At 45.3% G+C, this 72089-nt stretch overlaps 5 non-coding genes across 5 annotated transcripts; 2 read left to right on the plus strand and 3 right to left on the minus strand.

The window, feature by feature from the left end:
• Positions 1–10856: 10856 nt before the first annotated feature.
• On the plus strand, positions 10857–10940 carry trnal-uaa (transfer RNA leucine (anticodon UAA)). The gene has a single exon. It is a non-coding gene; the product is annotated as a tRNA-Leu (tRNA).
• Positions 10941–41579: 30639 nt separating this feature from the next.
• On the plus strand, positions 41580–41664 carry trnas-uga (transfer RNA serine (anticodon UGA)). The gene has a single exon. It is a non-coding gene; the product is annotated as a tRNA-Ser (tRNA).
• Positions 41665–45346: 3682 nt separating this feature from the next.
• On the minus strand, positions 45347–45420 carry trnat-agu (transfer RNA threonine (anticodon AGU)). The gene has a single exon. It is a non-coding gene; the product is annotated as a tRNA-Thr (tRNA).
• A 3377-nt stretch (positions 45421–48797) lies between these two features.
• Positions 48798–48871, minus strand: trnat-cgu (transfer RNA threonine (anticodon CGU)). The gene has a single exon. It is a non-coding gene; the product is annotated as a tRNA-Thr (tRNA).
• Positions 48872–51244: 2373 nt separating this feature from the next.
• Positions 51245–51318, minus strand: trnat-agu (transfer RNA threonine (anticodon AGU)). The gene has a single exon. It is a non-coding gene; the product is annotated as a tRNA-Thr (tRNA).
• Positions 51319–72089: the final 20771 nt, after the last annotated feature.

The following is a 72089-nucleotide window of genomic DNA, read 5'->3' on the forward strand; positions in this document are numbered from 1 at the left end:
GTGGTCAGAGAGAGGGGGAAAGAGGGTCAGCAGCAGATAGATGGGGCCAGAGAGAGGGGGAAGAGAGTCAGCAGCAGGTAAATGGGGTCAAAGGGAGGGTGGAGGAGGGTCAGCTGTAGGTGAATGTGGTCAAAGAGAGGGGGAAGAGGGTCAGCAGCAGGTAAATGGGGTCAGAGACAGGGGGAAGCGGGCCAGCAGCAGGTCAATGAGGTCAGAGAGAGGGGGAAGAGGGTCAGCAGCAGGTAAAGGGGGTCAAAGAGTGGGGGAAGAATGCCAGCAGCAGGTAAATGGGTAAGAGGGGGGAAGAGGGTCAGCAGCAGGTAAGTGGGGTCAGAGAGAGGGGGAAGAGGGTCAGCAGCAGGCAAATGGCGCCAGAGAGAGGGGGAAGAGGGTCAGCAGCAGGTAAATGGTGTCGGAAAGAGGGGGAACAGAGTCAGCAGTAGGTAAATGTGGTCAGAGAGAGGGGGAAAGAGGGTCAGCAGCAGGAAAATGTGGTCAGAGAGAGTGGGAAAGAGGGTCAGCAGCAGATAGATTGGGCCAGAGAGAGGGGGAAGAGAGTCAGCAGCAGGAAAATGGGTTCAAAGGGAGGGTGGAGGAGGGTCAGCTGTAGGTAAATGCGGTCAAAGAGAGGGGGAAGAGGGTCAGCAGCAGGTGAATGGGGTCAGAGACAGGGGGAAGAGGGTCAGCAGCAGGTAAATGGGGACCGAGAGAGGGGAAGAGGGTCAGCAGCAGGTCAATGGGGTCAGAGAGAGGGGGAAGAGGGTCAGCAGCTGATAAATGGGGTCAGAGAGAGGGGAAGAGTGTCAGCAGCAGGTACATGGGGTCAGAGAGAGGGGGAAGAGGGTCAGCAGCTGATAAATGGGGTCAGAGAGAGGGGCAAGAGGGTCAGCAGCAGATAAATGCGGTCAGCTAGAGGGGGAAGAGGGTCAGCAGCAAGTAAATGGATTAAAGAGAGGGGGGAAGATGGTCAGCAGCAGGTAAATGGGGTCAGAGAGAGGGGGAAGCGTGCCAGCAGCAGGAAAATGGGTTCAGAGAGAGGGGGAAGAGAGTTAACAGCAGGTGAATGGGGTCAGAGGGAGGGGGAAGAGGGTCAGCAGCAGGTAAATGGGGTCAGAGATAGGGGGAAGAGGGTCAGCAGCAGGTAAATGGGTCAGAGAGGGGGAAGAGGTTCAGCAGCAGGTAAGTGGTGTCAGTGTGAGTGGGAAGAATGTCAGCAGCAGGCAAATGGGGTCAGAGAGAGGGGGAAGAGGGTCACCAGCCGCTAAATGGGATCAGAGAGAGGGGGAAGAGGGTTAGCAGCAGGTAAATGGGGTCAGAGAGAGGGGGGAAGAAGGTCAGCAGCACGTAAATGGAGTCAGAGAGAGGGGGAAGAGGGTCAGCAGCAGGTAGATATGGCAAGAGAGAGGGGGAAGAGGTTCAGCAGCAGGTAAATGGGTCTCAGAGAGGGGGTTGGGGGTCAGCAGCAGGTAGATGGGGTCAGAGAGAGGGGGAAGTGGGTCAGCAGCAGGTAAGTGGGGTCAGAGAGAGGCAGAAGAGTGTCAGCTGCAGTTAAATGGGGTCCGAGAGAGGGGGAAGAGGGTCAGCAGCTGATAAATGGGATCAAAGAGAGGGGGAAGAGGGTCAGCAGCAGGCAAATGGGTCAGAGAGGGGGAAGAGGGTCAGCAGCAGGTAAATGGGTCAGAGGGGGGAAGAGGGTCAGCAGCAGGTAAATGGGGTCACATAGAGGGGGAAGAGGGTCAGCAGCTGATAAATGGATCAAAGAGAGGGGGGAAGAGGGTCAGCAGCAGGTAAAGGTGGTCAGAGTGAGGGGGAAGAGGGTCAGCAGCAGGTAAATGGGGTCAGAGAGAGGGGGAAGAGGGTCAGCAGCAGGTACATGTGTCAGAGAGAGGGGGGAAGAGGGTTAGCAGCAGTTAAATGGGTCAGAGAGAGGGGGAAGGAGGTCAGCAGCAGGTAAATGGGGTCAGAGAGAGGGGGAAGAGGATCAGCTGCAGGTAAATGGGGTCAGAGAGTGGGGAACCTCCAGAGGGCTGTGGATGCTCAGTCGATCACCATCTTCAAGACTGAGATCGATAGATATCTGGGCACTAAGTGAATCAAGAGATATGGAGATCGGGAGGGAAACTGAAGTTGTGGTAGAAGCTCAGACATGATCTTATTGAATGGCGGAGCAGGCTCGATGTGCTTTATGAACTACTTCTGCTCCTTTTTCTTACGTTCTTATGAAACGTGGCAGCCAATTTGTGCACTGCAAGCTCCCACAAACGGCAATGTGAAAATGACCAGGTAATCTGTTGTTATCAGTGGATTGAGGGATAAATATTGACCTGGTCACCGGGTAACTTCCCTGCTCTTTTTTGAAATAGTGCCGTATGTGATATTTGCGCCCACCTGAGAGGGCAGACGGGGCTTGGGTTTAACGTCTCAGCTAAAACACGGCAACTCCGGCAGTGCAGCACTCCCTCAGTGCGGCACTGGAGAGCTCAAGACCTGAACCAATATCTTTCTGATTCAGGGTGTCATCAACTGAGCCACGGCTGACACCCGGCCTCCCTGAAGGCCCGCTTCATTGTATCGAAACGGAGCTGGAGCTTCCCGGATTGTTGGAACCGACAGGTTGCAGGTGTCCTGTTGAGCGAAAGAATCTCTCTGAGAAGAAGGGGAAGCCAATTGGGGAAATTAAAGGAAGTGGTGAATCAGTGACCTGCCAGACACCCAATCAGCGAATGATGGATTGAACCAAATATAGGAACGAAGGAACTCGACGGGTACCTGTTGGGTAATTCTTCAACATCGTAAAACCATCCCAAATAATTCTCCCGGTGTCCTGGCCGGTATTTCCACCTTACGTTAATTTCACGGAAACTTTGACTATAAATCAGAAAATAGTCAGAAGAGGGCAGCGTGAGTCTACATTGCAGCTGAATGTATTGTCATGTATTGTGTTTAAAGTTACCTCACACTATTTATAAAATGGGGCGCACAGTTAAGATGAAGCAGGGCCGTCGGACTGTGGATTCCACCGCGGCTGCTGCTCAACAACAATTGCCTTCAGTGTGTACAGTGAGCAGAAAGGATTTGCTGCTGTTTCTTCACATTTCCCACTGCACTCATTGTCATTCTGCTTTAACAGAACGAGCTTGGACCTCCGGATATATTTAAACAATAAACCTCGGGGCTGATAGAATAATAATACAATAATATGAACATCATGTGTTTTCAATGGAGAGGTGTTTTCCACCTGCCGTGGGCAGAGAGTTTGGTGAAGACAGCGTTGGGGGAATCTGCTAAACTGAGTGGTGATGGGAAGTTGGTGAGAGTGGGACTTCGGTGCAGAGGGGGAAAGAGCTGCTCAGTAATTTACATCAAGGAACAACAGTAAATACACAAAAATAGTCTAACTAATTAGATCTGGAGATAAAATTTAAATTAACTAGGTTCAGGATAGCAACATTAAAGGAATCTGAATTGAATTAAATAAAAATCGGATGTACATCATTAATTAAATAATAAGTAGGAGTAAGGGGTGCTAAACTAATATATATAGAGAATAATAGAATAGAATCACAGAAGTTTACAGCACTGAAGGGGCCATTCGGCCCGCCGTGCCAGTGCCGGCTCTTTAAAAGAGCTGTAAAATTTGAACCCAGACCCCATCGTTTTACTCTTAACCCTGGAAATCAGTTCCCTTCAAATACATGTCCAATTGTAATCAAGATCAAGGGGCAGCTGAGACCTGTTGCCTGCAATTCTTGTGGCATTTAGCAGCTCCAGAAAGTTTCCTGTGTCCTGGACAACCACGTGTGCAGGAAGAGCCCCAGCTGCTCGAGCTCAGGGTTTCTGAGACTGAGGAGCGGTGGGCGTAACTGCTGGGCATTCGGGAGGCTGGCAATTCCCCGCAGAAAAGTTGCAGGAGGTGGTAACCCGGCAGCTACAGAGCGTTCAGGTGGGAAGTAAGTGGGTGGCCAGCCGACAGGTTAGGAAGAGGCAGGCCCTGCAGGAATCCCCCGCGAATCTGGCACTCTCAACCCGGTTTTCCGTGCTGATACCGGTGACGGTGATGACACCCTGGGGGATTGCATTCCAGAGCAAAGAGCTTGGTGAAGGGAGAGTTGGGTGAATCTGCTAAACGGCTTCGTGGGGCAAATGGCTGCACAGGGGGGCGCAGCAAAACGAACACATTCAGTCGTCCTTGGGGATTCGATATTCAGGGGGATAGATATACGTTACAGCATCCGTCATCGTGAGTCTCGCAGGGTGTGTTGCCTCCCTGATGCCAGGGTGATAGACATCACTAGTAGGGTGCATAACATTTTGAGAGGGGCAGATGAACAACCAGCAGCCATGATCCAAGTTGGAACCAATGACGAAGATAGGAAACGGGCTGTGGTCCGACAGACAGATTTTCCAGAGCAAGGGAGGAAGTCAAGCTGCAGGATGAAAAAGGTAGTAATCTCTGGACTACTCCCAGTGTCACGTCCTGGAGTGTATATGAGAAGTAAGATATGACGTGTTTACGTGTGGCTGGAGAACTGATGCTGATGTGATGTGTAAGACTTTCTGATTGTCTGACAGTTTATAGAGTTCAGACTCGTGGAACAGACAACACAAAACCCAATGAATCTGTGAACCTTCTTTTACTTAAAAATCCACAAGAGGTTCCAAGTAATTACCAGAATACAAACTGTAATCAATTCATGAACTTATCACAAGCAAGTATCTAAAATCATTTACTTTAAGCTCATAATAATTATAAGCAAAACCACATACTTACAACACCTGGTTGGGTATTGGAGCCGGGGGTCCGTGGGTGAATGGTTGGGCATTGGATTCGGGGGTCCGTGGGTGAATGGTTGGGTATTGGAATCGGGGGTCCGTGGGTGAACGGTTGGGTATTGGAATCGGGGGTCCGTGGGTGAATGGTTGGGCATTGGAATCGGGGGTCCGTGGGTGAATGGTTGGGTATTGGAATCGGGGGTCCGTGGTTGAATTTTGGGGTATTGGAGCCGGGGGCAATGGATGAATAGTTGGGTATTGGAGCGGAGGGGCAGTGGGTGAATGGTTGGGTATTGGAGTCGGGGGTCCGTGGGTGAATGGTTGGGTATTGGAATCGGGGGTCCGTGGGTGAATGGTTGAATATTGGAGCTGGGGGCAATGGATAAATGGTTGGGTATAGGAGTGGAGGGGCAGTGGGTGAATGCTTGGGTATTGGAGTCGGGGGTTCGTGGGTGAATGGTTGTATATTTGAGCCGGGGGTCCGTGGGTGAATGGTTGGGTATTGGAGCCGGGGGTCTGTGGCTGCACGGTTGGGTATTGGAGTCGGGGGCAGTGGGTGAATGGTTGGGTATTGGAGTCTGGGGTCCTTGGGTGAATGGTTGGGTATTGGAGTGGTGGTGCAGTGGGTGAATGGTTGGGTATTGGAGTCGGGGGTCCGTGGGTGAATGGTTGGATATTTGAGCCGGGGGGCAGTGGGTGAATGGTGGGGTATTGGAGCCGGGGGGGAGTGCTGTGGGTGAATAGTTGGGTACTGGAGTCGGGGGTCCATGGGTGAATATTTGGGTATTGGAGTCGGGTGTACGTGGGTGAATGGTTGGGTATTGGAGCCGGGGGTCAGTGGGTAAATGGTTGGGTATTGGAACCGGGGACAGTGGGTGAATGGTTGGGTATTGGAGTCGGGGGTCCTAGGGTGAATGGTTGGGTATTGGAACCGGGGGTCCGTGGGTGAATGGTTGGGTATTGGAGCCGGGGGCAGTGGGTGAATGGTTGGGTATTGGAGTCGTGGGTCCGTGGGTGAATGGTTGGGTATTGGAGCCGGGGGTCCGTGGGTGAATGGTGGGGTATTGGAGCTGGGGGCGGGGGGCAGTCGATGAATGGTTGGGTAATGGATCCGGAGGTCATGATTGTCTATTGGAGCCGAGGGGGCAGTGGGTGAATGGCTGGGTAATGGAGCTGAGGGGGCATTGGGCGAAGGTTTGGGTACTGGAGCCGGGGGCAGTGGGTGAATGCTTGATTACTGGAGCCGTAGAGCAGTGGGTGAATGGTTGGGTAGTGTTACCAGGGGGCAGTGTTTGAATGCTTGGATACTGGAGCTGGGGTGGGGGCATGGATGGTGAAGTGGGGGGATGGTTGAGTATTGAAGCCGAGGGACAATGGTTGAGCATTGGAGCCGGGGGCAATGGTTGTGTATTGCAGCCGGGGGCAATGGTTGGGTATTGGAGCTGGTGGCAATGGTTCGGTATTGGAGCCGTGGTCAATGGTTGGGTATTTGAGCCGTGGGCAATGGTTGGATATTGGAGCTGTGGGGGGAGCAGTGTTTGGGTATTGGATCCAGCGGGCAGTGATTGAGTATTGTAGCTGTGGTGGGAGCAGTGGTTGGGTATTGGATCCAGCGGGCAGTGGTTGAGTATTGTTTCTATGGTGGGAGCAGTGTGTATGTATTGGAGCCGGGGGCAATGGTTGGGTTTTGGAGCTGGGGGGCAATGGTTGAGTACTGTAGCCGGGGGGCAATGGTTGGGTACTGTAGCTGTGGAGGGAGCAGTGGTTGGGTTTTGGATCCGTGGGGCAATGGTTGGTTACTTTAGCTGTGGTGAGAGCAGTGATTTTGTATTGGAGCCGTGGGGCAATGTTTGGGTATTGTAGCTGTGATGGGAGCAGTGGTATTGTTTTGGAGCTGGGGGGTAATGGTTGGGTATTGTAGTGGTGGGGGGAGCAATGGTTGGGTATTGGAGCCGAGGGCAATGGTTGGGCATTGTAGCTGTGGGGGGAGCAATGGTTGGGTTTTGGAGCCGGGTGGCAATGGTTGGGCATTGTAGCTGTGGGGGGAGCAGTGGTTGGGTATTGGAGCCGGGGGCAATGGTTGGGTATTGGAGATGGGGGGCAATGGCTGGGTTTTGTAGCTGTGGTGGGAGCAGTGGTTGGGTATTGAGCTGGGGGGCACTGCCAGGTGCAATACGATGACCATTAATTCCTTGGCTGAAAGTGAGGAAAAGATGCAACTGCAGCTTAAAATAACGTTGCTAAAGGAGACCCAGGTGTTCGAGGACCAGGGAGGGGAGATTAGACAGGTTTTGTTCTCAGTAATGGAACAATGAACATAGAATGCAGGACAGAATTAGTGCACCATCCAACTGGATGCTCAGGCTTCAAGTGACGCCTCAAAGGGAGATGCTTGTAGCATATATGGTGTATTCCTTCTTTCCCCTATACAACAGGAATTGGGTGATATCAAGAACAAACTAATCCCCAATAAACAGCTGGCAGAATGGAAGGTGTCGACGTCATGCTTTCCATCGTGAACTCAGGAGGTTGGACAGTGTCTGGGACACGTCTCACCCATGCCATGTTAAACTTAAGGGTCTGGGAGGGATCATTCCTGCCCTGACAATACAAGCGACCCATGGATCCATAAAAGTATGGCCAGTAGAATCAGTTCGGAAACTGGAGGAGAAATTGCATCATGAATATCATCCCTTCCCACCGTACCTGGAGCAAATAAATGAATGAAGGACAGCGGCAGACATGGCAGGATGTTCTTTAATCAAAGGATGTGTCGATATCACCTGGGAGAAGTTAATGAAATACTATGGGGGTTTTGTTTGGAATAAAGAAACACCAAATTGCACCATGTCTGGAACAAGCTGGCACCAGAGATAAGCTAATGCTAGTTGTGTCACACAGGGGCGATATTGTGTCACTACGCCCCTCAACTGCCCAGTCGCCCACTCCTCTTTCTGCTTTGAACCGACCCAGGTCACCAAGATAGATCATGAGATCCTGATACCAGTGACCAAGCATGATGTTACTAACACCACAGTGCACGGTGATATGCTCTCAGACACTGACAAAATATTGATTGGATTTGGATATCCGCTGGACGCCCCACCACCATCCCACACACGACACTAAAACTAAAAGAGATTATAGAACGAAGTGATATCTCAGTAAAACACCTGCATCAACTACACCAGGAAAATGAAAACCTGCTAACAGAGAGAGAGGAGGTGGGAAGGAAATCACGTTGGGAGCAGGTCAATAACATCTCGATACACCCGTTGGTCAGAATTATTTCACAACTGTTAGTTATTTTCCAATGCCGTCCACTGGACCCGGTCATCATCCTTTACATATTGCTTAGACAAAGCCTTACACAATTGAAGAGGAAAAACAAGAAGCCGGGTCAACAGAGAGCTCTCCCAAGCCTGGAGTGCGGGGGAACTCAGGAATAATTATCAACCAATCAAATAAGACCAAAGGAACCGTTGGAGCCGTGCGGACATGTTCGCAGTGCTGACATCAATGTAACAGTAATCGACTGCAAACTCCAAGCAGATCAACGGTAAAGACAGAAAGAAAGTTAATTGGCTCAGAGTGATTGCTGAAATTCTGGGTCTAAAGGTGGGAAATGTTTGAATGATTTAAGATGATTTATGTTAGAATGCTTTAAGGTGATTCACTGGTCCAACTATTCCAGCACCCTTTCACTTAGGTTTGCATTATTATATCAACATGGGAGATCGAAGCAGATTCAATGGTGACTTTCAAAAGTGAATTGGAAAAATACTTGATGGGGAAAAATTTGCAGGGCTCTCTGGAAGTGCAGGGTAGTGACTCTAATTGAACAGATCTTTCACAAATCGGGCACAGATCTGATGGGCCGAATAGCCTCCTTCAGCTCTGTGTCACTCTAGGATGCTCAATCCTCTGCCTCGGTGCGGTTTATTTAGTCCTGTGGGATACAAATAGTAATGTTCTTGAGCAGGTGACTTCAGATAAAGACATTTAGCAAACGATTGGGAAAATCAATGGACTGTGGAACATTTAATGGATCTTGAAACTCACGGGTTGGCAGACCTGCTTAATTATTACAATCCGACATCATGATGGGCTGCTCGGAACAACAGGAGGTCAACAACTTTTATGAAGACACGGACAGGGGTTGAACCCGCACTTTTCGCTTCACAGGACTGGCGCATTACCGCTTGATAACACAGCTTCATATCCAAAGCACTGATGTTACTTTTTCTACAGTGAAATACTGCGGATGCTGGAAATCTGAAAAGCAAACTGAAATTGCTGTACACACTCAGCAGGTCAGGCAGCATTAGTGGACAGAGAAACAGAGTTAATGTTTCAGGTCGATAACATTTCATCCGAACTGGGAAAAGTTTGAGATGTGAGCAGGGAAAGGGGGCGGGGAGGAAAGAACAAAATGAAAGGCCTCTGAGAGGGTGGAAGGCAGGAGTGATTACATGACAAAAGGGAAAGGGGATGGGAATGAGCCACGTAAAGAAAAAATATGCGCCTAGATGAAGTGTAAAAGGGAAAAGCAGAATCATTACCAAAAGCGACTGTCCAAAAAAAATGGGAGCAGTGTTTAGAATGTGAAATTACTGAGCTCAGTGTTGAGTCCGGAAGGCTGTAAAGTGCCTATTCGAAAGATGAGGTGCTGTTACTCGAGCTTCCATTGAGGTTCATTAGAACAGTGTCGGAAGCCGAGGAGAGAGAGGTCAGAGTGAGAGTTGGGCGGGGAATTAAAATGACCAGCGAAGAGAAGCTCAGGTTCATGCTTGCAGACTGAATTGAGGAGTTCCGCAAAGTGATCACCTAATCTATGTGTGGTCTCCCCAACGGAGTGGAGTCTGCGGCGAATATAGTTTACTAAATTGCAAAAAGTGCAGGTAAATCGTGGTTTCACCTGGAAGGTGTGTTTGGGTCCCTGGACAATGAGAAGGGAAGAGGTAAAATGGCCGGTTTTGCATCTCCTGCGCTTGCACAGGCAGGTGCTGTGGGAAGGGAAAGGGGTGGTGGGTGAGAGATGAGTGGACCAGAGTGTCGCAGAGGGAATGGTCTCTTCCGAATGCTGAAGGGGGATCATGGGAAAGATGTGTTTGGTGGTGGGATCACGCTGGAGGTGGTGGAAATGGCGGAGGATGATCCGTTGAATGTGGAGGCTGGTGGGGTGAAAGGTACGCACAAGGGGACCCCTATCGTGCTTCTGGGAGGGAGGGGAATGGGTGAGAGCCGAAGTGAGGGAAATAGAACGGGCACGGTCGAGGGTCCTGTCCACCGTGGTGGAGGCGATTCCTCGGTTGAGGGAAAAGTAAAACATATCGGAAGGTGGCATCATCAGAAGAGAAACAGAATAAGAAATAAGAATCAAGGTGGGAGGAAGTGTCGTCAAGTTAGCTGTGGAAGCAGCTGGGCTTATTTGGTTGATGTGAGTGGTTTCAAAGGAGAAGTAGTTCAATGTATGTTCAATACAAGTTCAGCCAGGTGGAGGAGGGTTCTAGTGACAGGGATTGTGTTGGTCTCCATTCAGGGAAGAAGCCATCCTGCTGGAGGTGTAGAGGGAATAGATGCCCATAGTGAAAAGCAGGAAACTGGAGAGTAACTGATGTTATATTTTTCCACAGCAGCACTCAATTCAATGGCATTATCAATGGATTTGTATTTTGATGTGAAAGGAATTTGTTGAATTGTGTACAACTGTGCATTGCTGTTTATATCACCAGCATGGCCGAATGGTTGAAGGAATCGAGTTATAAATCCTGGGTGTTTGACGTGCATTTTAACATTTTTACTTAAAAGGTGTTTGGTGTTGAGGGGAGGGTTACATGTTCTGTGGGCTAAAAGCCGAGGGATTTCTTGCCTAGTTACGAACGTTCAGCTCAATGCGTTCTTTGCCCAGCTGCTGTGCTTTAGCAGTTCAGCTTTTCACCGTCCGCAGTTTTAGAAAAACTCTTTATCCTCTCACACTTTCAGTTTATTTTAATATGTAGTTTGCTCTAACCTGAAAACTAAATTTCGAGTCTGCAAGGAATTTGTCGAATTTTCAAGCACTGCATAGAGAAACTCGTATCACCAGGATGGCCGAGTGGTTAAGGCGTTGGACTTAAGATCCGAATGGGCGTTTGTCCGCGTGGGTTCGAGCCCCACTCCTGGTAGATGCTCAGGCAATGGAATTGAACATAAAAAGTAATAATATTTTTGGTTTGAAAACGCTTATGATCTCTGCAAGGGATTGTGCCATATTTATAATTCACCCTTCAAGACAGCGTTTCTTCATTTACAATTGGTGTTCTGAACATGGGAACAGGAGGCCATTCAGCACCTTGAGCCTGTTCACCATTCACTGAATTCCTGTCTGAGCTGTGCCTTAACTCCTTCCATCAGCGTTGGCTCCAAATCATTTTAACGCATGTCTAGCAAAAACCTACCCATCTCAGATTTAAATTATTAGTTGAGCTGGCATATACTGCTATTTTGTGAGAGAGAGTTCGACACTGCTACCAATCTTCGCGTGAAGAAATGTTTGCTAACTTCTCTCCTGAATGGCCTTGAAGTAACCAAATTACTATTATACTTTAGTTTTGTAGGTCAGGGTATGTATAATGTAGCACCAATGTACAAGGTGGAGATAATGAGTTCATCCATACCCTGAGTTAAATGATATATGGGCCTGTATACTGCATTTACCCAGCTAAGCTTTAAAAACATGGTTAAATGACTTCGAATGCTGAGCAATTAAATTGCAGAGCAACTCGTGGGAAGATTAGGGAGGATGTCTGTTCGGCCAGGTGAGACAACACATACGAGATAACACACCTAAGAATTCGTTTGTTATAAACTCACAACAGGGTTCCATTACATCAAAGTATGGTGGGACTAATCAGAATGTGCTTGCTTTGCAGAAGTAACCCGAGAGAAGGTCAGAATCTGTGCTTTGCAGAAATTGAACGAGGACTGTTATCTTAAGAAAACATGTAACGAGCAAACCACCTGACCAGAGACAAACGGACGGTTGTAAAGCAATAGATTAAAATGAGGCCACAGTCACCGATAATAGGCCTGTGCATTTATAGGTGGCAGGAAGGATTAAATGTCACGGTTTATAATTGCCATTTAGCAATAAATGTGTATATGCTGATAAGCTTTGCACCCGCCCCTAGGGCAGGGGTTTGATTTTTGTACAATTGTGAACGTTGCTGAGATATCGGTGGAATCGGATTTAGACAGCGATCTGAAAGGTTCTCCACAGGCCTGTGAGTAAAGACCGTTTTGAACCATAACTCTGAGTCTGTCATCTTTTCCGGGGATGGTGTTAGCGTCGAACTTGCATATCACTTGGTCCACAAAACACCTACAACAGGCCTGCCTCTGATTTTATGATTATGTCCTCTTGTCCGAGACTCCTGAAACAACGGCAAAAAAGGTTTCTCTCTATCTACCTTATCAACTTGTTTCTAAATCTTAAAAACGTCAATCAAATCCCCACAACCTTCTATATTGCAGGAAGTACAAGCCCAGGTTATGTAATCTCTGCTCATATTTTAACCCTTGGAGCGCTGGTAACGATCTGGTGAATGTGCACTTCACTTCATCCAAGGTCAATCTATCCTTTTTAACAGGCGATGCCCAGAACTGTACACAGAAATCCAGATGCGGTCTAACCAGATCTCTGTATAGCTGTAGAATAACTTCCTCTCCTTTATATTCTAGCCCCTCGTTATAAAGCTTAACATGCTATGAGATTTTTATAATTATTTCTGTACCTGACTGCTACATTTTAGTGGTCTGTGTACATGAACCCGAAATCCCTTTGGAACTCCACTGTTCCAAACTGTACACCATGTAATTAATTCTCTGATCTACTTTTTTGGTCTAAAATGAAAGACGACATACTTACCTGCTTTGAAATCCACCAGCCACTGTTTCGCCCATTCACTTAATCTATCAATATATCTTTGTTATTATATGCTGCTGCCTACACGACTTACCATACCACCAACCTTTGCATCATCGGCAAACGTGGATATATGGCTCTCTATTGTGTTTTCTAAGTCATTAATGACTATAGAAGGAACCATTTATTTAATATCAACATTTATAAACGGGCCATGATGCGACACCCTGGCAGGGTCTGTGGGGAGAGGAAGGTAGGGTTAAGGTTTCAGCTAGATGACCATCTTCACCTATAAATAAACATCACGCAAGTGTCAGTAGTTTTTAAATAGTAAAAAAGAGAACTTGCACTCCTATAGCAACTTTCACGACTTTGGGACGTCCAAATTGCTCACCAATGCTCAGTTTGAGTCCCCACAGGACCACTAGAGTCCAGACCTCATTACAGCCTTGATCCTAACATGGACAAAGGAGCTGACTTCTAGGGTGAGATGCTCTTAGCATCAAAACAGCTTTAGACCAAGTTTTTTTTTATCAAGGAGCCCGAGTAAAATTGAAGACAATGGAATCTGTGGGGGGACAGGCGGGGGATGGGGGGAACCGCCACTGCTGGAGACATACCTAGCATAAAGAAAGATGCTTGTGGTTGTTGGAGGCCAATCATATCAGCACCGGGCCACCACTGCAGGAGTTAATCTTCACCTGCTTCATCAATGACCTTCCCTCTATCAGAAGATCAGAAGTGTGGAAATTCAGCCATGATTGCACAGTGTTCAGTTCCATTCTCATCTCATCAGATAATGAAGCAATCCTGGACTGCATGCAGGAGCAGTTGGACAACATTCAGGCTTGGGCTGATATGTGGAAAGTAAAAATCGCCCTACACAAGTGCAGATTATGGCACATCAAGTGCATATCCACGTACATTTCAAATATGGTGAGTGTTTCTGCCTCTACCACCATTTCATGTCGTGAGTTCCAGACCACCATCACCCTTTGGGTGAACAAAGTTCTCCGGAACTCCCCTCTAATCCTTCTACCAACAACTTTAAATCTATGCATCCTTGTTATTGACCTCTCTGCTGACTGAAATAGGTGCTTCCTATCCACTCTAGCTCGGCCCCACATAATTTTATGTACCTCAATTAAGTCTCCCCTCCGCCGCCTCTGTTCCAAAGAAAATAACTCCAGCCTATCCAATCTTTCCACAAAGCCAAAATTCTCCATTCCTGGCAACACCCAGAGGACAGCAGAGGACACAGATTGAATGTAATTGGAAAAAGAATGAGATGGGAGGTGAGGAGATTTTTTTTTACATTGCGAGTTATTATAATCTGTAATGCTCTGCCTGAAATGGTGGTGGAAGCAGATTCAATAGTAACTTTCAAAAGGGAATTGGATAAATACTTGAATTGGAAAATGTTGCAGGTGTATGTGGAAAGAGCTGGGAATAATTGGACTGCTCTTTCAAGAGCACGACGGGGCAAATGGCCTCCTTCTGTGATGTATGATTCTCTGATTCTCTGAAAGGATTCATGTAAATGAGGCTGTTGTTTGCTGGCTCCACTATCTCATTTTATTACTGTATACAAATGCCAGTTCTGTTTCAATCTCATTCAAATGAATCGGGGTTCGGTACTAATGAAGCTCAAGTCAAAATCTGAAGTATGGCATGTTGACCAAGTGATAAGGCGTCGGTTACATGAACCAACAGTGATGGGTTCGACCCCCCTCTACGCCTGGGAAGATTTGATCACATTTAATTTGACATTTTTAAGGTTTCTCCTTTTTGTCTCTTTTAAAACCATTCATAATTTTGAACATTTCAAACAACTCTCCTCTTGACATTCTCTGCTCTAAGGAGAAGAATTCCAGCTTCTCCAGTCTCTGCATAAATGAGGTCCCCCATCCTTGGTACCATTCCAGTGAATCTATTCTGCACTCTCTAGAAAGTCTTGACATCTTTCCTAAAGTGCCCGGAATTGAACGCAATACTCCAGCTGAGGCCTCAGCGGTGCTTTATAAATATTTCACGTAATTTCCTTGCTTTTATGCTATATTCATCTATTAATAAAAGAAAGGATCCCAAATCGCTTTTCACAGCTTTCTCAACTTGTCCTGCCACCTTAAAAGACTTGTTTGCGCACAGCCCATGTGTTCCTGTTTCTGCACCCTCTTTCAAATTGTAACATTTAGAGCTGGTTAATAAATTGCAGGGGAGGGCATTCTGAGCGGTTTGGGACCAGTGATCTACAGAGGGAGCCGATTAAAGGAAATAATCGGCCCCATTAAAGTTGGAACATTTAGTTTATTTTGCCGCTCCTCATTCCTCCGGCCAAAATATTTCACCTTGCATTTCTCTGCGTTAACTTTCATCTGCCATGTGTCTGCCCATTTCACCAGTCTCTTTCTGTTCATATTCCCCCTTTGTAGCTCTTACTATCTGTTGCGTGCCCCTTTGCTGTTTTTTGTAACTTTCCCATTCAACAGGATCTGTGCAATGTTTTGCATTTGTGTTTGCTTTTTCTTTTCTTTCAATGCGGTCTGTTAACTCTTTAGCCGTCCATGTCTGTATTTTGGCCAGTAGAGTTCTTGCCCCTCAAATGTATAAACTGATTCTGTTTCATAGCAAATTATTTTAGAACACCTCCCACTGATCTTCTGTCCTTTTACCTATGAAAAGGTTTGCCCAGTTTCCTGCGGACAGGCTTTGTCTTGTTGAAGTCGGCCTTAGCGAAATCTAGAACCTTTGTAGCTGTTTCGCATGTCTCCCTTCCAAACATTGCGTTGAACTCAATCATGTTATGATCACTATTAAATACATTTTCACGTACGCTATGTCTGATGAATAAATCTAGCTTGTTACACATTACTAAATCTAATATGGCATGCCCCCTCGTTGGTTCTAGGACATATTGTTGTAGAAAACTATCCAGGACACACTCAATAGTTAACTACCTTTCTGATAGGTGCTAGTCTGCTTATCACAATCTATATGAAAGTTAATATCCCCCATTAGTACCACTCTGCCTTTACGACGCCCCTGTCTATCCGCTGCATTTATACTTCAGACCTGCGACCAGGGAGCCTACACACAAACCCCACTTTCTTAGTCCCTCAGTCTTTAATTCTTGCCTATTTCTTAATTCTACCCATAAATTCTCCACTGTCTGTTTACCTCTCGTTATATCCTCCTTTAACATTGAATTGATTTCATCCTGAATCACTAAGGTTACTCCTCCCCCTGCACCATTTCCCTATCTATCATGTAGGCCTCCAGCAGTACTTCCGCCCCTTTGTATTCCCGCCATCTTGAGATTAAGGCTAATATTCCATGAACCTTGCATTTTTTTGTACGTGTCCGGTAGTTTGAAGTAATTACTGTACGTGGACTTTTAAATCTCTCTGCTCCTCCTCAGTTCCTAACTTCTCACCATTTTGAAATTACTCTAATCCACCTTTCTTAGTTCGAAGGTGGATGATCCGCACATTGAACCCCATTAGCCACATTTTTGCCCATTCACTTAACCTATCAATGTTCCTTTGCAAATTTCTGCTCCCACCTACACTACTTACTGTGCCGCCTAACTTAGTGTCGTCAGCAAACTTGGATATACGATGGAAGTCATCGAACTGTGAAAGAAGGCTGGGAACGGGAATAGAACTGCGGGCTGACATGACAGGGCGTTGGTATTCGGAATGTACAAAATACAGTCTCCAATGCTCCGCTTATCTGCATCAGACTGAAAGTAATTTGTAATACATGCTCGATCCTTATTGGTCGCTGTAACCTGATGCTGTAGCTCGGTGAATTAGTGGTTCAGTCTGGAAAGGGTTGTGTCTCTGTTACACAATCAGTTAACATGGTCGGCCGTGAGCACAAAAAATAATGGTTCCACGAACGATCGGGTAATCTTTCCCTTATTGTCTCGCAGCTTCAGGTTTCACCGTGTGTTTTGACTGAAAGGAAATGTGCTGCAAACATTGCCAGCTGGGCAGGGCTGACATTCCCACCATTTACCCTGCGATCGGATAGCAGGCACATCAAAAATATATAAAAGCCTGAGATTGGCTTCACGGAAATCAGAATTCGTATTAGCAGCCAAGGCCACGAAAGGCCGGATGGGAGGCTGCACTGGTTGCAGGAGAGCTGGTTCGCTGTGACATGGATATTTCCAGTGAGCCAGACCAGACTCTCTTCATGTCTCCACAATGAAAGTCACACCGTTCATTTTGGAAAAGCAAAATGATACTTACATTCTGACTGGTTTCAATTGATATTTGAGAGATCAGTATAATATCCTGCAGGGTGGCCTCGGTTAATAACAACTGTTCGAAGCTATATTTCAGACACGGCAACAAATCCATCGTTTTGTTGCTGTTTTCCAGAACCCTGAAAGAGCGAGGCCGCGAAAGACAACTCTCTTCAATCACCAGCTGCTGGCAGAAAGCAACGAATGTGGCTTCAGACAGTCCATTACAGCCCATCTCTGGGGAACAAGATCCCACTGAAGCAGAGTTGTGCAGAGCTTTGCATCTCTTGCCTATAGGTGACGTCGTGGAGGTCGATAATATAGAATGAATGAATATTTCAACACAGAAGTGGGCATTCGGCCCATCGTGCCTGTGCTGGCTCTTTGAAAGTGCAAACCAATTAATCCCACTCCCCTGCAATTTCAGTATTCTTTTTAAAGTATTTATTCAATTACCTTTTGAAAGTTACTATTGAATCTGCTTCCACTACCCTTTCTGGCAGTGCATTACTGATCATAAAAATCACTGTGTATTAATGTTCCCTCATCTCTACACATAACAGAAGTCTTTCATCCCTTGTGCCATTCTAGTAAATGTCTACTGCAGACTCTCTGAGGCCTTGACATCCTTCCTCACTGTGGTGCCCAGAATTTGCCACAATACTCCAGCTTGTGCCTCAATGGTGTTTTATGAAATTTGAGCATAGATTCCTAGCTTTTGTACTTTATTTCCCTATTTATAAAATCAAGGATCCCGAATGCCGAATACTGTCCTGCTCAATATATACAACGTTGCCAACCCATCAGCAAACTTTGAAATTTGCTCCCGATACCCAGGTCCAGGTCATTTATATAACAAGAAAAGCGATGGTGATAATACCCACCGCTGTGGGACCCCACTGCAGCGAATGCAGCGCATTGCTGTCCATCCTTGGGAAGTACAATACAATATGGCCCAGCGAAGCCTCCTCATACACCGAGCACAGCGACAGTAATATCCATGGAGATTGAATCCAGGTCACTCGGCCTTCCAGCAACAGTTGGTGAGGACCGAATGAAATGAAACATTTTACTTGCCTCAGTGAGGAAATCACTGGATAATGTTGCAGGAATAAAAACAGAAAATGCTGGAAATACTCAGCAGGTCAGGCAGCATCTGTGAACGGAGAAACCGAGTTAACATTTCAACAGAAATGGAAAAAAAGTAGGAAATGGAACAGATTTTTAAGCAAGTGTAGGAGCTGGGAATGGGGGGAGGGAATGAAAGAACATAAGGGAATGTCTGTGTTAGGATAGGAGGCAGGAAAGGGTAAGAGGCATTAAGAGACATTAACCGATATTCAAGGCAAAATGCGATGGTAATGGGGCAGATTAAGAAACAAAAGATGGCTCTAGATGAAGTGCAAATGGCGCTGGCAGAAGGAAAGACAGCTGCCATGTTGGAGCAAAGAAAACAAAACACAAATAAACAAAAAAAAAGCGTGGAAAAAATATATATGATCAGGCCGAGGTTATGGTCTGAAATTGTTGAACTCTATGTTGAGTCCAGAAGGCTGTAAAGTGACTAATGGAAAGATGACGTGCTGTGCCTCGAACTTACGTTGAGCTTCAGTGGAACAATGTAAGAGGCCTAGGACAGTGAGGTCTAATTGGGATTGTAGCAGAGAATTAAAGCAACAGGCGACCAGAAGCTCCGGGTCACCCTTACAGACTGAAAGCAGGTGTTCCACAAAGCGGTCACCCAATCTGTGTTTCATCTCCCCAATGTACAGAAGACTGTTTCGTGAGCATCGAATGCACTATACTAAATTGCAAGAAGTACAAGTAAATCGCTGTTTCACCTGGAAGGGGTGTTTCGGGCCCTGGACAGTGGGAAGGTGGTGCTTTAAGGGCAGGTGTTCCATCTCCTGTGCTTGAACGGGAAGGTCCCAGGCGAAGGGGAAGGGGTGCTGGGGGCGATAGAGGAGTGGGTTAGGGTGTCTCGGAGGGAGCGGTCCCTTCGGAATCTTGAAAGGAGAGCTGATGGGAACATGTGTTTGGTGGTGGGATCAAGCTAGAGGTGGCAGAAATGGTGGAGGATGATCCGTTGAATGTGGAGGCAGGTGGGTTGAAAGGCGAAGAGAAGTGGAACCCTATGGTGGTTGTGGGAGGGAGGGGCAGAGGTGAGAGCAGAAGTGCGGGAGATAGAACGAACACGGTCAAGGGCCATGTCAACCACAGTAGAGGGAAATCCTCGGTTGAGGAAAAAGGAAGACATGTCGGAAGCACTGTTATGGAAGGTGGAATCGGCAGAGCAGATGCGGTGCAGATGGAGAAACTGGGAGAATGGAATCAAAATCAAATCAAATCAAATCAAATCAACTTGTATTGTCATTGTTAGTGCACAAGTGCAGTACAACGAAATGTAGGCATACGGCTCCCGAGAGTGTACAATTTGGATTAGGATACTTAAACATTTCAACATACATTTGTACATATATATTAGCATAAATATGACCATAATAAAGAGCCTCGGCAGATGTGCAGGCTTTCGTGTTTATTTGTGGAGTTCAGTAGGATGACAGCCCTGGGAAAGAAGCTGTTCCTAAATCTGGTCGTACGGGTGCGAATGCATCTGTAGCGTCTTCCAGATGGTAGGAGGGCGAACAGACTGTGGCTGGAGTCCTTACAGGAAGCGGGGTGGGAGGAAGTGTAGTCCAGGTAGCTGTGGGAGTCAGTGGGCTTGTAGTGAATGTTTGTCAATAACCTATCCCCAGAGATGGAGACGGAGAAGTCGAGGAAGGGAAGGGAAGAGTCGGAGATGGACCATGTGAAGGTGAGGGAAGGGTGGAAATTGGAAGCAAAGTGAATAACATTTTCTAGTTCAGGGCGAGAGCAGGAAACAGCACCAATACAGTCATCAATGTACTGGAAAAAGAGGTGAGGGAGGGTACCTGAGTAGGATTGGAACAGGAAGTTAGAATGGCCGAGCTGTTTCAGACGTTTAACATAGAAACGTAGAAACATAGAAGATAGGAGCAGGAGTAGGCCATTCGGCCCTTCGAGCCTGCTCCGCCATTCAATGAGATCATGGCTGATCATCCAAATTCCGTTCCCTGTCCCTGCCTTCTCCCCATAGCCTTAAGAAATATATCCAACTCTCTCTTGAATATATTTAATGAACTGGCCTCCACCGCCCTCTGTGGCAGAGAATTCCATAGGTTCACCACTCTCTGGGTGAAGAAATTCCTCCTCATTTCAGTCCTAAATGGCTTACCCCTTATCCTTAGACTACGACCACTGTTTCTGGACTCCCCAGCCACCATAAACATCCTTCCTGCATCTCGTCTGTCCAGGCCTGACAGAATTGTATAGGGTTCCATGAGATCCCCTCTCAATCTTCTAAGCTCCAGTGAGTATAAGCCCAATCGACACAATCTCTCCTCATACGTCATTCCTGCCATCCCAGGTATCAGCCTGGTGAATCTTCGCTGCACTCCTTCCATGGTAAGAACGTCCTTCCTCAGGTAAGGCGACCAAAACTGCACACAATACTCAAGGTGCGGTCTCACCAAGGCCCTGTACAACTGTAGCAAGACATCTTTGTTCCTGTACTCGAACCCTCTTGCTACGAAGGCCAACACATCATTTGCCTTCTTAACTGCCTGCGGACAACCGTTGCAGTCCGTGTGGTGAAGGCACTCCCACAGTGTTGTTAGGGAGGATGTTCCAGGATTTTGACCCAGCGACAATGAAGGATTGGTGCTACATTTCCAACTGAGGATGGTGTGTGTCTTGGAGGGGAACTTGAAAGTGATGGTGTTCCCATGCTGTTGCTGTCCTTGTCCTTCTAGGTGGGAGAGTTCACGGGTTTGAGGGGTGCTGCCGAAAAAGCCTTGGTGAGTTGCTGCAGTGAATCATGCAGATGGTACACACTGCAGCCACGGTACACCGGTGGTGGAGCGAGTGAATGTATAAGGTGGTAAATGGGGTGCCAATCAACCGGGCTGCTTTGTACTGTTGTCGAGCTTCTTCATTGTTGTTGGAGCTGCACTCATCCAGGCAAGTGGAGAGTATACCCTCACACACATGACTTGTGCCTTGTAGATGGTAGAAAGGCTTTAGGGAGTGAGGATGTGCGACACTCGCCACAGAATACCCAGACTCTGACCTGCTCTTGTAGCCACAATGTTCAGCGGTTCCCAGACACGGCTCAGGCCGGGGACAGCAGCGGCTGGATTAGAGAGCGGGGATCCTGCGCTGTTGTTGAGGTGGTCTGGCTGCTGCTGCCTCCGCCTCTCGCACTCCGAGAGGCCGAGCGGCGGTCCACACCGATCTCCCTTCTCTGGACCCGTTGTCTCTTGCAAACTGTGGACCTAGTGGCGGAACGACCGCGTATCTGCATTTGCAGTAAAATGCTGTTTGTTTGAATCACTGCGGGATCACTGAGCTTTCACAGTGTTTGGTCCTCAGTTTATATCAGAGAAGCGTTTGAATTATTTAATGTCCAGTTTTGGGGCAATCATTATTTTCAGAATTAAATGCACTTTTTCTGTTACTTTTGATTAAACTCTCAGTTTTTCTGTTCGAGAGTATTTTTTAAATTTTATATCGGAACAATGTTTAAAGGATGTGATGCGCTCACTTATTGTATAATAACACTCTTTCCCACTTGATGGAGTTTACTGATGCGGTAACAGAGAGGGTTGATGAGGGCAATGCGGTTGACGTGGTGTACATGAACTTCCAAAAGGCGTTTGACTATGTGTCACATAATAGGCTTGCCAACAAAGTTAAAGCCCATGGAATAATGGGACAGTGGCAGCTTGAATACGAAATTGGCTAAGTGCAGGAAACAGAGAGTTGAGGTGAACTGTTGTTTATCGGACTTGAGGAAGGTATACAGTGGTGTTCCCCTGGGGTCGGTTCTAGGACCACTGCTTTTCTTGATATATATTAATGACTTGGGCGTGGGTGTTCAGGTCACAATTTCAAAGGTTGCAGCTGATGCAAAACATGGAAGTATAGTGAACAGTGAGGAGGGTAGTGATAGAGTTCAAGAGGTCATAGACAGGCTGAGGGAATAGGCGGACACGTGGCAGGTGAAATTTAACATTGAAAATTGCGATTGATACATTTTGGTAGAAATAATGAGGAGAGGAAATGTAAACTAAAGGGTACAATCCTAAAGGGAGTGCATGAACAGAGAGACCAGTGGGTGTATGTGCACAAATCGTTGAAGGTGGCAGGGCAGGTGGAGAAAGCAGTTGAAAAAAACTTACAGGATCCCGGGCTTCCTAAATAGAGGTATAGTGTACAAAAGCGTGGAAATTATGAGGCTTGATGGATAAAACACTGGTTCTGCGCCAACTGGAGTATTGTGTCCAATTGTGGGCACCACAATTTAGGAAGGATGTGAAGGCCTTAGTAATGGTACAGAAAAAGATTTACAAGAATGATTCCAGGGATGGAGGGACATCAGTTACGTGGATAGTCTGGCGAAGCTAAGGTTGCTCTCTTTGGAGCAGAGAAGATTGAGTGGAGATTTGATAAAGGTGTTCAACATCATGAAGATCTGGGCAGAGTAGATAGAGAGAAACTGTTCCCATTGCCAGAAATGTCGAGAACCAGAGGGCACATAAGATTGGCAAAAGAACCAAGGGCGACATAAGAACAAACTTTTTTTAGGCAGCGAGTAGTTAGGATGTGGAATGCACTGCCTGAAAAGGTGGTGGAGGCAGATTCCATCACAGCTTTCAAAAGGGATTGGATAAGTAACTGAAGGAAAAAAATGCAGGGCTACCAGGAAAGGGCGGGAGCGTGGGAGTAGCTGAAGTGCTCTTGCTGAGAGCCGGCACGGGCTCGATGTGCCGAATGGCCTTCTTCCACGCTGTAACCATTCCAGTCTATGATTCTGTGAAAGGCGCTATACATATTCAAGTTGTTGTTGTATTACGGTTTGTTATAATATTCGTAACATGCAAAATCCAAACTTTACAAAATTAAATCCACACAAAATGCCACGGGGAAATTATTTTGAATAACATCCATTGCACCTTGCAACACATCTTTACATTTATGTGTCTTTCCTCCGTTCGCTGATAAACGTTTATCTTGCGGCCTGTTCTCGTTAATGGTCACAAGCAGGAACAGATAGACACAGCGTGTCTGACCGCCCCGAGATGTGCCAAAGGCATCACAGAGTCATAACGGCACAGCAGGAGGCCAATCGGCTCATAGATTTGGTGCCGGCTCTCTGTAGAGCAATCCAGTCCATCCCATTCTCCCACTCTATCCCCGTAGCCTGCAAGTTAATTTCCCTCAAGTGCCTATCCAGTCTCCCCTTGAAAACATTGAGCATCTCTGCTTCCACCACTTGTGCCGGCAGTGAATTCCAGGTCATCACCACTCGCTGCACAAAAAAGTTTTCCGCTTCTACTGATATTTTGTCAGCTTCCACCTGCTTAGTAAACACCAATACAAAGTACTCATTGAGTATTCTAGCCTTGCCCTGCGCCTCTAAGCATACATCACCTTCTATTTCCCTAACAGGCCCCACCCCTCCTCTTACTACCGGCATACTGTGTACATGCCGGTAGAAGATTTTTGAGTTCCCTTTTATGTTAACCGCCATTCTACTCTCATGTTCTCTTTGCCAATCTTATTTCCATCTTCAGTTCCCCTCTCAACTTATTGTATTTGTTCTGGCTCTCCGTTGCAGAATTCACCTGTCATACATCATAAACCCTCTTTTCTGTTTCATCATCTTCTCTATCTCCCTCTTCATCCAAGGGGCCCTTGCTTCGGTTCCCTTACCCTTCCCTCTTGTTGGAATGTATCTAGCTTGTACTTGGAAAATTTCCTCCTTAAAGATCACCCATTGTTCCATTACAGATTTTCCTGTCTGTCTTTGGTTCCATTTTATCCTGGCTGGATCCTTTCGCATCCCATTGAAGTTAACCCAATTCCACTTTAGAAAATCCACTCTAGATTGTTCCTTGCTCCTCTCCATTGCTAATCTAGATCTTATGATCCGATGATCATTCATATCCAAGTGTTCTCCCACAGACACTTAGTCGACCTGCTCCATTTCATTCCCCAGCACCAGATCCAGAAATACTTCCCTCCTAATTGAGCCAAGAATATATTGGTCAAGGAAATTCTCCTGAACACGTTTCAAAAATTCCTCCCCCTCCTTTCCCTTTACCCTAGCATTATCCCAATCGGTATTTGGGTAATTAAAGCCCCCCAATATCACCACTTTATAGCTCTATAGCATCAGTTTAGGACAAATGCATCAAATCAAATGTTCACCCGTCACAGAGACAAATAAAAACAGAGGAAAGGGTAGAAGGAGATAGGGAAACAAATCTAAATACAGAAAATATAAATATTTCCTATCCTTGATTTCTCTCTATTACAAACCAATACTCCAGTGGCGGATAAATAACTTCAGTGTACATTGCTCAGTTCGAGAATCGGAACAAAGAAAAAGACACAAAATAACTAAAAGTGGCCGAAACCAGGGACCTCAGGGTCTTCAGTCGAACGCTCTCCCAATTGAGCTATTCTGGCCCCTCGTTAATAAAGCTTTGTGTCAATCTTTCAGAAGAAAATCTAACCCCGGGTGGACGCCGCTCATTCCTCACTCCGGGGGAATGGGACCCGGCCAGATCTCGGAGCTCAGGTAATGTTAATGATCTGCTGAAGCATTTATAAACACAGAAAGCTGACACACCAGGGGAGACCTCACCGTGTTGGACACGGAGTGGAATACACTGAAGATTCTTTTGTTACATTTACAGAGCACACTAACCCCGAGCTGCAGGGGAAATTATATGAAGTTCAATGTTCAGCAGCGAGATGCTGGAGAGATAAGAGTCCCGAATCGGGGAGAAATTTTCTGATACCGCTGCTGAATTTCATTTATGTCAAACACTCCCTGAAATCACTGCAGGAATTCAGAGCTGGGGACCGCCTGTGAAATCAGCCTAATAAATAAAATAATACACTCGCCCAACGTGGGGCTCGGACCCACGACCCTGAGATTAAGACTCTCATGCACTACCGACTGAGCAAGCCGGGCCCACACACTATTTCACATTCTCTGCCTGTTATTGCAGAGCGGCAGCTGTTGGCTCCGCCCCAGGGGCCCGTCTTGATCTACAAACCATGAACCAGCTTCCTCTCAATTCCCAGGTTTATCAGTAAACTGACCCACACAAGCCCGAGAGAGCGATGGATTCCTCTCACTGATCGACAATAAAACTCAGATTTTCTGCTCTTTTCACCTTCCAAACATTCACATCCATTTTGCTCAGTGTTTATTTCGCTTTCCTTTTTATTCTGTTTCTGCTTTTCTTTGTAAACATTTACATTGTAATTATTTATGAGATGGAAGAAATGAACAGAAGAGATTTACTGGAATGGTTCCAGGAATGAGGGACTTCAGTTATGTGGAGAGACTGGAGAAGCTGGGGTTGTTTAGAGCAGAGACGGCTACGAGGAGATTTGACAGAGGTGTTCAAAATCATGAACGATTTTGAAATCGTAAATAAGGAGAAACTGTTTCCAGTGGCAGAAGGGTCGGTAACCAGAAACCACAAATTGAATCTAATTGGTAATAGAACCAGAGGCGACATAACGGACCATTGCTTCATACGGCGAGTTGTTGTGGTCTGGAATGCACTGCCTGAAAGGATGGTGGAAGCAGGTTCAATAATAACTTTCAAAAGGAAATTTGATTAATACTGGAAGGGAAATATTTACATGGCAATAGAAAAATATCAGGGTATTGGAACTAATGGAGAGTTCCAACAAAGTGGCAGCACAGGCGCGATGGAAAGTCCCAGGCTTCATTTCTGCCTGCACTGAGATCGATTATCTCACCCAGTGTGCTGCCGAGCTCCACAGAATGTAGGAAGGGCCGATGTTCCTACACTGGCCTGTGCTTCATCAGCTGATCTCACCCGGCATCATATTGAGCCGCACAAAGCAGGGTGGGCCCAGGATTCATCACCGGCCTGTGGTGTGTTAGATCATCTCATGATGTGTGCTACTGAGCCATCCAATTCAGTAAACTCTCTGTATACATCCCCGGTTTGTGCTGAGTTAGCATATATCACCCGCTGTGGTACCGAGCCCCATACAGACCAGGATAGGCCCAGGATCATTCCACGGCTTGTGGTGTGTTCGCTGATCTTATTTGGTGAGTTACTGAGCCTAAAGAACAGGAAAGATCCAGGCTTCATCTCTGGTCTAAGCTGAATTATCTGACCTCATCTGCTGTCTGGGCCTGTGTTGGGCATATCTGGGTCCTTGTAGCAACTGTCCGAGTAGTAGGTCATGGTCTGCGCAGGAGTTGTTCAGGTCTTTGTAGAAGCTACCTGGGCCTGTGTAAGATATTACTGGGTTTGTGCTGGAGCTACCTGGGTCTGTGTAACAGCTGTATGTGTCAGGGTAGGAGCTGTCTGGGCCTGTATGTTATATTTGAGTCTGTGTAAGAGCGGTTTGTTTCAGGGTGGGAGCTGTCTGGGTCTCTACGTTATATCTGGGTCAGTGTAAGTGCTGTCTGTGCCGGAGTAGGAGCTGTCAGGTTCTGTATATTATATCTGGGTCTGTGTAAGAGCTGTCTGTGTCAGGGCAGGAGCTGTCTGGTCTGTATGTTATATCTGGGCCTCTGTAAGTGATGTCTGTGTCAGGGTAGGAGCTGTCTGGGTCTGTATGTTATATCTGGGTCTATGTAAGAGCTGTCTGTGTCAGGGAAGGAGCTGTCTGGTCTGTATGTTATATCTAGGTCTGTGTAAGCGCTGTCTGTGTCAGGGTAGGAGCTGTCTGTGACTGTGCGTTATATCTGAGTCTGTGTACGAGCTGTCTCTGTCAGGGGAGGAGCTGTCTGGCTCTGTATCTTTTATCTGAATCAGTGTAATTTCTTTCTAGGTTTGTGTAGAAACAACCAGGGCATATGAAGAAGCTGGTGAAAGGCAGTCAACCAGCAACATTAACTGTTTCTCTCTCCACAGATGCTGCAAGACCTGCTCAGTATATCCAGCATTTACTGCTTTTATTTCAGATTTCCAGCATCAGCAGCATTTTGCTTTGGTTTCTATGAAGAAGATGTCTGGGTCTGTGTAGGAATGTCTGGGTCTGTGCAGGAGCTGTCTGGATTTTTGTATGAATGTCTGGGTCTGTGTAGAAGCTGTCTGCGTCTGTGTAGGAATATCTGGGCCCGTGTAGGAACATTCTGTGCCTTTCTTGGAACTGTCCGTTCCCTGTAGGAAATGTCCATGGCTGTATATGGGGCTCATGTATAGATGCTGGCTGTGTTATTGTAGGAATTGTCTGGGTCTATGTAGGAGCGAATGGATCAGTGCAGGATTTCTTGGATCTGTACAGATGCTCCCTGGATCGGGGTAGGAGCTATCTGTGTCTGCGTAGGAACGTCTGTGCCATTGATGGTGCACCCTCACGGGCACAGGCTTTCCTAGACGGACCCAGACAGCTCCTACCCTGACACAGGGAGCACCAGCAAAGGCACATACTTTCCTAGACGGACACAGGCAGCTCCTACCCTGACACATGAAGCACCACCACAGGCACAGACTTTCATACACGGACCCAGGCAGCGACTACCCTGACACATGAAGCACCACCACAGGCACAGACTTTCCTACACGGACCCAGGCAGCTCCTACCCTGACACATGAAGCACCACCACAGGCACAGACTTTCCTAAATGGAAAGATAGGAGCTGACTGGGTCTACATAGGAAAGTCTGTGCTTGTGATGGTGCTCTCTGTGTCAGGGTAGGAGCTGCCTGGGTCCGTCTAGGAAGAGGGTTAGTACAAATATTCCGGATCAAAGGCAATCTCTACCGCCTACACTTTCTATCAACGAGTTTTTTTCTGGAAGTTGAATGCGATATTCAACCAGTTCTGGATTTTCATCTCACTGAAGCAGATAAATGAACGAAAGACTTGAATTTATTGGGCGCCTTTTCCCACCACCGGACGTCCCAAGAAGTTTACAGCCAATGAAGTACTGTTGTACATCACTATTGTAATTTAGGAAACATGGTAGCCCATTTGCGCACAGCGAGCTCCCACAAACAGCAATGTGATAATGACCAGATCATCTGCTATTTTTTGTTATGTTGATTGAGGTTTAAAAATGGCCAGAATGATTGATGTCCCAGGTTTATTCAGTATACAGACAGTCATTAAGATAAATAATGATTGAGCCTGGGAAGGACACCGTTTTCACACCTACCCACAATGATCACAAGCTCCTTGAGGAAGGGCATTCAGCCCATTCTAATACAGCCCTCCAGAGCAACTGTAGTCTTCACCTCATTGCTTAATCCAGTTTCCTCCTAAATCATTCAGTGGTTTTCACCACCACCGCTCTGCCTGGAGTCCATTCTAAGTGTTGATCATTCTCCTGATATCAGCCCTAAAAAAGTTCCCTTTCACTTTTGAGGCTGTTTCTTCTTGTTATTTCTCCCACAATGTAATCTGGTATTCCACACGAGTTACTTTCTTGTAGATCTCTGCAATACCAAATCGCAGATGCCTCCGTTCTAGGCTGAAAATTTCGATTATTACTCCCAGCGAGTAGGGTTAAAATCTTTCCACCCGTGTATGTTTGTTCTACAGTATCCAGGTGTGTCTGGTACTGCTGCTGCCTCCTCTGGCCGCTGTGCAGTATTTTACAACCTTGTACTGCTGCTCCCTCCACGGGCCGGTGTGCAGCATTGCACCACCTGCTCCCTCTGCTGGCTGCTGCGCAGTATTGCTGTGTACGGTTGAACCTGGTACAACTTCGACCTCCTCTGCTTCTAGCTGTGCCAGAACTGGGCGAGGAGAATGGAGGGTGGAGTTGCTTCCTGAGAAGCGACCCTACAGAATAGGAGTGAAAGACGATTTCTTGATCCAGTCTGCTGACAGCTAATGTAGGGTAATGTTATCTGAGAAGGAAGAGAACAGAATTCACGACCTTAGAGCGCGAGTAGTCCTTTCAACCTTCTCCCTGCTCCGACATTACATTAGATCATGGCTGATCTGCACCACACCTACATATAACTAAATCCCCTTTCCTAACAACAACGCGTCGATCTCAGTCTTGGTAGCAACAATTGACCCTCAGCATCCACGGACTTATCGGGGAGAGAGTTCCCGATTCCTACAAACCTTTATGTGAAAAGGTGCTATCGGATTTGACTTTTGAATGGACTGGCTGTAGTTTTAAGTTTTTCCCCCTTGTACTTTTTTCCTCGTCAGAGGAAGTTGTTTAACTCTATCCACACTATTAAACCTTTTAATACTTAAAACACCATGATCTGATCACACATCAGTCTTCTAAATTCAAGAGAACAGAAGCCAAATTAATCATCATAATGGAATCCTGTACGCCTCGGTATTAATCTGGTAAATCTGCGCTGCACCATTCCGAGGCCAATATATGCTTCCTGCGTACGGTACCCAGAAGAGAACACAACCGACTTGACGGTTCCAATGGAGGCCTGGCCGGCCTTCTACGTTCTTTCCTTCGGAAAACTCAAGTAATTCTGCCTGCCCGTGTCCTTACTCACACCAAATCCCGTCCAGCCATCACCCCTGTGCTTACTGACCTGGATTGGCAGGGCAACAATTTCTGTGTGAATAACTGGGAGAATCGGACATTATAGGCTCGTGGGAGGCTATTGAAACCCGGAGCGAACCAGGACTTCTTCATTTTGAGTCTAACTTTAGAAAAAAAACATAATCGCTGAATGGCAGCTTATGATCAATTATGATTATGGAGCCTGACATTGCTGGGAAATAATGATGCATTAAAGGCGTGCGTCATTATTAATACATCAATGTGCCAGCAAGCACGAGGCGAGATGTGTTGCGCTGCACTATTAATTGATGGTTTTTCACTACAAATGGGAACATATTGCACGTGTCCGTGATTTGTACATCAGACCTCTCACATATCAATCAGTGAAACCCCATAGCGAGAATCACACCACCAAAACAACGAGCCGCTGGCACCGTAGTCGTTCAGCCATTATAGAATTTCTCTGCCATCAACACCCCATCAGCCGGCCTTTCAGACAGCTTGTGTCCATTTCATCTCGGTTTCTGTTCGGGTAAATTCCTCTCTGACCCATCTAGGTGAGCGGAATTAGCCCAGGAAATCACCCTGGCCCTGTATTCCTCGCAGTACCGAGCTGTTGTACGAGGTGAATCTGCCCCAGTCAGAAACAGGTCCAGCTCTCGCTTGAAGAAATTCAGCGAATCGGTGTCCACTGCCCGAGCCGGCAGATTGTTCCAGAGTTCCACTATTCTCTGGGAAAGGAACCACCTCCAGACATCTGATCAAGATCTGGCCTTATACAACTTAAAATTGTCACCCCTGGTCTTCCCTCAAATATTTAATTGGAACGAATTGTGAACTGGAACTAAAGCTACTCTTCATCATCTTATAAACATCGATCAGATCAACCCTCAGTCTAGGCTTCTGTAAAGTGTCGACACGCAACTCGTTCAGTCGATCTTGACAACTAAACTGCTTTATACTGGGAATTAGTCTAGTGGTTTTCCTCTGCACACTTTCCAAAAGAGGTTGGCCTTTACCTCAAGAGGGATGAAATACTAAAGAGGAGGATGATATTCACCAGTTTACAAAGTTCCAGGTGGCCCACATCTGGAGTATTGTGTTCAGTTCTGGGCACGGCATGCAGGAAGGATATATTGGCCTTGGAGTTGTGCAGCGCAGATTTCCCAGATTAACACCGAGACTTACAGCGTTAAATTATGAGGATTGATTGTATAAAGCTGCCTTTTGGTCACGTGAGTTTAAAAGATTGAGGGGTGATCGGATTGTGGTGTTTAACATGTTAAATGGATTAATAGGGTACATGGAAATCAACTATTTCCTCTGGTTGTGGAATCAAAGACAAGGGTCATAACCTCAAATATAGAGCCGGGCCATTTAGACATTAAATCCGAAAGCAACTTCTCTCTCAAAGGTTTTAGAAATCCAGAACTCCCTATCCGAAAAGGCTTTGGATGCTGGGGGTCAATTGTTGCTTCCAAGACTGAGATCTACACGGTGTTGCTGGGAAGGGTATCAAGTTATATGGAGGAAAAGAAGAAAAATGGAAGAGAACTGCAGATAGCCAATTTCTTATCCAAGCTGTCACCGACCCACCTATTCCACGGGCCTCAATTTTGTCAACTAGCCTTCTATATGGTACTTTGTCAATTGCCTTCTGTAAATCAATGTAGACAACATCCATTGTATTCCCTTCACCAATCCTCCCTGTTACTTCATCAAAAAATTCAATTAGATTACGCAAACACGATCTGCCCTTTACAAATCCGTGTTGGCTCTCCTTAATTAGCTTAAACCTCTCCATGTGCCCGTTAATTTTAGACTGGATTATTGTTTCTAAAGCTTTACCCGCCACTGATGTTAGAGTGACCGGCCTGTAGTTGTTAAGCTTGTCCTTAGACTTTTTCTTGAATAATGCTGCCACATTTGCCAATATCCAATCCTCTGGCACCTCCACCGCATCTAGGGAAGACTGTAAAATTATGGCAAGCACTTCCGCTATCTCCTCCCCCAATTCCCTTAGCAACCTGGCATGCAGGCCATCTGGACCAGGCGACTTATCCACTGTAAGAAGACCCAGCCTATCTAGTACATCCTGTTTATCAATTTTCACCCCTTCCATTGCTTGTACCTTTTCCACTTCTACAGATATTTTGTCAGCATCCACCTCCTTAGCAAACACAGATACAAATGACTCATTGAGTATTCTAGCCTTGCCCTGCGACTCTAAGCATATATCACCTTCATTGTCCCTAATAGGCCCCACCCTGCCTCTTACTACCCGCTTACTATTCACATTCTGGTAGAAGAATTTTGGGTTTCGCTTTTATGTTAACCGCCATTCTACTCTCATACTCTCTCTTTGCCAACCTTATTTTCATCTTCATTTCCCCTCTCAACTTATTGTATTTGGTCTGGTTCACCGTTGAAGAATTCACCTGACATTCATCATACACACTCTTTTTTTGTTTCATCATCTTCTCTATCTCCTTCGTCATCCAAGGAGCCCTTGCTTTGGTTCCCTTACCCTTCCCTCTTGTTGGAATGTATCTAGCATGTATTTGGAACATCTCCTCCTTAAAGTTCACCCATTGTTCCGTTACAGTTTTACTGTTATCCTTTGGTTCAATTTTAATCTGGCTGGATCCTTTCGCTTGCCATTGAAGTTTGCCCTATTCCAATTTAGAAGTTCCACTCTAGATTGTTCCTTGCTCCTCTCCATTGCTAATCTAAATCTTATGATACAATGATCATTCCTACACAATTGTTCTCCCACAGACACTTGGTCGACCTGGCATACCTCATTCTCCAGCATCAGATCCAACAAAGCCTCCTTCCTACTTGGGCCAAGAACATATTGGTCAAGGAAATTCTCCTGAACGCATTTCAGAACTCCCTCCTCCTCCTTTCCCTTTCCTCTGGCATTATTCCAATCGATATTTGGGTAATTAAAGTCCCCCAATATCACCACTCTATAGCTCTTGCATATCTCTGCGACTTCCCTGCAGATTTGCTCCTCTGCCTCCCTCTCACTATTTGGGGGCCTGTAGAATACCACCAATACCGTGATCACACCTATTTTGCTTTTCAACTCTAACCAAATGGATTCTGTCCCTGGTCCCTCAAGAACATCTTCCCTTTCCAACACTACAATGTCTTCCTTAATCAGCACTGTCACCCCATCTCCCATTTTTCCTTCCATATTATTTCTGAACACCTTGTCTCCTTGAATATTAAATGCCAAGTCCTTACCGTTTTTAAGCCACGTTTCGGTTGTTGCCGCAACATCATATTGCCACATGGCTAATTGTGCTTGTATTCACCAACCTTATTCACCACACTTTGTGCTTTTATGTACATGCATTCTAAACCAATTTTTAACTTTTTCGTAGTCTTGCTTAGTCTGCTCCTATCTAAAATTGTACTTCTTCCTCCTCTAGTACTACTTTCATCTCTAGGACTATCCAACACACTCAATTTTTATGCACCTTATTCCTCTTTCGTACTCCTATATTCTGGTGCCCATCCCCCTGCCAAGCTAGATTAAACACTCCCCAACAGCACTAGCAAACCACCCCACGTGAATATTGGTTCTGGCTCTCGAGGTGTAACCCGTTCAGCTTGTACAGATCCCACCTTCTCCAGAAATGGTCCCAATGCCTCAGGAATCTAATCCCCCTCCCTCCTGCACCATCTCTCCAGCCAGGCATATAGGACAAGAAATGGTGAAACTTCGTGGCCAATGTCTCTACTCAAATGCTTCTTCGCTGCCACAGTGAAATAACGCAACATTTTCAGTACAGTTGACTATTCTAGAGTGTATTATATCAGGATGCTGAGACAGACGACAATGCTGAGCTATTAATTCTGCAATATCTTATTTGATAATATAAGTCGTAGATTCAAAACTAGTTTTGTAAAGAGAGTCTAATATTGTTGACTTGAACTAGTCAGCAATGTCCGCACGGCAGTTGGATGCCTGTGTCCAGTTGGAAAGCTGTCTGAAAGAACATGCAGTCTGGCAGAGCTGGACGTCCAGCAGATTGACTTTTCTGCTGAGCAGACGATGAGCTTCCTTCTTGAAATATTTCGTCAGTCCATCTCAGAGGGGATTAAGCATCATTAATGTGGAATGTGACTGGGGCCGATTGTGTGACAGGAAGTGTAGGGGCAGTTTCCCATCCTTCAAGAACATTAATGATTCAGTTGCAGAATTTGATTGCACCACTCGCCACTCAGTCCAAGGATGAGCCAAACTGATCCCGTCGAGTTAAAGCGATTCTGCCAGTCAGTTAATTCAGGGGAATTTCAAGATCAATAAGAAATCAGATAATAATAATCGCATCACATAATGGATAAGGTGTTTAACTTTGATGTGTATTATAATGTTATCAGAAATTTGTAGTTTCCAGTCTTCCACGGTCGGTTTGCACATTGGCTTCCAACCTGGATCGGACCTGTTTTACATCTGACCATTTCTAACAATCACTGACATCATGTAATGGAAATATCTAAATTTATTTTGTGCACAGAAGCTGGCTGTACTTTTTCAACGCTGTGGATCCGGGTGTAATGGGCAGGACTTGCGGTGAAGAGGACTTACGTGCACATTGTTTCTGTTTGGATGTCATCTTTTTTTATCTCCGTTATTTCACTCCAGTCGAACGAACTGACGGAAGAAGGAAAAAGTGCTCTCTCTGATTCACGATCTCTGTCTTACCTTCATTCGAGAAGGTGAAGAATTCCAATGGTCCCTGTTAATTTAAACAAGATATGAACAATGCAGGGGCCAAGACCAGTGGTTTGGACGAGATTAGAATTGAAAGCTAATTTTATGTAAGATTCAGTCAAATGCTGGGAAGGTTTATCAGCATCAAACATTCAACACAATAAATAAGCACAATGGATTAGCATTCCATCGTCTTAACCTCTCGTCTCCCGTCTACATCAACTCAGCCATTCCATTTCCTGCTTTTTGCATCCAAACAGAAATACGCCACAGGGACGTCCCCTTTACTGCTTGTCCTGCCCGTGCACCTAGATCGACAATGCTGAAAATGTAGAATCATCTTCTGCATTCAAAATGCATTCCGATCTTCAGGAAGGCAGTAATGTCCCTGATCGAAAGATGAGGTGTGCACCCCTTTTAGTCAGACCAGGAAGGCTGGTCATGCCGGTTTGATTCCCGGCCAGTACAGAACCCTGTACGGTTTGAATTCAGCACCCATCGGACCCATTCACCAGTCAGCTTCTCACATCCTTTCAGCGCTAGAGAAAGCAGGACTGACTAATATTCAGGGAAGAGGGTGTTTCAAGAAGATTGACGCTGAATGTATGTTTATCCCAATTCAGGCGAGCTCATGGGTGCAGAAAGCAAAATGTAAAGTTTCTGCATTGGCCGGAATCGAACACGGGTCCAAGACGTCCAATGATACACCGAGCAGAATACACCTGGGAGACTTTAACTTTTCTCAGTTGGTTGGTTTTCAGTTGCTTCTGTGAAGCTCTATGATTTCGAAAGATATGGGCAAAATGACAAGAAATCTCATGTTTTTAATGGAAAGTAATTTTGTTTTCTGCAATGTCGATTGGCTGTAAGAAGCTGAGTTTTGACTAAAATTTAGCGGGGCTCGTCCGGGATTTGAACCCGGGATTTCTCGCAACATCAAAGCAAGAATCTGAGCAAACCCGATTTAAACAGACATAGAATGATCCATGACTGGCAGCAATCCTGATTACGATTAGCAACAACGTCAGACGCCTTATCCATCAGGCCAAGAAAATGTCTCGTGCAATCAGGTTATTTTGCTTCCAAAGGCCAGCCCTGCTTTCGAAATACTTGTCTGTCGAGCGGTCCCGCAGGTCTAAATGTATCGACTGGTTTCAACGCATCAATTCAGATTGCTGCGAATGGGACCTGTGCCGCCAGGGACAGCGGTGGTAGCAGAGCAACTTAACAGTGTAAATAGGTGAAAGTGAATGTTAGATTAAGGTAATGCCGCAGGAAAGTGACAAAGAAACGGAAGGAGGAAACTAAAGAAGGTCTATAGATTGTGGACGGAAGAAAAAGCTGGGAGAAGAGGCGGGTTTGAATTATGGAGCATCAAGCTCAGTCGTGTGAGAGCGCGGGGTTTGAAGGAGTAAATAGGTTCTCACCATCAATTAAAAAAATGCAGTTTGATGTAGTGAAGATTGATTTTTCGCTGCGTTCTATCAGCAGGCGCCACAGAAGACAGTATGTAGAAAGCGAGCTATACCGTGATTTGGATTATGAACCGAGTTTGCTATGACCACATTGCGGAGTACTAGACCATTATACGACCCTGGCGTCACACATCAACTGCTTCAGCGCTGCCCCAACCATAGCCAATTCACGAATGGTGCTGCTTAGAAAAGATAGATTTTTGGTGAAGATGCCAAAATCAGTACTGACAGAAATTTTGACAGCGGTGAAATTCGACCCACGTTCCACAGCGACTGGAGCCGTAATCCAGAATGGGAACTAGTGCAACCGCAGTTACATTTAAAAGGATTGCAGCCCTATCACAAGAGAAGAAACGACCCCCTGGAGATTCATTAGGACAAAAAAGCCTCATGGGAGTCAAACCCAGAATTTACTAGGTACCCAGCTAAGCCACGGAACCAAATCAAACCTCAACTAATCCACCTCCTCTCACTGATATCTATCAGCTACCTGTCACTGCGTCTTGGAGCATGAGGCTGTTTTGTATTGATTAATCTCTCCTGTCTATTCCGCCAGGTATTCCGCTGTTGTCTGTATCTCACTGTGTTTATCTCAGTTTCAATCTGCGGGTTGATTCTAAATGAATAGCTGTGTTTGTGTCTTACATGAAATAAATGAGTGGTCAGACAATTCTTCCTCTGACACTGGGGAACTAATGAGCCAACATTTGTAACAAGATATTGTTTATTGTGATGCACCAATTACATTGTTCCATTTTGCATTATATATGTTCAATTCTGAGCAAAAAAATTGTGATCCCAACGTCGCAGCTTTTTAATTTGACGTCACAGGCGCCACCATTTCACTCAAGGTGATTCATAACTAATAAACAGAGAAGTCAAGCACTGAAAGGGTATTTGTAGAAAGCGTTGTGAGACTGTGGAATGCACTGGCCCAGCAAGCAGCAGATTTATAACAAGGTTTAATAACCGGCAGCCTGTGGGAGGAAGGGGGCAGAGAGGCAAGAGAGACACAGGAAAGATCAACTTGGAAACTATTGGCCCCGAATCTACTTTAAATCCCCCAATGTATTTAAACCCATTTAATGTCAGATTCACACATTGATGCATGTGAGCAACATAGGACATTTATCGCTGTCTCTGGTCTAAATAACTGCTTTATTATTTGATCCCACCCGCTGTGTTTAGGCTCTACCCTGAATATTTATCTCCGCCTTAGAATCAGTTTGTAATCTGGAGACAAGGTTTCTGCAGCAGGCGGTCAGGGAGCAGAGGCTGAGGCTGATTTGTGTCATGTGGGAGCACAACACAATGTTTCTGCTGTTTATTTTCATTACCCTGCAGGATATTCCATACTGTTCTCAACATCTTACATACCGTTAAATATCGGAAGTTTTCTTTTATTGTAACGATCGCTGCGACTCTTCTTGACGTGCAGAATTTGCAGCAAATTTAATATCACGAAACCGTCATCCCCAACAATAAACAGGGTCAGCGATTTGAGAATTTAATTTCTTGGAGCCGTCATGTTTGAGGCTGCGATGGCCGAGTGGATAAGGCGTGTGACTTGAAATCCACTAGAATTTCCCCCGCGCAGGTTCGAGCCCTGCTCGCAACGGGTTTTTTCTTTATTGTCATTAATACTTCAAATAATTTATTTTCTTCAATCTGTAAAGGAGGGCTATTGATTGTGGAAGCAAGAAAAGTCTGCGTTATGTTTCGGTTTGGAGCCGAAGTTGCTGCGGCCAGAACGCAGAGTATTAATCACGATACGAGCACGGCACCACACATCAACAACTGGAGATCTGCAAAGTATCGCATGGCACTGCTTAGGAAACATGGATTTTTGGTGAAGAGTCCAAAATCAGCACCGCCAGAAATACAGAAGCGGTGAAATTCGACGCAGGCCTCGCAGCGACTGGAGCCTTCAGGCACAGTTACATTTAAAAGAATTGTCGCCTTTTCACACGAGAAGAAGCTCACCCCTGGAGATTCTTTAAAAATAGGCCGCGCTGGAAATTGAACCCAGGATTTCCTGTTTACGAGACAAAAGTTTTGACCAGCTAAGCCACGGGACCGAACGCGAGCGCAACTCCTCGCCCCCACTCACTGATATCTATCAGCTTCCGGTCACTGTCTTCTGGACTCTCAGGCCGTTTCTTATTTCTCCAGCTCTCTTGTCCATTCCGCCATATGCCCCATTGCTCTCTGTACCTCCCGCTTAATTTATCTCAGTGTCAATCTGTGAGGTGATTCTGAATGATTACCCTATGTTTGTGTCTTATATGAAATAAATGGGAGGATCAGACAAATCTTCCTCTGACAGTGGGGAACAACTAAGCCAACAGTTATAACACGATATTGTTTACTGTGATGCAGCAAATACAATATTCCATCTTAAAAGTTTCAGTTTCAATTCTGTGCAAAAGAAACTGTGACTCCAACGTGTTTCCAATAGCCTGCCTTTTAATCTGACATCACAAACGCCACCATTGCACCTCAAGGTGATTCATAACTAATAAACAGAGAAGTCAAGCACTGATACAGAGTGGAGCTATAGTAGGGGGTGATTTACAGCCAAATACAGAGGGAAAAACAAGTCAGCTGGAAAGGCAAAGCAAATATGTGAAGGCAAAAGAGAATATGGCAGGGCTGGAAGGCATTTATTTTAATGCAAGGAGTCTTGCAAATAAGGTGGATGAACTGAAGTTGTTGTTGAACACATGGGAGTACGATATTGTTGCTATCACGGAGACATGGTTGAGGGAGGGTCAGGACTGGCAGCTCAATATTCCGGGGTATAGAATCTTCAGGCGAGACAGAGGGGGGTGTAAAAGGGGAGGGGGTGTTGCAATATTAATTAAGGAGTCAATTACTGCTGTAAGGAGGGATGATATATTAGCGGGTTCCTCTAATGAGGCCATATGGGTAGAACTTAAAAACAAAAAGGGGGCAAGCACTTTGCTGGGAGTGTACTATAGGCCCCCAAACAGTCAGGGGGGGATAGAGGAACAGATATGCAGGCAAATCTCAGAAAAGTGCGAAAATAATAGGGTAATAATAGTGGGGGATTTCAACTTCCCCAATATAAATTGGGATAGTCAGAGTGTGAAAGGCTTAGAGGGTGCAGAATTCTTAAAGTGCATCCAGGAGAGCTTTTTGAGCCAACATGTAGAAAGTCCTACAAGAGAGGGGGCGGTACTGGACCTAATTCTGGGGAATGTAGCCGGGCAAGTGGTGGAAGTGTCAGTAGGAGAGCATTTTGGCGACAGTGACCACAATTCGGTGAGATTTAAGGTGGTCATGGAAAAAGACAAAGACGGCCCGGAAATAAGGGTTCTAAATTGGGGGAAGGCCGATTTTAATATGATAAGGCAGGATCTGGCCAAATTGGACTGGGAGCAGCTACTTATAGGAAAATCCGCATCAAAACAGTGGGAGACTTTCAGAAGGGAAATAGAGAGAGTACAACGCCAACATGTTCCTGTAAAGGTCAAGGGTGGGACCAACAAGCAAAGGGAACCTTGGATGACAAGGGATATACAAAAATGCATTAGAAATAAAAGGGGGGCTTTTGGCAGTTACAAAAGACTAAAGACGGAAGGAGCCCTAGAGGAGTATAAAAAATGCAGGGGCATACTTAAAAAAGAAATTAGGAGGGCGAGGAGGGGCCATGAAATAACACTGGCGAGCAAAATAAAGGAAAATCCTAAGATGTTTTATAAGTATATTAAGGGCAAGAGGATAACCAGGGAAAGGGTAGGGCCCATTAGGGACCAAAGTGGCAATCTGTGTGTAGAGCCAGATGATGTAGGCGGGGTTTTAAATGAATATTTTGCATCTGTGTTCACTATGGAGAAAGACGATGCAGACATAGAAATCGGGCAAGGGGGCTGTGACATACTTGAACATATTAGCATCGAGAGGGAGGAGGTGCTAGCGGTTTTAGCAGGACAAAAAGTGGATAAATCCCCAGGCCCGGACGAGATGTATCCCAGGCTGCTGTGGGAGGCAAAGGAGGAGATTGCAGGGGCTCTGACACAAATTTTCAGAACCTCTCTGGCCACAGGGGATGTACCAGAGGACTGGAGAACAGCTAACGTAGTACCATTATTCAACAAGGGTAGCAGGGATAAACCAGGGAATTACAGGCCAGTGAGCCTAACATCTGTGGTAGGGAAATTATTGGAAAAAATTCTGAGGGACAAAATTAGTCTCCACTTGGAGAGGCAAGGATTAATCGGGAATAGTCAGCATGGCTTTGTCAAGGGTAAATCATGTCTGACAAATCTGATTGAATTTTTCGAGGGGGTGACTAGGGGGGTGGATGAGGGAAATGCTGTGGATGTGGTTTACATGGACTTCAGTAAAGCTTTTGACAAAGTCCCGCATAGGAGACTGGTCAAGAAGGTAAGAGCCCATGGGATCCAGGGTGCCTTGGCGCGTTGGATCCTAAACTGGCTGAGTGGCAGGAGGCAGAGGGTGATGGTCGAAGGTTGCTTTTGTGACTGGAAGCCTGTGTCCAGTGGGGTACCTCAGTGATCGGTGCTGGGTCCCTTGTTGTTTGTGATCTACATAAATGATTTGGATGAGAATGTAAAAGGTATGATCAGTAAGTTCGCAGATGACACGAAAATTGGTGGGGTGGTAAATTGTGAGGAGGAAAGCCTCAGGCTACAGGACGATATAAACGGGTTGGTCAGATGGGCGGAAAAGTGGCAAATGGAATTTAACCCTGAAAAGTGCGAGGTGATGCATTTTGGACGGACAAATAAGGCAAGGGAATACACAATGAGTGGTAGGACCCTAGGAAGTACAGAGGGTCAGAGGGACCTTGGTGTACATGTACATAGATCCCTGAAGGCAGCGGAACAGGTAGATAAGGTGGTTAAAAAGGCATATGGGATACTTGCCTTCATTAGCCGAGGCACAGAATATAAGAGCAGGGAGGTTATGATGGAGCTGTACAAAACGCTGGTGAGGCCACAGCTGGAGTACTGTGTGCAGTTCTGGTCGCCTCACTATAGGAAGGATGTGATTGCTTTGGAGAGGGTGCAGAGAAGATTCACCAGGATGTTACCTGGGATGGAGCGCCTCAGCTATGAAGAGAGGCTGGACAGGCTGGGGTTGTTTTCCTTGGAGCAAAGAAGGCTGAGGGGGGACCTGATTGAGGAGTACAAAATGATGAGGGGCATAGATAGGGTAGACAAAGAGGAACTTTTCCCCTTAGTAGGGGGGTCAATAACAAGGGGGCATAGATTCAAGGTAAGGGGCAGGAGATTTAGAGGGGGTTTGAGGAGGAACTTTTTCACCCAGAGGGTGGTTGGAATGTGGAACTCAATGCCTGAAAGGGTGGTAGAGGCAGGAACCCTCACAACATTCAAGAAGCATTTGGATGAGCACTTGAAATGCCATTGCATACAAGGCTATGGACCAAATGCTGGAAAATGGGACTAGACTGGACAGGGATGGATGGGCGGCGCAGACACGATGGGCCGAAGGGCCTCTTTCTGTGCTGTAAAACTCTATGACTCTATGACTCTATGACCTAGAATCAGTTTGTAATCTGGAGACAAGGTTTCTGCAGCCGGCGGGCAGGGAGCAGAGGCTGTGGCTGATCTGTGTCATGTGGGAGCAGAACACAATGTTTCTGCTGTTTATTTTCATTACCCTGCAGAATATTCCATACTGTTCTCAACATCTTACATACCGTTAAATATCGGAAGTTTTCTTTTATTGTAATGATCGCTGCGATTCTTCTGGACTTGCTGAATTTGCAGCAAATTAAATATCACGAAACCGTCATCGCCAACAATAAATAGGGTCAGCGATTTGAGAATTTAGTATCTTGGAGCCGACAATTTCGCGGCTGCGATGGCCGAGTGGTTAAGGCGTTGGACTTGAAATCCAATGGGGTTTCACCGCGCAGGTTCGAGCCCTGCTCGCCGCGGGTTTTCTCATTATGATAATTAATTACTTCAAATAAATTATTTTCTTCAATCTGCTCCCTCTGGGAGGATTTTGGAATTTTCAATGCCGGTTTTAAGGAAACTAAAGGATTGCCGAGAGACCTGGATCACTTACTTCAAGAAGGTTTGCTGACCGAATTCCAAAAGTTTTCTGCAGGTTGTCTGGAAGCTCCAGATAAGGAGACCTCGACAGTCTCTGAGGTACCTTCCCATACACTCGGTGCTGTCCGGTAGCATCAGTCTGTGTAACGATGGGAGAGAGAGAATGGAAAGTCACTGGAAGGCTTGTTTCTGTCAGCAGCAATGGTACAAGAGCAGCCATTCTAAAGTGAAAAGCAGAACACATTCCAGTAGACAGGCCAGGAGACAGACAAACGGAGTGGAGATCTGGAAGACTGACCAGAAAAAAAACAAGGAGGACACCAACTCATAATTCATCTCTCCCTCTCCCGAAGCAGAAGAATTGAACATTCTGAGTTTTGAGTTGCACCACTGAGGTTGTAGAAGTCTCTCTCTGTAAAATTTGTATTATTATGTCAATAAAACGATTTGTTTGAAAAGTTTGAAGCTTCATTTCCCAAGGAATTTTCTTGTACAATCGGGCTGCATTGGTTCCGAAGGCCGGCTCTGCTTTCGCAGAGCTTGACTGTCGAGAGGTCCCGCAGGTCGAAATGTATCGACTGGTTTCAAAGCACCAACTCAGATTGGGGCGTATGGGATATGTGGCCCAGGAAGAGCGGTGGTAGCAGAGCACACTTAGCAGTTTAAGTGGCTGAAAGTGAATGTTAGATTAAGGAAATACCGCAGGAAAATTACAATGAAATTGAAGGGGGAAAGTAAACGAGAGCTATTGATTGTGGAAGGAAGAAAAGTGTGCGTTATGATTCGGTTTGGAGCCGAAGTTGCTGCGGCCAGAATGCAGATTATTAATCACTATACGAGCACGGCACCACACATCAACAACTGGAGCTCTGCAAAGTATCGCATGGCACTGCTTAGGAAACATGGATTTTTGGTGAAGAGTCCAAAATCAGCATCGCCAGAAATACAGAAGCGGTGAAATTCAACGCAGGCCTCGCAGCCACTGGAGCCTTCATCCAGAATGGGAACTGGTGCAGGCACAGTTACTTTTAAAAGAATTGCAGCCTTTTCACACGAGAAGAAACTCACCCCTGGAGATTCTATAAAAATAGGCCGCGCTGGTAATCGAACGCAGGATCTCCTGTTTACGAGACCGACGCTTTGACCAGCTAAGCCACGGGACCCAATGCTGGCGCAATTTCTCGCCCCCACTCACTGATGTCTATCAGTTTCCGGTCGCAGTCTTCTGGACTCTCGAGCCGTTTCTTATTTCTCCAGCTCTCTTGTCTATTCCGCCATATGTCCCATTGCTCTCTGTATCTCCCGCTTAATTTATCTCAGTGTCAACCTGTGAGGTGATTCTGAATGATTACCCTATGTTTGTGTCTTATATGAAATAAATGGGGGGATCAGACAACTCTTCCTCTGACACTGGGGAACAAATAAGCCAACAGTTATAACACGATATTGTTTACTGTGATGCAGCAAATACAATATTCCATCTTAAAAGTTTCAGTTTCAATTCTGGACAAAAGAAACTGTGACTCCAACGTGTTTCCAATAGCCTGCCTTTTAATCTGACGTCACAAACGCCACCATTGCACCTCAAGGTGATTCATAAATAATAAGCAGAGAAGTCAAGCACTGAAAGGGTATTGGTAGAAACGGTTGTGAGACTGTGGAATGCACTGGCCCAGCAAGCAGCAGATTTAAAACAAGGTTTAAAAACCGGCAGCCTGTGGGAGGAAGGGGGCAGAGAGGCAAGAGAGACACAGGAAAGATCAACTTGGAAACTATTGGCCCCGAATCTACTTTAAACCCCCCACTGTATTTCAACCCATTTAATGTCAGATTCACAAATTGATGCATGTGGGCAATATAGGACATTTATCGCTGTCTCTGGTCTATAATAACTGCTTTATTATTTGATCCCACCCGCTGTGTTTAGGCTCTACCCTGAATATTAATCTCCGACCTAGAATCAGTTTGTAATCTGGAGATAAGTTTTCTGCAGCCGGCGGGCACGGAGCAGAGGCTGCGGCTGATCTGTGTCATGTGGGAGCAGAACACAATGTTTCTGCTATTTATTTTCATTACCCTGCAGAATATTCCATACTGTTCTCAACATCTTACATACCGTTAAATATCGGAAGTTTTCTTTTATTGTAATGATCGCTGCGATTCTTCTGGACTTGCTGAATTTGCAGCAAATTAAATATCACGAAACCGTCATCGCCAACAATAAACAGGGTCAGCGATTTGAGAATTTAGTATCTTGGAGCCGATATTTTCGCGGCTGCCATGGCCGAGTGGTTAAGGCGTTGGACTTGAAATCTAATGGGGTTTTCACGCGCAATTCGAGCCCTGCTCGCAGCGGGTTTTCTCATTATGATAATTAACTACTTCAAATAATTTATTTTCTTCAATCTGCTCCCTCTGGGAGGATTTTGGATTTTTCAATGCCGGTTTTAAGGAAACTAAAGGATTGCCGAGACAACTGGCTCACTTACTTCAAGAAGGTTTGCTGACCGAATTCCAAAAGTTTTCTGCAGATTGTCTGGAAGCTCCAGATAAGGAGGCCTCGACAGTCTCTGAGGTACCTTCACATACACTCGGTGCTGTCCGGCAGCATCAGTCTGTGTAACCGTGGGAGAGAGAGAATGGAAAGTCATTGGAAGGCTTGTTTCTGTCAGCAGCAATGGTACAAGAGCAGCCATTCTAAAGTGAAATGCAGAACACATTCCAGGAGACAGTCCGGGAGACAGACAAACGGAGTGGAGATCTGGAAGACTGACCAGAAAAAAAACAAGGAGGACACCAACTCATAATTCATCTCTCCGTCTCCCGAAGCAGAAGAATTGAACATTCTGAGTTTTGAGTTGCACCACTGAGGTTGTACAAGTCTCTCTCTGTAAAACTTGTATTATTGTGTCAATAAAACGATTTGTTTGAAAAGTTTGAAGCTTCATTTCCCAAGGAATTTTCTGAATCGGGCTGCATTGGTTCCGAAGGCCGGCTCTGCTTTCGCAGAGCTTGACTGTCGGGAGGTCTCGCAGGTCTAAATGTATCGACTGGTTTCAAAGCACCAACTCAGATTGGGGCGTATGGGACATGTGGCCCAGGAAGAGTGGTGGTAGCAGAGCACACTTAGCAGTTTAAGTGGCTGAAAGTGAATGTTAGATTAAGGAAATACCGCAGGAAAATTATAATGAAATTGAAGGGGGAAAGTAAAGGAGAGCTATTGATTGTGGAAGGAAGAAAAGTCTGCGTTATGTTTCGGTTTGGAGCCGAAGTTGCTGCGGCCAGAATGCAGATTATTAATCACTATACGAGCACGGCACCACACATCAACAACTGGAGCTCTGCAAAGTATCGCATGGCACTGCTTAGGAAACATGGATTTTTGATGAAGAGTCCAAAATCACCACCGCCAGAAATACAGAAGCGGTGAAATTCAACGGAGGCCTCGCAGCCACTGGAGCCTTCATCCAGAATGGGAACTGGTGCAGGCACAGTTACATTTAAAAGAATTGTAGCCTTTTCACACGAGAAGATACTCACCCCTGGAGATTCTATAAAACTAGGCCCTGCTGGGAATCGAACCCAGGATCTCCTGTTTACTAGACAGACGCTTTGACCAGCTCAGCCACGGGACCGAATGCCGGCACAATTTCTCGCCCCCACTCACTGATGTCTATCAGCTTCCGGTCACTGTCTTTTGGACTCTCAGGCCGTTTCTTATTTCTCCAGCTCTCTTGTCCATTCCGCCATATGTCCCATTGCTCTCTGTATCTCCCGCTTAATTTATCTCAGTGTCAATCTGTGAGGTGATTCTGAATGATTACCCTATGTTTGTGTCTTATCTATATATATAAATCGGTACTTCTGTCTGTCATTCTGTCTGTCATTCTGTCATCGCCTGTGCGTCTGTCGGGCTATGCGCTCGAAAGTTACAGGGCGTACCTATGCGCGCGTTACCTCCAAAGAAAGCTTACGCTTCAGAGACGGTTTTAAGCGTATTTACTTTTCAGTCGGACGAAATGTGTTCGCGCCTTATGCAAAAAACCTTCAGCAAAAAACCTTCAAAATTAAACTCATTATCTGGTAGCATTGATTGACTGACATCAAGGTTCCACCAATCCTGTTCCGTCACGATTGACCAATCCTACAGTACGGTCCCCTGATGGTTGGCCAATCGGTGTGTGTGTGGGCGGGACTATTCGTTTTCATCTCGGGGATGTGGCAGCCATTCTTTCACTAAGCTTCCAGCTCAAATGACTTCAGCTTCCAGCTATAACGACTTTCAAAGTTAGTATCTCTTTTAAAAATAACATAAGATTTACCAAAAACGTTTTATAAGTACTTTCACTTTCATTTTTCAACCTTTTAAAAGGTAGACATACAGGGACACAAACAGGGCCCTAAGCCTGCCACTCGATTTAAAATGTTGCCCAGCACCAGATTCACAAAGGGACACAGACAGGGCCCCAAAGCCATAAGTAGTTTCACTTTCATTTTGCAAGCTTTTAAAAGGTAGACAGACAGGGACACACGCAGGGCCCTAAAGCCTGCCACTCGATTTAAAATGTTGCCCAGCACCAGATTCACAAAGGGACACAGACAGGGCCCCAAAGCCATAAGTAGTTTCACTTTCATTTTGCAAGCTTTTAAAAGGTAGACAGACAGGGACACACGCAGGGATCTAAAGCCTGCCACTCGATTTAAAATGTTGCCCAGCACCAGATTCACAAAGGGACACAGACAGGGCCCCAAAGCCTGGCACTCGATTTAAACCGCCTGCCCCAAAACAGCCCCGGCAACGCCGGGCTCCCCAGCTAGTATGAAATAAATGGGGGGATCAGACAACTCTTCCTCTGACACTGGGGAACAAATAAGCCAACAGTTATACCACGATATTGTTTACTGTGATGCAGCAAATACAATATTCCAGCTTAAAAGTTTCAGTTTCAATTCTGTGCAAAAGAAACTGTGACTCCAACGTGTTTCCAATAGCCTGCCTTTTAATCTGACGTCACAATCGCCACCATTGCACCTCAAGGTGATTCATAACTAATAAGCAGAGAAGTCAAGCACTGAAAGGGTATTTGTAGAAAGGGTTGTGAGACTGTGGAATGCACTGGTCCAGCAAGCAGCAGATTTAAAACAAGGTTTAAAAACCGGCAGCCTGTGGGAGGAAGGGGGCAGAGAGGCAAGAGAGACACAGGAAAGATCAACTTGGAAACTATTGACCCCGAATCTACTTTAAATCCCCCCACTGTATTTAAACCCATTTAATGTCAGATTCACAAATTGATGCATGTGAGCAATATAAGACATTTATCGCTGTCTCTGGTCTAAAATAACTGCTTTATTATTTGATCCCACCCGCTGCGTTTAGGCTCTACCCTGAATATTTATCTCCGACCTAGAATCAGTTTGTAATCTGGAGATAAGGTTTCTGCAGCCGGCGGGCAGGGAGCAGAGGCTGTGGCTGATCTGTGTCATGTGGGAGCAGAACACAATGTTTCTGCTGTTTATTTTCATTACCCTGCAGAATATTCCATACTGTTCTCAACATCTTACATACCGTTAAATATCGGAAGTTTTCTTTTATTGTAATGATCGCTGCGATTCTTATGGACTTGCTGAATTTGCAGCAAATTAAATATCACGAAACCGTCATCGCCAACAATAAACAGGGTCAGCTATTTAAGAATTTAGTATCTTGGAACCGATATTTTCGCGGCTGCGATGTCCGAGTGCTGAAGGCGTTGGACTTGAAATCCAATGGGGTTTCCCCGCGCAGGTTCGAGCTCTGCTCGCAGCGGGCTCTCTCATTATGATAATTAACTACTTCAAATAATGTATTTTCTTCAATCTGCTCCCTCTTGGAGGATTTTGGAATTTTCAATGCCGGTTTTAAGGAAACTAAAGGATTGCCGAGACAACTGTATCACTTACTTCAAGAAGGTTTGCTGACCGAATTCCAAAAGTGATCTGCAGATTGTCTGGAAGCTCCAGATAAGGAGGCCTCGACAGTCTCTGAGGTACCTTCCCATACACTCGCTGCTGTCCGGAAGCATCAGTCTGTGTAACCATGGGAGAGAGAGAATGGAAAGTCACTGGAAGGCATGTTTCTGTCAGCAGCAATGTTACAAGAGCAGCCATTCTAAAGTGAAAAGCAGAACACATTCCAGGAGACAGGCCAGGAGACAGACAAACGGAGTGGAGATCTGGAAGACTGACCAGAAAAAAAACAAGGAGGACACCAACTCATAATTCATCTCTCCCTCTCCCGAAGCAGAAGAATTTAACATTCTGAGTTCTGAGTTGCACCACTGAGGTTGTACAAGTCTCTCTCTGTAAAACTTGTATTATTATGTCAATAAAACGATTTGTTTGAAAAGTTTGAAGCTTCATTTCCCGAGGAATTTTCTGAATCGGGCTGCATTGGTTCCGAAGGCCGGCTCTGCTTTCGCAGAGCTTGACTGTCGGGAGGTCCCGCAGGTCGAAATGTATCGACTGGTTTCAAAGCACCAACTCAGATTGGGGCGTATGGGACATGTGGCCCAGGAAGAGTGGTGGTAGCAGAGCACACTTAGCAGTTTAAGTGGCTGAAAGTGAATGTTAGATTAAGGAAATACCGCAGGAAAATTAAAATGAAATTGAAGGGGGAAAGTAAAGGAGAGCTATTGATTGTGGAAGGAAGAAAAGTCTGCGTTATGTTTCGGTTTGGAGCCGAAGTTGCTGCGGCCAGAATGCAGATTATTAATCACTATACGAGCACGGCACCACACATCAACAACTGCAGCTCTGCAATGTATCGCATGTCACTGCTTAGGAAACATGGATTTTTGGTGAAGAGTCCAAAATCAGCCCCGCCAGAAATACAGAAGCGGTGAAATTCAACGCAGGCCTCGCAGCCACTGGAGCCTTCATCCAGAATGGGAACTGGTGCAGGCACAGTCACATTTAAAAGAATTGCAGCCTTTTCACACGAGAAGCAACTCACCCCTGGAGATTCTATAAAAATTGGCCCCGCTGGGAATCGAACTCAGGATCTTCTGCTTACGAGACAGACGCTTTGACCAGCTAAGCCACGGTACCGTATGCTGGCGCAATTTCTCGCCCCCACTCACTGATGTCTATCAGCTTGCGGTCACTGTCTTCTGGACTCTCAGGCCGTTTCTTATTTCTCCAGCTCTCTTGTTCATTCCGCCATATGTCACATTGCTCTCTGTATCTCCCGCTTAATTTATCTCAGTGTCAATCTGTGAGGTGATTCTGAATGATTACCCTATGTTTCTGTCTTATATGAAATAAATGGGGGGATCTGACAACTCTTCCTCTGACACTGGTTAACAAATAAGCCAACAGTTATAACACGATATTGTTTACTGTGATGCAGCAAATACAATATTCCAGCTTAAAAGTTTCAGTTTCAATTCTGTGCAAAAGAATAGCCTGCCTTTTAATCTGACGTCACAAACGCCACCATTGCACCTCAAGGTGATTCATAAATAATAAGCAGAGAAGTCAAGCACTGAAAGGGTATTGGTAGAAACGGTTGTGAGACTGTGGAATGCACTGGCCCAGCAAGCAGCAGATTTAAAACAAGGTTTAAAAACCGGCAGCCTGTGGGAGGAAGGGGGCAGAGAGGCAAGAGAGACACAGGAAAGATCAACTTGGAAACTATTGGCCCCGAATCTACTTTAAACCCCCCACTGTATTTCAACCCATTTAATGTCAGATTCACAAATTGATGCATGTGGGCAATATAGGACATTTATCGCTGTCTCTGGTCTATAATAACTGCTTTATTATTTGATCCCACCCGCTGTGTTTAGGCTCTACCCTGAATATTTATCTCCGACCTAGAATCAGTTTGTAATCTGGAGACAAGTTTTCTGCAGCCGGCGGTAACGGAGCAGAGGCTGTGGCTGATCTGTGTATGTGGGAGCAGAACACAATGTTTCTGCTGTTTATTTTCATTACCCTGCAGAATATTCCATACTGTTCTCAACATCTTACATACCGTTAAATATCGGAAGTTTTCTTTTATTGTAATGATCGCTGCGATTCTTCTGGACTTGCTGAATTTGCAGCAAATTAAATATCACGAAACCGTCATCGCCAACAATAAACAGGATCAGCGATTTGAGAATTTAGTATCTTGGAGCCGTTATTTTCGCAGCTGCGATGGCCGAGTGGTTAAGGCGTTGGACTTGAAATCCAATGGGGTTTTCCCGCGCAATTCGAGCCCTGCTCGCAGCGGGTTTTCTCATTATGATAATTAACTACTTCAAATAATTTATTTTCTTCAATCTGCTCCCTCTGGGAGGATTTTGGATTTTTCAATGCCGGTTTTAAGGAAACTAAAGGATAGCCGAGACAACTGGCTCACTTACTTCAAGAAGGTTTGCTGACCGAATTCCAAAAGTTTTCTGCAGATTGTCTGGAAGCTCCAGATAAGGAGGCCTCGACAGTCTCTGAGGTACCTTCACATACACTCGGTGCTGTCCGGTAGCATCAGTCTGTGTAACCGTGGGAGAGAGAGAATGGAAAGTCACTGGAAGGCTTGTTTCTGTCAGCAGCAATGGTACAAGAGCAGCCATTCTAAAGTGAAAAGCAGAACACATTCCAGGAGACAGTCCAGGAGACAGACAAACGGAGTGGAGATCTGGAAGACTGACCAGAAAAAAAACAAGGAGGACACCAACTCATAATTCATCTCTCGCTCTCCCGAAGCAGAAGAATTGAACATTCTGAGTTTTGAGTTGCACCACTGAGGTTGTACAAGTCTCTCTCTGTAAAACTTGTATTATTATGTCAATAAAATGATTTGTTTGAAAAGTTTGAAGCTTCATTTCCCAAGGAATTTTCTGAATCGGGCTGCATTGGTTCCGAAGGCCAGCTCTGCTTTCGCAGAGCTTGACTGTCGGGAGGTCTCGCAGGTCTAAATGTATCGACTGGTTTCAAAGCACCAACTCAGATTGGGGCGTATGGGACATGTGGCCCAGGAAGAGTGGTGGTAGCAGAGCACACTTCGCAGTTTAAGTGGCTGAAAGTGAATGTTAGATTAAGGAAATACCGCAGGAAAATTATAATGAAATTGAAGGGGGAAAGTAAAGGAGAGCTATTGATTGTGGAAGGAAGAAAAGTCTGCGTTATGTTTCGGTTTGGAGCCGAAGTTGCTGCGGCCAGAATGCAGATTATTAATCACTATACGAGCACGGCACCACACATCAACAAATGGAGCTCTGCAAAATATCGCATGGCACTGCTTAGGAAACATGGATTTTTGATGAAGAGTCCAAAATCAGCACCGCCAGAAATACAGAAGCGGTGAAATTCAACGGAGGCCTCGCAGCCACTGGAGCCTTCATCCAGAATGGGAACTGGTGCAGGCACAGTTACATTTAAAAGAATTGTAGCCTTTTCACACGAGAAGAAACTCACCCCTGGAGATTCTATAAAAATAGGCCCCGCTGGGAATCGAACCCAGGATCTCCTGTTTACTAGACAGACGCTTTGACCAGCTAAGCCACGGGACCGAATGCTGGCGCAATTTCTCGCCCGCACTCACTGATGTCTATCAGCTTGCGGTCACTGTCTTCTGGATTCTCAGGCCGTTTCTTATTTCTCCAGCTCTCTTGTCCATTCCGCCATATGTCCCATTGCCCTCTGTATCTCCCGCTTAATTTATCTCAGTGTCAATCTGTGAGGTGATTCTGAATGATTACCCTATGTTTGTGTCTTATCTATATATATAAATCGGTACTTCTGTCTGTCATTCTGTCTGTCATTCTGTCATCGCCTGTGCGTCTGTCGGGCTATGCGCTCGAAAGTTACAGGGCGTACCTACGCGCGCGTTACCTCCAAAGAAAGCTTACGCTTCAGAGACGGTTTTAAGCGTATTTACTTTTCAGTCGGACGAAAAGTGTTCGCGCCTTATGCAAAAAACCTTCAGCAAAAAACCTTCAAAATTAAACTCATTATCTGCTAGCATTGATTGACTGACATCAAGGTTCCACCAATCCTGTTCCGTCACAATTGACCAATCCGACAGTACGGTCCCCTGATGGTTGGCCAATCGGTGTGTGTTTGGGCGGGACTATTCGTTTTCATCTCGGGGATGTGGCAGCCATTCTTTCACTAAGCTTCCAGCTCAAATGACTTCAGCTTCCAGCTATAACGACTTTCAAAGTTAGTATCTCTTTTAAAAATAACATAAGATTTACCAAAAACGTTTTATAAGTACTTTCACTTTCATTTTTCAACCTTTTAAAAGGTAGACATACAGGGACACAGACAGGGCCCTAAGCCTGCCACTCGATTTAAAATGTTGCCCAGCACCAGATTCACAAAGGGACACAGACAGGGCCCCAAAGCCAAAAGAAGTTTCACTTTCATTTTGCAGGCTTTTAAAAGGTAGACAGACAGGGACACACACAGGGCCCTTAAGCCTGCCACTCGATTTAAAATGTTGCCCAGCACCAGGTTCACAAAGGGACACAGACAGGGCCCCAAAGCCTGGCACTCGATTTAAGCCGCCTGCCCCAAAACAGCCCCGGCAACGCCGGGCTCCCCAGCTAGTATGAAATAAATGGGGGGATCAGACAACTCTTCCTCTGACACTGGGGAACAAATAAGCCAACAGTTATACCACGATATTGTTTACTGTGATGCAGCAAATACAATATTCCAGCTTAAAAGTTTCAGTTTCAATTCTGTGCAAAAGAAACTGTGACTCCAACGTGTTTCCAATAGCCTGCCTTTTAAACTGACGTCACAATCGCCACCATTGCACCTCAAGGTGATTCATAACTAATAAGCAGAGAAGTCAAGCACTGAAAGGGTATTTGTAGAAAGGGTTGTGAGACTGTGGAATGCACTGGTCCAGCAAGAAGCAGATTTAAAACAAGGTTTAAAAACCGGCAGCCTGTGGGAGGAAGGGGGCAGAGAGGCAAGAGAGACACAGGAAAGATCAACTTGGAAACTATTGACCCCGAATCTACTTTAAATCCCCCCACTGTATTTAAACCCATTTAATGTCAGATTCACAAATTGATGCATGTGAGCAATATAGGACATTTATCGCTGTCTCTGGTCTAAAATAACTGTTTTATTATTTGATCCCACCCGCTGCGCTTAAGCTCTACCCTGAATATTTATCTCCGACCTAGAATCATTTTGTAATCTGGAGACAAGGTTTCTGCAGCCGGCGGGCAGGGAGCAGAGGCTGTGGCTGATCTGTGTCATGTGGGAGCAGAACACAATGTTTCTGCTGTTTATTTTCATTACCCTGCAGAATATTCCATACTGTTCTCAACATCTTACATACCGTTAAATATCGGAAGTTTTCTTTTGTTGTAATGTTCGCTGCGATTCTTCTGGACTTGCTGAATTTGCAGCAAATTAAATATCACGAAACCGTCATCGCCAACAATAAACAGGGTCAGCGATTTGAGAATTCAGTATCTTGGAGTCGATATTGTCGCGGCTGCGATGGCCGAGTGGCTAAGGCGTTGGACTTGAAATTCAATGGGTATTTCCCCACACAGGTTCGGGCCCTGCTCGCAGCGGGCTCTCTCATTATGATAATTAACTGCTTCAAATAATTTATTTTCTTCAATCTGCTCCCTCTCGGATGATTTTGGAATTTTCAATGCCGGTTTTATGGAAACTAAAGGATTGCCGAGACAACTGGATCACTTACTTCAAGAAGGTTTGCTGACCGAATTCCAAAAGTTATCTGCAGATTGTCTGGAAGCTCCAGATAAGGAGGCCTCGACAGTCTCTGAGGTACCTTCCCATACACTCACTGGTGTCCGGTAGCATCAGTCTGTGTAACCATGGGAGAGAGAGAATGGAAAGTCACTGGAAGGCATGTTTCTGTCAGCAGCAATGGTACAAGAGCTGCCATTCTAAAGTGAAAAGCAGAACACATTCCAGGAGACAGGTCAGGAGACAGACAAACGGAGTGGAGATCTGGAAGACTGACCAGAAAAAAAACAAGGAGGACCCCAACTCATAATTCATCTCTCCCTCTCCCGAAGCAGAAGAATTGAACATTCTGAGTTCTGAGTTGCACCACTGAGGTTGTACAAGTCTCTCTCTGTAAAACTTGTATTATTATGTCAATAAAACGATTTGTTTGAAAAGTTTGAAGCTTCATTTCTCAAGGAATTTTCTGAATCGGGCTGCATTGGTTCCGAAGGCCGGCTCTGCTTTCGCAGAGCTTGACTGTCGGGAGGTCCCGCAGGTCGAAATGTATCGACTGGTTTCAAAGCACCAACTCAGATTGGGGCGTATGGGACATGTGGCCCACGAAGAGTGGTGGTAGCAGAGCACACTTAGCAGTTTAAGTGGCTGAAAGTGAATGTTAGATTAAGGAAATACCGCAGGAAAATTATAATGAAATTGAAGGGGGAAAGTAAAGGAGAGCTATTGATTGTGGAAGGAAGAAAAGTCTGCGTTATTTTTCGGTTTGGAGCCGAAGTTGCTGCGGCCAGAATGCAGATTATTAATCACTATACGAGCACGGCACCACACATCAACAACTGGAGCTCTGCAAAGTATCGCATGGCACTGCTTAGGAAACATGGATTTTTGGTGAAGAGTCCAAAATCAGCACCGCCAGAAATACAGAAGCGGTGAAATTCAACGCAGGCCTCGCAGCCACTGGAGCCTTCATCCAGAATGGGAACTGCTGCAGACACAGTCACATTTAAAAGAATTGTAGCCTTTTCACACGAGAAGAAACTCACCCCTGGAGATTCTATAAAAATTGGCCCCGCTGGGAATCGAACTCAGGATCTCCTGTTTACTAGACAGACGCTTTGACCAGCTGAGCCACGGTACCGTATGCTGGCGCAATTTCTCGCCCCCACTCACTGATGTCTATCAGCTTCCGGTCACTGTCTTCTGGACTCTCAGGCCGTTTATTATTTCTCCAGCTCTCTTGTCCATCCGCCATATGTCCCATTGCTCTCTGTATCTCCCGCTTAATTTATCTCAGTGTCAATCTGTGAGGTGATTCTGAATGTTTACCCTATGTTTGTGTCTTATATGAAATAAATGGGGGGATCTGACAACTCTTCCTCTGTCACTGGTTAACAAATAAGCCAACAGTTATAACACGATATTGTTTACTGTGATGCAGCAAATACAATATTCCAGCTTAAAAGTTTCAGTTTCAATTCTGTGCAAAAGAATAGCCTGCTTTTTAATCTGACGTCACAAACGCCACCATTGCACCTCAAGGTGATTCATAAATAATAAGCAGAGAAGTCAAGCACTGAAAGGGTATTGGTAGAAACGGTTGTGAGACTGTGGAATGCACTGGCCCAGCAAGCAGCAGATTTAAAACAAGGTTTAAAAACCGGCAGCCTGTGGGAGGAAGGGGGCAGAGAGGCAAGAGAGACACAGGAAAGATCAACTTGGAAACTATTGGCCCCGAATCTACTTTAAACCCCCCACTGTATTTCAAACCATTTAATGTCAGATTCACAAATTGATGCATGTGGGCAATATAGGACATTTATCGCTGTCTCTGGTCTATAATAACTGCTTTATTACTTGATCCCACCCGCTGTGTTTAGGCTCTACCCTGAATATTTATCTCCGACCTAGAATCAGTTTGTAATCTGGAGACAAGGTTTCTGCAGCCGGCGGGCAGGGAGCAGAGGCTGTGGCTGATCTGTGTCATGTGGGAGCAGAACACAATGTTTCTGCTGTTTATTTTCATTACCCTGCAGAATATTCCATACTGTTCTCAACATCTTACATACCGTTAAATATCGGAAGTTTTCTTTTATTGTAATGATCGCTGCGATTCTTCTGGACTTGCTGAATTTGCAGCAAATTAAATATCACGAAACCGTCATCGCCAACAATAAACAGGGTCAGCGATTTGAGAATTTAGTATCTGGTAGTCGATAGTGTCGCAGCTGCGATGGCTGAGTGGTTAAGGCGTTGGACCTGAAATCCAATGGGGTTTTCCCACCGCAATTCGAGCCCTGCTCGCAGTGCGTTTTCTCATTATGATAATTAACTACTTCAAATAATTTATTTTCTTCAATCTGCTCCCTCTGGGAGGATTTTGGATTTTTCAATGCCGGTTTTAAGGAAGCTAAAGGATTGCCGAGACAACTGGATCACTTACTTCAAGAAGGTTTGCTGACTGAATTCCAAAAGTTTTCTGCAGAATGTCTGGAAGCTCCAGATAAGGAGGCCTCGACAGTCTCTGAGGTACCTTCCCATACACTCACTGGTGTCCGGTAGCATCAGTCTGTGTAACCATGGGAGAGAGAGAATGGAAAGTCACTGGAAGGCATGTTTCTGTCAGCAGCAATGGTACAAGAGCAGCCATTCTAAAGTGAAAAGCAGAACACATTCCAGGAGACAGGTCAGGAGACAGACAAACGGAGTGGAGATCTGGAAGACTGACCAGAAAAAAAACAAGGAGGACACCAACTCATAATTCATCTCTCCCTCTCCCGAAGCAGAAGAATTGAACATTCTGAGTTCTGAGTTGCACCACTGAGGTTGTACAAGTCTCTCTCTGTAAAACTTGTATTATTATGTCAATAAAACGATTTGTTTGAAAAGTTTGAAGCTTCATTTCTCAAGGAATTTTCTGAATCGGGCTGCATTGGTTCCGAAGGCCGGCTCTGCTTTCGCAGAGCTTGACTGTCGGGAGGTCCCGCAGGTCGAAATGTATCGACTGGTTTCAAAGCACCAACTCAGATTGGGGCGTATGGGACATGTGGCCCACGAAGAGTGGTGGTAGCAGAGCACACTTAGCAGTTTAAGTGGCTGAAAGTGAATGTTAGATTAAGGAAATACCGCAGGAAAATTATAATGAAATTGAAGGGGGAAAGTAAAGGAGAGCTATTGATTGTGGAAGGAAGAAAATTCTGCGTTATTTTTCGGTTTGGAGCCGAAGTTGCTGCGGCCAGAATGCAGATTATTAATCACTATACGAGCACGGCACCACACATCAACAACTGGAGCTCTGCAAAGTATCGCATGGCACTGCTTAGGAAACATGGATTTTTGGTGAAGAGTCCAAAATCAGCACCGCCAGAAATACAGAAGCGGTGAAATTCAACGCAGGCCTCGCAGCCACTAGAGCCTTCATCCAGAATGGGAACTGCTGCAGGCACAGTCACATTTAAAAGAATTGTAGCCTTTTCACACGAGAAGAAACTCACCCCTGGAGATTCTATAAAAATTGGCCCCGCTGGGAATCGAACTCAGGATCTCCTGTTTACTAGACAGACGCTTTGACCAGCTGAGCCACGGTACCGTATGCTGGCGCAATTTCTCGCCCCCACTCACTGATGTCTATCAGCTTCCGGTCACTGTCTTCTGGACTCTCAGGCCGTTTATTATTTCTGCAGCTCTCTTGTCCATCCGCCATATGTCCCATTGCTCTCTGTATCTCCCGCTTAATTTATCTCAGTGTCAATCTGTGAGGTGATTCTGAATGTTTACCCTATGTTTGTGTCTTATATGAAATAAATGGGGGGATCTGACAACTCTTCCTCTGTCACTGGTTAACAAATAAGCCAACAGTTATAACACGATATTGTTTACTGTGATGCAGCAAATACAATATTCCAGCTTAAAAGTTTCAGTTTCAATTCTGTGCAAAAGAATAGCCTGCTTTTTAATCTGACGTCACAAACGCCACCATTGCACCTCAAGGTGATTCATAAATAATAAGCAGAGAAGTCAAGCACTGAAAGGGTATTGGTAGAAACGGTTGTGAGACTGTGGAATGCACTGGCCCAGCAAGCAGCAGATTTAAAACAAGGTTTAAAAACCGGCAGCCTGTGGGAGGAAGGGGGCAGAGAGGCAAGAGAGACACAGGAAAGATCAACTTGGAAACTATTGGCCCCGAATCTACTTTAAACCCCCCACTGTATTTCAAACCATTTAATGTCAGATTCACAAATTGATGCATGTGGGCAATATAGGACATTTATCGCTGTCTCTGGTCTATAATAACTGCTTTATTACTTGATCCCACCCGCTGTGTTTAGGCTCTACCCTGAATATTTATCTCCGACCTAGAATCAGTTTGTAATCTGGAGACAAGGCTTCTGCAGCCGGCGGGCAGGGAGCAGAGGCTGTGGCTGATCTGTGTCATGTGGGAGCAGAACACAATGTTTCTGCTGTTTATTTTCATTACCCTGCAGAATATTCCATACTGTTCTCAACATCTTACATACCGTTAAATATCGGAAGTTTTCTTTTATTGTAATGATCGCTGCGATTCTTCTGGACTTGCTGAATTTGCAGCAAATTAAATATCACGAAACCGTCATCGCCAACAATAAACAGGGTCAGCGATTTGAGAATTTAGTATCTTGTAGTCGATAGTGTCGCAGCTGCGATGGCTGAGTGGTTAAGGCGTTGGACCTGAAATCCAATGGGGTTTTCCCCCGCAATTCGAGCCCTGCTCGCAGTGCGTTTTCTCATTATGATAATTAACTACTTCAAATAATTTATTTTCTTCAATCTGCTCCCTCTGGGAGGATTTTGGATTTTTCAATGCCGGTTTTAAGGAAGCTAAAGGATTGCCGAGACAACTGGATCACTTACTTCAAGAAGGTTTGCTGACTGAATTCCAAAAGTTTTCTGCAGAATGTCTGGAAGCTCCAGATAAGGAGGCCTCGACAGTCTCTGAGGTCCCTTCACATACACTCGGTGCTGTCCGGTAGCATCAGTCTGTGTAACCGTGGGAGAGAGAGAATGGAAAGTCACTGGAAGGCTTGTTTCTGTCAGCAGCAATGGTACAAGAGCAGCCATTCTAAAGTGAAAAGCAGAACACATTCCAGGAGACAGTCCAGGAGACAGACAAACGGAGTGGAGATCTGGAAGACTGACCAGAAAAACAACAAGGAGGACACTTACACATAACTCATCTCTCCCTCTCCCGAATCAGAAAAATTGAACATTCTTAGTTTTGAGTTGCACAACTGAGGTTGTACAAGTCTCTCTCGGTAAAACTTGTATTATTATGTCAATAAAACGATTTGTTTGAAAAGTTTGAAGCTTCATTTCCCGAGGAATTTTCTTGTATCATCGGGCTGCATTGGTTCCGAAGGCCGGCCCTGCTTTCTCAGAGCTTGACTGTCGAGAGGTCCCGCAGGTCTAAATGTATCGACTGGTATCAAAGCACCTACTCAGATTGGGGCGTATGGGACACGTGGCCCAGGAAGAGCGGTGGCAGCAGAGCACATTTAGCAGTTTAAGTGGCTGAAAGTGAATGTTAGATTTAGGAAATACCGCAGGAAAATTACTATCAAGTTGAAGGGGGTAATTAAAGCAGGGCTATTAATTGTGGAAGGAAGAAAAGTCCGCGTTATGTTTCGGTTTGGAGCCGAAGTTGCTGCGGCCAGAATGGAGAGCATTAATCACTATCCGAGCACGGCACCACACATCAACAACTGGAGCTCTACAAAGTATCGCATGGCACTGCTTGGGAAACATGGATTTCTGGTGAAGAGTCCAAAATCAGCACCGCCAGAAATACAGAAGCGGTGAAAATCAACGGAGGCCTCGCAGCCACTGGAGCCTTCATCCAGAATGGGAACTGGTGCAGGCACAGTTAAATTTAAAAGAATTGTAGCCTTTTCACACGAGAAGAAACTCATCACTGGAGATTCTATAAAAGTAGGCCCTGCTGGGAATCGAACCCAGGATCTCCTGTTTACTTTACAGACGCTTTGACCTGCTAAGCCACGGGACCGAATGCTGGCACAATTTCTCGCCCGCACTCACTGATGTCTATCAGCTTCCGGTCACTGTCTTCTGGACTCTCAGGCCGTTTCTTATTTCTCCAGCTCTCTTGTCCATTCCGCCATATGTCCCATTGCTCTCTGTATCTCCCGCTTAATTTATCTCAGTGTCAATCTGTGAGGTGATTCTGAATGATTACCCTATGTTTGTGTCTTATCTATATATATAAATCGGTATTTCTGTCTGTGATTTTGTCTGTCATTCTGTCTGTCATTCTGTCATCGCCTGTGCGTCTGTCGGGCTATGCGCTCAAAAGTTACAGGGTGTACATACGCGCGCGTAACCTCCAAAGAAAGCTTACGCTTCAGAGACGGTTTTAAGAGTATTTACTTTTCGGTCGGAGGAAAAGTGTTCGCGCCTTATGCAAAAAATCTTCAGCAAAAAACCTTCAAAATTAAACTCATTATCTGCTAGCATTGATTGACTGACATCAAGGTTCCACCAATCCTGTTCCGTCACGATTGACCAATCCTACAGTACGTTTCCCTGATGGTTGGCCAATGTGTGTGTGGGCGGGACTATTCGTTTTCATCTCGGGGATGTGGCAGCCATTCTTTCACTAAGCTTCCAGCTCAAATGATTTCAGCTTCCAGCTAAAACGACTTTCAAAGTTAGTATCTCTTTTAAAAATAACATAAGATTTACCAAAAACATTTTATAAGTACTTTCACTTTCATTTTTCAACCTTTTAAAAGGTAGACATACGGGGACACAGACAGGGCCCTGAGCCTGCCACTCGATTTAAAATGTTGCCCAGCACCAGATTCACAAAGGGACACAGACAGGGCCCCAAAACCATAAGTAGTTTCACTTTCATTTCGCAAGCTTTTAAAAGGTAGACAGACAGGGACACACACAGGGCCCTAAAGCCTGCCACTCGATTTAAAATGTTGCCCAGCACCAGATTCACAAAGGGACACAGACAGGGCCCCAAAGCCTGGCACTCGATTTAAATCGCCTGCCCCAAAACAGCCCCGGCAATGCCGGGCTCCCCAGCTAGTATGAAATAAATGGGGGGATCAGGCAACTCTTCCTCTGACACTGGGGAACAAATAAGCCAACAGTTATACCACGATATTGTTTACTGTGATGCAGCAAATACAATATTCCATCTTAAAAGTTTCAGTTTCAATTCTGTGCAAAAGAAACTGTGACTCCAACGTGTTTCCAATAGGCTGCCTTTTAATCTGACGTCACAAATGCCACCGTTGCACCTCAAGGTGATTCATAACTAATAAACAGAGAAGTCAAGCACTGAAAGGGTATTTGTAGAAACGATTGTGAGACAGTGGAATGCATTGGCCGAGCAAGCAGCAGATTTAAAACAAGATTTAAAAACCGGCAGCCTGTGGGAGGAAGGCGGCAGAGAGGCAAGCGAGACACAGGAAAGATCAACTTGGGAACTATTGGCCTCGAATCTACTGTAAATACCCCCACTGTATTTTAACCCATTTAATGTCAGATTCACACATTGATGCATGTGAGCAATATAGGACATTTATCGCTGCCTCTGGTCTAAAATAAATGCTTTATTATTTGATCCCACCCGCTGTGTTTAGGCTCTACCCTGAATATTGATCTCCGACCTAGAATCAGTTTGTAATCTGGAGACAATGTTTCTGCAGCAGGCGGGCAGGGAGCAGAGGCTGTGGCTGATCTGTGTCATGTGGGAGCAGAAGTACGACGCCAACGTTAAAAAGGGGCTCACGCGGGACATTTCGCAAATTTCAATCTACAATCCCTCAAGCGAGATTCATACCCATTCACTGAAGTGTCACTCTGTCTGGAATACAGACCGAATCAACTGATTATCAAATGTATAATCAAATAGGTTTGACATGTATTGTCCATTGCATTTTGACTGATTCAGGTAAGCAGAGTATTGGAGACAGCAGTTTTGCATTCCCAATACCAATGCTCTGTCACGCGTGCCCGCAGTTCCATTTCCATTCCAAACCGTCTTTTTACTGTCAATGATTTGCCCGGAATGTGCTTGGAGAAGTGTTAGAATCGCAGTACAGCCCTTTTCAATGTCGCTTCCTCTAAATTTCCGCTGATGATTTTCGCCAGTGTAAGATTCATCAGCTTGAGCTACTGTTTAATTTGTTCTCGGCATTAACTGTGCTGATCCTTTAACTTGTCCCACTGCACGTCATCTCCAAATTTGTCGATTGTACCTCGAGGGCACTTTTCATACGTAAATCTGCAACATCTGCCAGAGAACGATTCAGGTTCAGCTGTTCCAAAACAATGAGTCGGTCATATTACCTACACGCTACAGATGTAAACCTCTGCGCTCCTCTGCTTCAATGATATCTTGTTACGCAGCGATGGGCAGTTTACGCTCTCTGAGGTTGCAATTGCTGCTTTCCACCAGCAGAGGGCGCTTGGAGAGAGCGGGGCCGGACAGGCGGCCTGAATGTTGCTGCTGTCGCGGCCACACTCACTCTGGGAGCTGGGGAACAGCAAACAAACTCATGGGTTTGTTACCGCATCTGAAATGCAGCTCCTAACTGTTGCTATTGACCGAGGCATCGTTGCAGGATCCTGTAATGATCTCTCACACTGTCGGTATCTCTGTAGAGTTTAATTGTGTACAGAACTCTTGTCCATTTCGCCATGTGTCTCATTGCTATCTGTATCTACCGCTTTGTTTATATCTGTGTCAATCTGTGAGGTGATTCTGAATGATTACCCTGTGTTTGTGTCTTACATGAAATAAATGAGGAGATCAGACCATCCTTCCTCTGACACTGGGGAGCTAATGAGCCAGCCTTTATAACAAGATATGTTTTATTGTGATGCAGCAAATACAATAGTCCATCTTGAAAGATTCCGGTTCAATTCTGTGCAAAAGAAACTGTGACCCCAACGTGTTTCCAAATCGCCGCCTTTTAATTTGACGTCAGAAACGCCACCATTGCACCTCAAGGTGCTTCATAACTAATAAACAGAGAAGTCAAGCAGTGAAAGGGTATTTGTAAAAAGGCTTGTGGGACTGTGGAATGCTCTGGCCCAGAGAAGCAGAAATAAAACAAGGTTTAAAAACCGTCAGCGTGTGGGAGGAAGGGGAGAGTGAAATAACGAGCCACAGGTAAGATCACCTTAGAAACCATTGGCTCAGAATCTGCTTTAAATCCCCCTACTGTATTGAAACACATTTAATGTCATATTCACACATTAATGCATTGAGATTTAACGCTGTCTCTGATCTAAAATATCTGCTTTATGTATGTGAAATTCTCATTGCCGAGATTAAACAATCAGTGCAAGGTTAGTGGTTCTTTGGTCGAGGGGTGTGGTTGTCATTTTGGGAATTCACATCAATTAAAATGCAAGAGGTACCGGGTCCAAATTCTGGACGCGCCCCAACATTTTAATAGAACCACTTTCCTCGGCCTGGAGACATTCCACAAATCTTCAAATAATAACTGCCAGAAAAACAGCTTGTGTTCAGTACATCGCAATAAAACGGCAATTTTATTCTTTAAAGCAGGAATCCCGTCCCAGAAGTGCTGAAACTGTGAGGTCAATGTGTAAGTCCGTTTGTTTCCAGAAGCCTGCTCCATATTTTCCACATTGTCAATCTGGGAGCTCGGCAGGACATGCGGTAAAGGGGACTTTATTAAAGGTTGTTTCTACCATTTGGAAACAGAAATACTGAACTAACGAGCCACAGGTAAGATCACCTTAGAAACCACTGGCTCCGAATCTGCTTTAAATCCCCCTACTGTATTTTGTATCAGTCTTTACAGTAGAGGACACTAAAAATATCCCAACACTGGACAAACAGGGGGCAATGGGGGGGGAGGAGCTAAACACGATCAAAATCACTAAGGAGATGGTACTCAGTAAAATAATGGGACTTAAGGCGGATAAATCCCCCGGACCTGATGGCCTACATCCTAGGGTCTTGAGAGAAGTGGCGGTAGGGATTGTGGATGTATCGGTGATTATTTTCCAGATCTCCCTGGACTCAGGAAAGGTCCCAGCAGATTAGAAAACTGCTAATGTAACACCCTTATTTAAGAAGGGAAGTAGACAAAAAGCTGGAAACTATAGACCAGTTAGCCTAACATCTGTGGTTGGCAAAATGTTGGAGTCCATTATTAAGGAAACAGTAACAGAGCGTTTGCATAAACATAATTTAATAGGACAGAGTCAGCATGGTTTTACGAAGCGGAAGTCATGTTTGAGCAATTTGCTCGAATTCTTTGAGGATGTAACATACAGGGTGGATAAAGGGGAACCAGTGGATGTAGTGTATTTGGACTTCCAAAAGGCACTTGACAAGGTTCCACACAAAAGATTACTGATCAAGATAAAAAAATCACAGGGTTGGGGGTAATATACTGGCATGGGTGGAAGATTTGCTATCTAACAGAAAACAAAGAGTTGGTATAAATGGTTCGTTCTCGGGCTCGCAATCAGTAACTAGTGGTGTTCCGCAGGGGTCAGTGCTGGGACCCCAACTCTTTACAATCTATATTAACGATTTGGAGGAAGGGACCGAGTGCAACATATCCAAGTTTGCCGACGATACAAAGATGGGAGGGAAAGCATTGAGTGAGGAGAGCATAAAAAACCTGCAAAAGGACGTAGACAGGCAAAGTGAGTTGGCAGAGATTTGGCAGATGCAACATAATGTTGGAAACTGTGAGGTTATGCACTTTGGCCGAAAAAATCAAAGAGCAAGTTATTATCTAAATGGAGAGAAACTGCAAAGTGCTACAGTACAAAGGGATCTGGGGGTCCTGGTGCATGAAACACAAAAAGTTAGTATGCAGATGCAGCAGGTGATCAGGAAGGCCAATGAAATCTTGGCTTTTATTGCAAGGGGGATGGAGTATAAAAACAGGGAAGTCTTGCTGCAGTTACACAGGGTATTGGTGAGGCCACACCTGGAATACTGCGTGCAGTTTTGGTTTCCATATTTAAGAAAAGATATACTTGCTCTCGAGGCGGTTCAGAGAAGGTTCACTCGGTTGATTCCAGAGATGAGGAGGTTGATGTATGAGGAAAGGTTGAGTAGGTTGGGACTCTACTGATTGGAGTTCAGAAGAATGAGAGGCGATCTTATCGAAACATATAAGATTGTGAGGGGACTTGATCGGGTGGATGCGGTGAGGATGTTTCCACTGATGGGTGCGACTAGAACTAGGGGGCATAATCTTAGAATAAGTTGCTGCCCTTTCAAAACTGAGATGAGGAGAAACTTCTTCACTCAGAGGGTAGTAAATCTATGGAATTTGCTATCCCAGAGAGCTGTGGAAGCTGCAACATTAAATAAATTAAAAATGGAGATAGACATTTTCCTAGCAGATAAGGGAATTAGGGGTTACGGGGAGAGGGCAGGGAAGTGGACATGAGTCGACATTCAGATCAGCCATGACCCTATTGAATGGCAGAGCAGGCCCGAGGGGCCGTATGGCCTACTCCTGCTCCTATTTCTTATGTATTGAAACACATTTAATGTCATATTCACACACTGATGCATTAGAGCAATGAGATTTAACGCTGTATCTGATCTAAAATATCTGCTTTATGTATGTGAAATTCTCATTGCCGAGATTAAACAATCAGTGCCAGGCCTGCTTCTAACATGGTAAGTGGTGAATTAAATAAAATTAAAACTTTTTTCCACAGGTTTATTATTTTTAAATACTTAAATGAAAGGTAAGTTTATTTTAAGCCGCGTTAAAAACAGTAATTATTTTTTTCAAAATTTAAATTTTTTTTTAAATAGTTATTTTATGTAATTTATAGTTATTTTAAAATTGTGATGTTTTCTAAAAAAATGTTGAAGTTTTAGTTAGGTTTTCGGGCAGATCTCTATTCATTGATTTGACAGGTCTTCCTGTCAAATCTGATAATAAAGATTCCGTGCTACGATTGGCTCTCCATTGCCCACGTGATCCCAGGGGACTCTTCGAACTAATGGCGCCACTGTGACATGCAAGCACTGCGCGCCAGCAGCTGGAGCAGGCCCAGGATCAGAATCCCACGCGGGCCCACAGCACAACGGCAGGCGCGCTAGGTAACTGCAGGTCGGGGGCTTCCACGCACGGGAGGCCTCCGACCCGGATTTCTGGCCCATAGTAGGCCCAGAGATTCGGGTCCCAACGCGTGAGTATGCACGGGGTACTCACGCGTAGATCCGATGGAAGGGCCGATATCATGCATGCACCGCGCATGCGCGGGAAACCGGCACTTCCGATCCTCTGAACGAAGTGGTTCAGAGGTGGAACGCGCGCGCAGGGGAGGCGGCGCGTGCGCTTTGAACATAGTTTTTTTTTACAGGTTTTCACGCAAGGGTAAGCCTGTAGGATTTACACATTTGAAAAGCAGGCGTAAGGCCTGCTTTTTAAAGGTAAGTGGTGAATTAATTGAAATGAAAACATTTTTTCCAGAGGTTTATTATTTTTAAATACTTTAAAGTAAGGTAAGTTTATTTTTAGCCCCGTTTTTTTATAAAATTATTTTTTTCAAAAATTTTAATTATTTTTAAAATAGTTATTTAATGTAATTTAAAGTTTATTTAAAAAGTGTGATGATTTGTTAAAATTTATTTGAAGGTTAACTACTGTTTTGGGGACCGGAGTATTCATAAGTTTGACAGGTCTTTCTGTCAATCTTATGAATGGGCTTTTCCTTCCTCGGATTGGCTGCCCATGGCTCACGTTATCCAAGGGGACGCATCGCACTAACTATGCCGCTGGAACACGCAAGCACAGCGCGCCGGGAGCTGGACCGGGCCACAGAGAGGAAATCCACGGAGCCCTAAAGCTCAACTGCCGGCGCGCAAGGTAAGTGTAGGTCGGGGGCTTGCACCCACGGGAAGCCCCCGACCCGAATTTCTGGGACACATAAAGACAAACAATTACAGTACTTTTAGCAATCAATCACCTGTGATGGATGTAAGTATATTTGTGTATGTCCATGTTAGATACAAATGTATTTGCGAGTTGCTATTGTGTTAGATGTAAATGCTTTTGCACCTCTGTTCATTACAAATATATTTAGACATATCTGTATTATTTATTAATGTATTGGGTGGGGGAATCAGTGTAAGTTATAAATCTATTTCTCAGCGCTACAATTGTCCAGGCCGGCCCCTTTCTACGGTCTTATTGCCCCCACGTGGGAGACGGCAGACCACCTGTTACATTCGGATTCAACTTTTGCTTTTATTGATAATTCGAAAATGTGAGGTTTAGAAAGTAATAAATCTGCATCCATCAGCCTCTCTGATACCTCTTTACCGTCCCTTATTCTGTCTGATAGGTCCTGAGTGCACCCTAACCGCTCTAGAACCCCCTGAGCATCTCATACCCTGTCTGGTAATTCCGCAGTGTCCTTTAGAATGTCTGGTACATCCGGAGCGTCCCTTGCCCTGTCTGGTACATCAAGAGCGTCCCTTGCCCTCTCTGGTACATCGGGAGCGTCCCTTAATCTGTATGATACATCCGGAGCGTCCTTTACCCTGGCTGGTACATCCGGAACGTCCCTTACCCTATCTGATACATCCGGAGCGTCCCTTACACTGTCTGTTACATCAGGAGCATGCCTTACACTGTCTGATCTATCCGGAGCGTCCTTACTCTGTGTGATACATTCGCAGAGCCCTTTACCCTGTTTGGTACATCCGGAGCGTCCCTTACACTGTCTGGTAAATCTGGAGAGTCCCTTAAACTGTCTGGCACATTTGGAGCGTCCCTTACCCTGTCTGTTACATCCATAGCGTCCCTTACCCTGTCTGTTACATCCGGAGCGTCCCTTCCTCTCTTTGTTCCCTACTGAGCGTGCATTATGCATTTTGATAACCAGTTTGCAAAAATTGCATATTTCACATTTCACGCTTCATCCGCAGCCATGTACTGCTTCCCATCGCTCACGCTCCTCAACTGTCTAGGGAAAAGCGCCAACTACCAGCTAAAAAAAAAAACAGTTCTTCAGTTAATCTCCCCAGTTCACTTCATTCCCCAAGGAGTTTACTTGTAAAATCGGGCTGCTTTGGTTCCAAAGGCCGAACCTGCATTCCTACAGCTTGTCTGTCGAGCGGTCCCTCAGGTCTAAAGGTATCGACTTGAGTTTGGGGCGAATGGGACATGTGCCCCAGGAATAGCGGTGGGTGCAAAGCACACTTAGCGGTACGAGTAGGTGAAAGTGAATGTTAGATTAAGGTAATACCACAGGAAAGTTACAACGAAATTGAAGGAGGAAAGTAAAGGAGGGCTATTGATTGTGGAAGGAAGAAAAACCTGTATTATGACTCGGATTCGAAGCGAAGTTGCTGCGGCCACAACGCAGAGTACGAACAACTATACGATCATGGTGCCACATATCAGCAACTGTTTGCGGTTTCCTGCCCCATTGCAAAATGAGCCTGAATTTGATGTTAACTCTGTGTATCGTCATCATACCAGTTCCAGTCCTAACCTCATCTTCCTGCAGATTTATTAAAATCTATTTGATGGAAACTCTTTAACATATAATAAAATCGCCCATTTAAACGCTGTGAGTTAAAACAGGCGTTTTAATGTTGAGGGAAATATTTACAGGAACAGAACAACTCCTGCAGCAATAGAAATCGAGTCAGTGCCCAGCTCTGCTGTTCGGGGCAATCCTCGCCACCTCGTGTTTCATTTTCACATCGATGGGAAAACTGAGAGCGAACTCCAATCTACACGGGCTTTACACTGGTTAAGAGACAGACAACAAAGAGTAGGGATAAACGGGTCTTTTTCAGGATGGCAGGCTATAACTAGTGTGGTCACTCAATGATCGTGCTTGGGCCCCAGCTATTCACAATCTATATCAATGATTTAGATGAGGGGACTAAATGTAACATTTCCAAATTTGCTCAAGATACAATGCTAGGTGGCAGTGTCAGTTGTGAAGAGGATGTGAAGAGGCTTCAAGGGAATCTGGACAGGCTCAGTGACTGGGCGAGAACATGGCAGATGGAATATGATGTGGATAAATGTGAAGTTATCCACTTTGGTAGAAAAAACAGGAAGGCAGAGTATTTCCTGAATGGTGAAAAATTGGGGAATGCAGATGCTCAAAGGGACATGGGTGTCCTTGTATATGAGTCACTGAAAGTGAATGCGTAGGTGCAGCAAGCCATTCGGTTGGCAAATGGTATGCTGGCCTTCATTACAAGAGGATTTGTGTATAGGAGTAAAGAAGTCTTACTCCAAGTATATAGGGCATTGGTGAGGCCACACCTGGAGTACTGTGTACAATTTTGGTCTCCTTTCCGAAGGAAGGATATACTTGCCATAGAGGGGGTGCAACGAAGGTTCACGAGATTGATTACTGGGATAGCGGGACTGTCCTATGAGAAGAGATTGAGTAAACTAGACCTCTATTCTCTTGAATTCAGAAGAATGAGAGGGGATCTCATTGAAGCATACATAATTATTTCAGAGCTTGATAAAGTGGATGCTGGGTGGATGATTCCCTAGGCTGGGGAGTCTAGAACCAGTGGCCACCGTCTCAGGATAAAGGATAGGCCATTCAGGACTGAGATGAGAAGACACTTCTTCACACAGAGGGTGGTGAATCTTTGGAATTCTCTACCCCAGAGGGCTGTGGAGGCTCAGTCATTGGGTATATTCAAAATAGAAGTCGATAGATTTCTGACGAGTAAGGGCATCAAGGGATATGGCGATAGGGCCGGTGAATGGAGTTGAGGCAGAACATCAGCCCTGATCTCATTGAATGGCTGAGCAGGCTCGAAGGGCCGAATGGCCTACTCCTGCTCCAATTTCTTATGTTCTTATGTTCTTACACCGTTTGAAATATTAACTGAAAAAGCAAATGACGAGGGACCTTGCAGAAAGGGTTAACTTTATCCTTTGGAAATGAATTTAATTTCAAACTTTTATCTATCTTAGACCAGCCCAGTTTACTCATTCGCACCAAGTCTGTACATTTTATTTCTGTAAAACTTTGTTCCTGCTGCCGCTCTTCATAAAGAACACAGGGCCTTGCGCCACGGGCATTCAAAGACATTTCAACTCTTTCCATGTATCCTATATTTGTTTCAATCACACATTTCAACAGAACTCTTAAGATTAAGACGGAACACTTCCGATCTAACTGCACCATAACAGCGGGCCAATAGTTCACAGTTAAACCCCCATTGGCAGCTTGGTAGCGCTGCCCGTCGCTCACGCACTGCAAGAGTTTTCGGAAAAGTGCCAACCAGCATCAAAACAAAACCCAATTCTTCAGTTAACAAGATATCACAAGATTCTCCAATGAAATTTCGTGAACAATTCGGCCGCTGTTCTTCTAAAGTCCAGTCATGCTTTTGCAGCGCTTATCTGTCAAGCGGTCAAACAGATCTAAATGTATCGACTGGTTGTACACTGGTGCAAATGGAGCATGTGCCCCAATGAACAGCGGTGGTAGCAGAGAGAACTTAACCACGTAAGCACATGAAGTGAATGTTAGATTAAGGTAATACGGCAGGCAAGTGACAATGAAATGGAAGGAGTGAAGTAAAGAATTGCTACTGATTGTGGAAGAAGAAAAAGCTGGGAGAAGAGGCGGGTTTGAATTATGGAGTATCAGGCTCAGGCATGTGAGAGTGCGGGGTTTTAAATGAGTAAATAGGTTTTCACCTCCAAAAAAACATCTTTTTTCATGTGGTAAGATTTGATTTATCAGTCTGTTCCATTGGCAGGTGCCGCAGAGGACAGCAGATATAAAGCGAGCTGTGATGTGATTTAAATTTGAACCGAGGTTACTGCGGCCACAATGCAGGGCACTAACCATGATATGATCACAGCACCACACGTCAGCTTCGCGTATTTTTTCTGACCACAGCATAGTTGCACACGGCACGGATATTTTTGCTGTTAAATATGAATAAAATGTGCCATATGTTTGCAGCGGTTGAGGTTTCTGTCCTGTTACTGTCATAGGAGCAGAGAAATAGGAAGAGGCCATTTAGGACCTCGAGCCTGCTCCGCTATTCAATTAGATCGTGGCAGATCTGTATCTTAACTCCATCTACCTGCGATGATTCCGTAATCCTTCACATCCTCGCCGAACATAAATTTATCGACCTCATTTTGAAATTGTCAATTGACCCCAGCCTGACCAGTTGTTTTGGGAATAGAATTCCAGATTTCCACTGCCCTCTGTGTGAAGAAGAGATTCCTTACATCATCCCTGAACGGGGGAGCTCTAACTTTACTGCTTCACCCCATTGTGCTGGACCCTCCTACCAGAGGAAATAGATTCCCTCTCTCTTGCACCTATGTGTTTGCAGTTCTGACCGAAGTCCACACTCCAGAACATTAACTGTCCTTCTGATCCTGTCCCTCTAATTTGGATTTTGAGCCCATGCCTCTTTCCCTGATAATTCTTTGCGCCCTGCCCCTGCAATTTGATTTGTTGTAGATCACTGGCAGCAGGCGGCAGAAGCGACAGGAGCTGGTGGGGGGTTGAAAATCTTCATGTGTCACAAAGTCAGAATGTGTGAAGCGGTGTTTCAGAATATGACTATATATAGAATAAAATCTAAATGTTTAAGACACAACTGGATTTCAGGAACCCGTCTCACTCCAGATCATAAGGCCTCCTGTTGCTACTTTTACATCACATGTATGTCTCAATAAATGGAATCCCCTCACAATAAACACTCTCACCTTTCACAGTTTAGCGGACGAGATTCTCGGAGCGATGTGTGTGACCCTCTCATTTATGCGTTTGTACAAAGTTCGGGAAAAGACGGAGTTGGAAATAATTTACAGGGAAATCATTTAAACTTATCTTCAAGGCTCGCGTCACCCACAGAGAAGCACAAACTCACGGATTCAGAGCTGTAATCTACAGTAGGCTCCATGGCGCATTGGATAGCGCCTTGGGCGTCTAGTTAATTATTGGAAAAAACATTCAAAAGTGGTGTGTTCAAGACCCATCAGAGTCGTTGTTTAGTCAGGTTTTTGGTGACGACATTTTGCAGCAACACCACAACTCGTTCACTGATGTCCTTCAAGAGATTCGCGTGCAAAGTTAAAGTACATGGGATTGGGGGTAATGTACTGACTTGGATAGAGAACTGGTTGGCAGACAGTAAGCAAAGATTTGGAAAAACCGGGTCTTTTTCCGTGTGGCAGGCAATGACTAGTTGGGTACTGCAGGGATCGGTGCTAGGACCCCAGTTATTCACAATATATATTAATGATCTAGATGAGTGAACTAGATGTAATATCTCCAAGTTTGCAGACGACACAAAGCAAGGTGGGCATGTGTGTTCTGAGGAGGATGCAGAGAAACTCCAGTATGATTTGGACAGGTTGGGTGATTGGGCAGATGCATGGCAGCTGCAGTATAATGTGGATAAATGCGAGGTTATCCACTCTGGTGGAAAAAACAGAAAGACAGGTTATAATCTGAACGGCAATAGATTGGGACAAGGGGAAGTGCAGCGATATCTGGGTGCTTTGTGCAACAGTCGCTGAAGGTAAGCATGCAGGTGCAGCAGGCCGTT

The sequence above is a fragment of the Somniosus microcephalus genome, unplaced genomic scaffold (genome assembly GCF_052327205.1).
Source record: "Somniosus microcephalus isolate GS21.2 unplaced genomic scaffold, FLI_Smic_1.0 unresolved_chr1, whole genome shotgun sequence".
Lineage (NCBI taxonomy): Eukaryota > Metazoa > Chordata > Chondrichthyes > Squaliformes > Somniosidae > Somniosus > Somniosus microcephalus.